Consider the following 72,089-nt stretch of genomic DNA (forward strand, 5'->3'; position numbering starts at 1 on the left):
ATGCCACACCTGTCAGGTGGATGGATTATCTTGGCAAAGGAGAAATGCTCGCTTGCAGGGACGTAAACAAATGTGTGCCCAAAATTTGAGAGAAATACGCTTATTATGCATATAGAACATTTCTGGGATCTTTCATTTCAGCTCATGAAACATGTGACCAACACTTTACATGTTGTGTTTATATTTTTGTTCAGTATATGTACACTTCCTGCAGCGGTATATCCATGCAATGCCTTCCGAGAACAGGGTTGGGGTCCATATTGACTGGAGCCCAACTGCTGTTTTTGATGCAACCTCATGAGGAAAGGTTTTCCCAAATGCACCGCACAGCCCCAGGGACCTACAACTTTTTCTCTTGCATTACCTATTTTGATGATAGCAAGGTAATTCATGGTTTTGCCTACATTGAAGGATTTACACTTACTCAGGCAATGTGAGTGCTGCTACCTACGGTACATAAGGTCCCAAGGTTAGTGAGCTAATGGTTTTCTTTCAGGTTTGACACATTATTAGAAGACTACAGTACATTAGAGTGAATTCTGAGTGGTGCTTTATATTGGTAATGTACCAGTCAGCAGGCAGGTGGAGCTGCTGAGTCTGATGAATATGATCACTTACAGTGTGTTTGTAGACTGACATTAATCACATTCTTTATCCCAGGACATTTCGGCAAGACTATCAATACCCTGGCATGTGTGATGATACATCTATTTTGAATGACTGGCTTCATCAGCTACGGTTTGTATAAAGCAGGGGTGTCAAACTCATTCCATGGAGGGCCTCATGTCTGCTGGTTTTAGTTTTTTCCTTTCAATTATGACCTAGACAACCAGGTAAGGGGAGTTCCTTACTAATCAATGACCTGAATTCTTCAACCGAGTACAAAAGAGGAACAACAACCTGCAGACACCCGGCCCTCCATGGAACGAGTAGCATTACAGTGACATTCTTTGAAAGGATCCAGTAACGACTGGCATACAAACACACTGACTTCTTAGTCTGGAAAAGGAAATAATGGTTGCAAAATAACAGCTCATAAAATATTAATGGTTAATCTGATACCGACATTTGCAAAAGCTGCTGGTGGTCGCCATTTTAACACCCTCTCTCGCTCACACACAGCATAACGTTCATAACTCATTGCGACCTTATTTTCTTGTATGTAGTAAAGATATCTGAATTCATTCAGAGGTTTAATCAGCCAGGGCCCAGCAATGGCTGCTGCCTAGCTTTATGAAAGCAGCAACCAATGAGCATCTACAGAAAACACAATACACTGTCCACACAAAGAAAAACACAATGGGCCTTATTGTCACAGTTAAGTTTTATTCATTCAACATTTCACATTACAAATATTTAAAAGTTATGCATACTGTTATAAATAGTTGGCTGCAAACAATTAAATAACATTAGATTTCTCTTTTTCATTTCACTAGCACTTCTACAGACCAACTCCTAGAAATATGGACATTTTGTATTACATAACTTAATTTGAAAGGAAAATACAAAAATAGTAACTTATAAAGTGAAATGACAATAAAAATTAAGGTGATATCTTAAGTTTAAAAAAAAATATTAATAAATACAACCTTCCCATACACAGTTAAAAACTATTGACATTTTGCCATTAAGTAACATCATTAACAGACCAATATTTAAATATTTATTTCCTTCAGAAAATGTGAACCATATATTGTGGAGCACAATATAGCAATTAGTAAAAACTAGACACTAACATATTAAAAGCTTCACCTCAAAAATATAACAAAAATCTGATCAAAATTATAAAAAATTATACATTCCAATTAAAAATATACCAATAAACAGCTAAATACATTATTGACCTAATAATTACAATGCAATCAATCACAGTAGCTTGAAATAAACAAATTAAGCAAATGAGCACAAAACCTTTAAATGTTTTAAAAAATAACTTCAATTATTTATATTAGTACAAATAGTTTGATTTCTTTTTCTTTTCTTTTTTACAAACACCAGCATGAAAAGGATTACAATAACAGTAGAAAATGACTGTGAAAAACATATTAACATCTTCTTTAAATGTCTGCAATTAAAAACGGCATTAAAGAATTACATTGCAAAGTCTTATTCTGGAAAAAAGTTCAAAAAAAGTATTGCACATAACAACTCGAAGTTAACTTGCAACATTTACCACATTCAAGTCTTAATGTTCCCCTTCCTCCAACTAGGTTGATTTGCCTCAACAGACAGTGGAGATGAGTTATCAAGTCTTTTCAACAGTGTCCTAAAAGATGCTCAAGTCTTGCACTGCTAAAATATATTTTAGAGTTTTTTTTTTTCTTATTTTCTTTTATATTTTTCTGTGCATCCTGCAGAGGTCTGAGTATGGGGAAGGCAAAGAGATGAACACATGGGAGGGGAGTGAGGTGTGGGGGTGTCCTTAACAAATTAAAAGTTGTGAAACATCTGGTGCACTACAACAATTAATTTCAATAGCTAATTCATGTACTTATCTTTTTTTTTTATCATGCATGCTAAGGATTATAATAGGAGCTAGTTGGCAAGTTCAAGAATATACATTTTCCAATGTTAAAATATCTAAACACCAAACATCCATTCTTGTGATACGAGATTCAGCCTAATTATGAACCATCATTTGCATTCTCCTTATAATTGTTACATTCCAGCTATGGAGAGAGGAAACCAAAATAATAGAAGTTACCGTTTTCCAACTAGGATAGCCATTTTTTTAAACATTCATTTTAAATGACAACTTTTTCTCACCATGCTGTTAAGATCAGATTTTTGTGAAACATTTAGTGTATGAGATCTAATACCTTAAGCAATACACTTTCATCATTCCTCTGCAGTTTTGAAGTCGCATCAACACAAGTGTGCACTTAGTTGTAAAGATTCCTCAGCACTGAAATGTATAAAAAGCATAATTGAAAATAATATATTGAAATCACTCAACTTTTTTCTTTAAATTAAAATTTCCATATATGCAGATCTCTCAGTAACAAAAGTACAAAAGCTACCTTTCACAATGTGAAAAATTGAGGTATTGCAAAAAGGAGTTTTCCCATTTGTGAAAAAATGTGCCTAAAATGACTGTTGAAAAAAATGTTTAGAAAAGTAGTGCATAATAAATGTTTATATGTGCATGACAAAATAATTTAGCTAGAAAACACTGTACCAAAAATCAGCAGGCCATGTATAAAATAATCTTTTTCTCATTAACAGCAAATTCTTCAAAAAGGGTTTTTAACTTCTAAAATGTTCACCCACCACACCCAAGCTAAATTCATGGTGCAGAACTGGTGCATTAGCACACCATCAAGCCAACACAAGGATACGTATTTCACTAGTGTATTAAGTTATATTTCAGCACTTACTCCCTGACATATTTAACGCTAGTAGATTCAGATACTGTATGACTATATTAACCAGACCAACTGTGAGTCTTTGTTTAGCTTTTTGTGTTACATTTCCAAACCTTTTGCAGATCTATCCAAGTTACACAACTGCCTAGCAAGAAGCTTCTCCATTTTGACCTTTGGAAATGAGCGGATTGACTGGTGAAAAGGCCTGGGTGCTTGTAAGCTCAATAAATCCAGTTGTTTTCACTAATGTTTTCCTGGATTTTGACTGCACTGTTATCTATTCAAGGCCAATCTTTGGTTTACTGGTGTCCATCTGGTATTCGTAAGGAAAGGGTAGAAATTATATAAAAACGAAAATGAAAACTCTTTAAAAAATGTTTAGAAGAAATGAGCTAGTATTACTCACTACTGCACAGCCGTCTTTGCTTCCCTAAAGCGTCTAGGTATAAACTCTTTATTGCAGTCTTGAGTGAATGAACTGCATGTGGGACGCACATAGTAGAGCACATTACATGGAGTATCTTCATTTATGCTTAAAACACTGGCTGAGTTAGCTCGGCTGGCACAGGAAAAGAGGTCGCTGTTCTAGCTATATCAACTCCTCTAGGTGTAAATGTGTGTTGATGACAACCCCCGACTTTTCTAATTAATTTCTCTTTTTTTAAGGGGGGTTAAAAACAAAATAGGATTGTGGATAAAGGCTTGGGAGATTTGCACACCTGCATTAATAATAATAAATGAAAAAAAAAAAAAAAAAAAAACAGGGCTTTCTGCTCACATGCAGCCCTGATGAGAACTAGACCCTAGCCCCTCCTCCTCTCCGAGCTAGCAAGACCACAGACACAGAGAGGGGGGTTCACTTATTATCATCCCGACACCGGCCAGCACTCAGGGCCTCTGGGACCTCCAACGCCATACATTCCTCAATAAGATGCTCTGTTCATTCTTACTACAACCCTGGTTGGATTACAAAAATAAGGAAGTGACAAAGCAGTGTCTAGAAAAGTGTGCCTTTTCGCTGATGCCGTTTCCCTTTGATTGTGGTCCTAAGGGAAAGGTGGAGACCAGCTTCTTTTCTTTAACTTATTCGGCACATTAGCAGCTAAGCTTGAGGTATTAGTTTTTGCATGTCAAAATGGAGATCAAACTCAAACGCCTGTTGTGAAATCGATCTTGTCAAGTAACATCAAATATTAGCATGGTCTTAAAACATTATTTCAAACATTTGATCTGTAGTCGTTTCTTTTTCAAACCAATTGAGATTAAGCTTTGGTTAAACTACTGGGATTTTATACTGAATCATCTGCACTCTAAAGTAAATAAATAAGTGCACTCTTCTTTAGCGACACCTTTTATATTCACATTTGCTCTGAATTACAACTGAACATACTGCTTTGAAATTCATGGTCAATGACACGCCAAATTGGATAGCAAAGTGAGAATTGAAAGCCCTTTTTTTTTTATGTCTATATGCACTAATAAAATATAAAATCAACTGGAGAAAGTAAAGAATGGGATTTAAACATTTTCTTTTCCTTCCTTGACATATCTGGATATAATTCCAGTTTCTCATCTTTAAAATAAATATGAATTTAAAATTAAACATTTTTTTCAAATTAGAGCTAAAAAGTAACCAGCAACTGAAAAGTGCATTTATTTGTACAATGATTTGCGACTCCTACTCCCCCCTCTGCCTCTTTCTCTGTGTGTCAGTCAGTTCCAGCGGAAGGAGATGTGCCTAGGCCGGTCCCCTCCTTCCTTTACCAGTGGCTTGTGGAACTCCCGGCCGGCGCGTGAGTGAATGGCCGCCCAGCAGTATTCACAGTAATACTGAAGGCAGGTGACGTTGGCGCAGAAGAAGGGGGCAAACTTGCCCCCACACCGGGTTCCCTGACACTCATCACACAGCTGGTCGTCCAGGACGTATGGCTTCACTTCCACCTGTAAAGAGAGATAGAGAGAGGAGAGAACCATCTGTCAGACACCCACTAAAGAATAAAGCTAGGATTCATTTACATTAATGTACACTACATCACCCATTAGTGAGGTCAGGCACTGATGTTGGGCGATTAGGCCTGGCTCTCAGTCGGCGTTCCAACTCATCCACAACGATCTCAACAACCCATTTCTGTATGGACCTCCCCAAACTGTTGCCACAAAGTTGGAAGCACAGAATCGACTAGAATGTAATTGTATGCTGTAGCATTAAGATTCCCTTCACTGGAACTAAGGGGCCTAGCCCGAAACATGACAACACCCCCAGACAATTATTCCTCCTCCACCAAACATTACAGTTGGCACAATGCATTCGAGCAGGTAGCGTTCTCCTGGCATCCGCCAAATCCAGATTCGTCCGTTGGACTGCCAGATGGTGAAGCGTGATTCATCACTCCAGAGAACCCATTTCCACTGCTCCAGAGTCCAAAGTTGAAAGTCACTGAGGTCTTCAGTAAGGCCATTCTACTGACAATGTTTGTCTACGGAGACTGCATGGCTGTGTGCTCGATTTAATACACCTGTCAGCAATGGCTATGGCTATGGCTGAAATAGCTGAATCCACTAATTTGAAGGGTGTCCACATATTTTTGTATATAGATATATAGTGTATCTTCAAAGATTTAACACACAACACATCATTGTACTGACATTACGCACGTCATCCTTTTTACAAAAACATTTTATCTACAAAAATTCTCAAGTCACTACAAAAATAGAGACATGTTGGCTTGGCACATACTAATTTGCAAACAATTATTCCAGTTTGACCGAGTGAAATAGCCAAATTTTTCTGCAGGAGGCAGCTGGTTAACGGTACAAGGCATTTGTTTTCTGTCTTCGTATGCCACAGTCAAAATGCCAACAAACATTTTGCTTTAATCTTTTAAAACCAGAACAATAAAGAACAATTTGTCCTTTTAAAAGACAGGAGACAAGAGCCTATTATCTGTTTTGTACAACATTTCTGTCCTTCCGCATATTTGTGTGTGTAATGCTGCAATTTCCTGAGAGAGAAAGAGAGAAAAAACAAAAAGTCTTCACTAACCCGTTTATCGATTTCTCCATGCTGCAGTTGGACAAAACGAGCGCTGATAGCAGCAATGTAGCTCTGCTGATTAGAGAAGGCGACCCGCCCTGCTCCCTTGGGGTACTTGAGCTCGGGGTCTGTGTCGATACCGGCGTAGCACACCCCTCCATACAGCCTGTCCATGATCATTGCTAGCTCCACTGTGAAAAGAGGGAAACACAGGTTACAGATGGGTTCAAATGCAGCACAGTTCCAGGATCTAGCCTCATAGATTTAATGTGACATTCCGAACTTGGCCATAATATTCCAAATAGCTGTACGAAAGTCCTCCCTTCTCCCCCCATTACACACATGCTGATGTGATGAAATGCGACGCTCATCTAACCGGTTTTAATATACCATAGAGGAGCTAGGGGCTGCATCCCAAATTCTCTATGGGCCCCTAGTCAAAAGTAGTGCACTATATGGTGCCATTTGGAACACAGCCCAGGACTAAAGTGCCAATGGGAGTGTGGACTAGGGTCAATAGGTTACCTGCACGGAGAGGGCGTGGCACCCCACCCACAAATATGGTCTTCCTGGGGTCCAGAGGCTGGGAGCCGTCCATCACAAAGTCACTGTCGTTCAGGTTCCAGGGGCGGATCTGGACCTGTTACACACACACACACACACAGGGAGACGTATGTATCACAACATGTTACGTCTTAACGTTTGTCATGTCTACCATGTTACGCTTGTAATGATGGAAAGCCAATTCCACAAAGAAGGGTGGCTGCTTGGTTATTCACTTGGTCAGCCACTGAATGGGCTGACCAAGTGTCAGCCCATTCATGGGCTCACTAGATAATGGGCTCACTAAATAATAAATGAAGCCGTAAAACGCTGCTGTGGCGCTGCGTCTTGATACCTTTCACAATAGTATGAGAGAAGGGGAGAGAAGATAATAGCAGATGGGTGATGGGGCAATCCGCTCACCGGCTTGTCTTTGATGGTGGGGCTGGACACACACAGGTAGAGCTTGCCGTCCTCTTCAATACAGGCCTCGATCAGGGCCTGCACAGAGCTCTCATCCTGGAACAGCAGGAAGGCATAACCTACAGAGCAAATGGAGGACAAGGTCACTCAAACCACCTACACGGAACAACGTCACAGAGATTACTAGAGGACTTACCTCTGCTGTTTCATTCTCTTGTCTGCTGCTGGAAATGACTGTCAACGGTAAGACCGCTCTGCTCGTGAGTTTGTTTTAATATTTTAGACTATTTAGGCCTCAATAGTAAATTCTGATAGTACATTTTGATGGCAATGCCGTATGTGGCTGACGATAAGGGCAGTAGCAGTAGGTTGACTTAAAACGCGACTCACCTTTCGGGGGAAAGTACGATTTGCTCTCTGCCTTGTGAGGCCAGTCCACAAAGAGGTGTCCAAAGCGACGGAAACTAGCCGTTATCTCATCTAAAAGGCGAAAAAGAAAAGAAAAAAAAAACATTCAATTATTGCTTCACAGTGGTTATACTGTGATATGGTGCATGTGTGTAACATCAGATGCCTGTTCTTAGTGGTGTAGACTACAGGGATATGTGAGTCCCTACTACGTTGGGTGTAGATTGTAACGGTAAACAAGGAGAATAAAGCAGAGCAGATGGTAGCATCAAGAAAACAAGCAGGGCCTCAGCTGTTCTCTAGTCCCCCGCCAGCAACACCAATCTGACACGAGATGTCCTCCACTCCTTATTCGAAAAAAATACACAGAGAATGTACTACAACTATGCCTACTTAAGAGCCAAAACCCTCAGGAAGCAATAAGAACCGGGCAGAAACTGAACAAAATAACACAAGATGTTGTGTTATGCAGTGAGAAAAATGACAAGAGACTTTCACTACGCATCGCTGCTCTTACGGCAGAAATGGGTCCCAAAAGGGAGACATCTTCAACATCCGTCGTGTAACCCTAGACTACAGCCCATGAAGACATGCACGTTCTAAACCTCCACCCCATCAACCAGGTGTCCAGTCCAGTATCATCCTTGTGTTCACAGTTCATTGCCTCCACCCACGTAACCGTCGTCAGCAGTGGTGTTCAGTGAAGATGTTTTTATATATATTTTTTAAATTATTATTTTTTTAAAAGGTTACCTTCATCAATATCAGGGGGGAGACCTCCAACGAAGACCTTGCGTGAGTAGCGCTCCACTCGCTCCCCGTTCTGGTGGGGGAAGCAGTGGGGCGAGCCTAGGCCAGGCAGGCTCTGCTCGCCGCGCTCGTCGTCAGGGAAACCATCCTCCATGGGGAACAGGGAAGAATGGACTGAGGAGAGGATCGCAGACAACGCAGTCAGCCAATAACAGAGGATAGCATGACTAAACACAACTGATACAACAACAAAAAGATCAATACTCATTCGGTTTATTTCCTAGGTTTATCATCAACCTGAGTTGAGTGGGGGGATATCATTGCATGGTTAGGTATGGTCTAGCAATTTTAGCTACAACAACGTGCCCATTTTCCAGTAGTTCATCTGACATGAATCATTGAGTGCCAGAAACAATGCTACAATAAGGCCCTGCTGAGCTGTGTTAAGAGGGACTGAGCCAGGGATACTAATCAATCTCCCGTTCTCCACATCCGTCCCCCAGCACAGAACTACACCAGCCACCCCCCAGTTTCAGCTCAAAACACACAGTCCACACACCCACCCACATGAGCGCCTGCAGCCAAGCCCATGGAAGCAGCAGAGGCCGTGCAGGCCTAAAATATTGTTCCCGGCCGCGTGTCCTGGAGCCACCCCAGCCTTATTCCTAACCAAGTGACGGAAACCAGAGCTGAGCAGCTTTACGTGAGAGAGTTACCCCTGAGTCTGTACACTGTGTGTATTGTGTCAAAATCTAATAAAATTTTATTGGTCACATACACATATTTAGCAGATGTTATTGCGGGTGTAGCGAAATGCTTGTGTTCCTAGCGCTGACAGTGAAGTAGTATCTAACAATTCACACAAAACTAAAAGTAAAATAATGTAATATAAAAATACACACAAAGTTTGGATACACCTACTCATTCAAGGGTTTCTTTATTTTAACTATTTCTACATTGTAGAATAGTGAAGACATCAAAACTATGAAATAACATATGGAATCATGCAGTAACCACAAATGCACATTCTTGGCATTCTCTCAACCGGCTTCGTGAGGTAGTCACCTGGAATGCATTTCAATTATCAGTTGTGCCTTGTTAAAAGTTAAATTCCTTAATGAGTTTGAGCCAATCAGTTGTGTTGTGACAAGGTAGGGGTGGTATACAGAAGATGGACTTTTACCAAATAGGGTAAAAGTACATATGGCAAGAACAGCTCAAATAAGCAAAGAGAAACAGTCCATCATTACTTTAAGACATGAAGGTCAGTCAATGCTAAACATTTCAAGAACTTTGAAAGTTTATTCAAGTGCAGTTGCAAAAAACCATCAAGTGCTATGATGAAACTGACTCTCATGAGGACCGCCACAGGAAGGGAAGATCCAGAGTTACGTCTTCTGCAGAGGACATGTTCATTAGAGTTACCAGCATCAGAAATGCAGCCTAAATAAGTGCTTCACAGATTTCAAGTAAGAGACACGTCTCAACTGTTCAGAGGAGAATGTGTAAAAAAGGCCTTCATGGCCGAATTTCTCCAAAGAAACTTTACTAAATGACACCAATAATAAGATGAGACTTGCTTGGGCCAAGAAACACAAGCAACGGACATTAGACCAGTGGTCTGATGAGTCCAAATTTGAGATTTTTGGTTCCAACCGTGTCTTTGTGAGACGCAGAGTAGGTGAATGGATGATCTCTACATGTGTGGTTCCCACCGTGAAGCATGGAGGAGGAGGTGTGATGGCGTGGGGGTGCTTTGCTGGTGACACTGTCAGTGTTTTATTTAGAATTCAAGGCACACTTAACCAGCATGGCTACCACAGCGATACTCCATCCCGTCTGGTTTGCGCTTAGTGGGACTATCATTTGTTATTCAACAGGACAATGACCCAACACACCTCCAGGCTGTGTAAGGGCTATTTGACCAAGGAGAGTGATGGAGTGCTGCATCAGATGACCTGGCCTCCACAGTCACCCGATCTCAACCCAATTGAAATGGTTTGGGATGAGTTAGACCACAGAGTGAAGGAAAAGCAGCCAACAAGTGCTCAACATATATGGGAAATCATTCAAGACTGTTGGAAAAACATTCCAGGTGAAGCTGGTTGAGAGAATGCCAAAAGTGTGCAAGCTGTCAAGGCAAAGGTTGGCTACTTTGAACACTTTTTTGGTTACTACGTTATTTCATAGTTTGGATGTCTTCACTATTATTCTATAATGTAAAAAAAAATATATATATATATATAAACCCTTGAATGAGTAGGTTTGTCCAAACTTGACTGGTACTGTATATGTGATGGGATGTATAGACAATATGGACACTATATGGATAGAATATGTAGTATACCTGAATAATAGTACACGTGCAGCAACAGTTAAATAGGATAGGCCTTGACTAGAATACAGTGTACACATATGAAGTGGGTAAAACAGTATGTACACATTATTTAAGTGACCAGTATTCCATAGGGCAGCAGCCTCTAAGGTGCATTGTAGACTAACTGGGTGGTAGCCGTCTAGTGACAGTGACTAAAGTACAGGGCACGCTACTGGGCGGGGGCCGGCTTGTGGTCACTGCTTGACGTGTGTGTCTGTGTGTCTCGCTCTGTACACAAACAAATGTAATGCTGACAACCACAACACCACAGACCAACAATGAAGCATGACAACTACATGCAAACACATACGGTCCCCCTTCATAAACACTGGACATGGCTGCAAAAGACAGGGTCTTTCTATGCCAGTTTTGAAGGTAAAACCAAACAAACATAATCCACTTGAATAACCCAAAATGATTAAATTTACCTCGTCTCCTCCCATAATTCCTTGCTGCGTGTAAAAACAAGACAGGTGAACAAACGAATGCATAGAACATCAACAGTGACAGTTTCATTGAAATGCTCATTCTTTCAGGCACAGCACATGCCCTTCTCCTTTGCAGTCAAATCCTACACGTGATTAGTGCTGTATTGCCTCCTCAGTGCCCAGCAGTACATGGCAGAGAGAGCCAGAGGATGCCCTTGTGTCATGAGGATCCCGCACCCACTCCCTTCCATGGGTCAGATGGCGAGCAGCTCTTCAGGAAGTCAGTGGAGGGTGGTTTTACACGCTCTCTGATACACGTGTGTGCATTCCACAGAGAAACTACCAGCTGGTGTGACTGCCTCTCTAAGACTAGTACTCTCTGAATGGTATCTATGCAGGACCACCATCTGTACGGTTTGATCACTGTCTGACCATATGACCGAGCAATATAGGCTAACACTATGAGACTCGGGGAGAGAGTCCATGGTGGATCACTGGGCTCTCAGTTGCACGTCGGCTTATGCATATCAAAATGCAGTTGAGGAAGCTGTATGTTATATTTTTTAAATGAACATGTCACTATCTTTAGGCAATAGGTTTCATTCTCACGTAAGGACACAAATGGGGAGCTTAGTTCTTTCATTGCATAGCTAGGCAAATTAGAGGTCTGGCTGAATGCAAATAGCATAGCCTCTGGCCCTCTGTGGCCTTATCACATGTAAAATAATAGCTTGCCTATGCAATGAAAGAACTAAGCTCCCCATTTGTGTTCTTACTTGAGAATGAAACCCATTGCCTAGAGATGGTGACATGTTCATTTCAAAAAATATAACATACAGCTTCCTCAACTGCATTTCGATATGCATAAGCCGACGTGCAACTGAGAGTCCAGTGATCCACCACGGAGTCTCTCCCAGAGTCTCTGTGTCAAAACATGATTTAAAAACAGAAATTAGAATGACAAAGCTGTAAAACATTATCCTAAATATAAACCATCAACTTAGTGAATTCCACTGCTATTTAATGAGGGACTCAGCATGAAATGTCTTTTATTACTAATGTTTAACACCCTTATTTTTATTTTACTACGTCAATATGTCTTTGTTGTAAATGTGTTGGCGCCAAACTTGTGGCAGTTGTGAAAAAAGTCAATAGCTGGAAGAGTTACAGAGTTAATAGAAAATAATGCCATTGTTGATTAGATGCTTTTTCATTGATTAGGCTATTCTCTCTTGAACCATATGGTCTATCTACTAGAAACTCATGGACAATATGGTATAATATTTAAAAAATGACTACTATGACATTGTTGTTGTACTACTTTACCCCTTTTTTGCCCCAATTTCGTGATATCCAATTGGTAGTTAGTCTTGTCCGATCGCTGCAAGTCCCGTACGGACTCGGGAAAGGCGAAGGTCGAGTGCCAAAGGTCGAGATCCTGCCAAACCGCACCGCTTCTTGACACACTGCTCACTTAACCCGGAAGCCAGTCGCACCAATGTGTCGGGGGAAACACCGTCCAACTGGCAACCGTGTCAGCATGCATGCGCCCGGCCCACCACAGTAGTCGCTAGAGCGGGATAGGACATCTCGGCCGGACAAAACCTCCCCTAACCCGGACCAAATTGTGCGCCGCCTTATGGTTCTCCAGGTCAGGCCGGGTGGCTGCGGCACAGCCCGGGATAGAACCCGGATCTGTTGTGACGCCTCAAGCACTGCGATGAAGTGCCTTGGACCGCTGCACCACTTGGGAGGCTTATGAATACATTTTTTTAAAGTTATTCTAGTAAAAATTACTTAAGTTACAATACATTATCTGTTAATTACCAAAAAGATCCAAGATTGCAGTAGATTTGGTAAATTAGTCTACCGTAGATTTCCAATCCTATCACTATTCAATTAATCTGACATCCAGAGCAAAAAAAAAATTACGATTCAGTTCTGGGGGAGACGTGTTAGAAAAGATACTAGAATGAGGAGCGGTAGGGGAACGAGGAGCTCCACCCCCTCTTTTTTTGGAGGTTACAGGCAAGTCTATGGGCCAAATGTCCCCGTCCCATCCGAAATTCAAATGATGCTTACACCTGCGAAATTGTGATTTGTTGTAATTACCCGTGCTGAAAAATCTACACACCTGGTTGCAATCCATAGTCTGTTGACAGATGCTACAACACCAGTAATTGTGTTGTGCATCTGTCCACAAGAGATTACTATTCAATAAATCCACATCAATCATTAAAGAACTAATGGCATAAGAATCGTCCACAGAGCAGCAAACCCACACTGGTGCCTCAAGAGCGCGCTAAGCACAAACATGGTGCTGCCAATCTTGCTGACTACATTAACATATGGCTTGTTTCACCCTCCCTCCCTCCCTCCATCCATCCATCCATCCATCCGCTAGCATGGGTAAAGCCATCAGATCACTAGTGCTATAAAACCATTTACATATCATTTATGGGCAAAGGACTATCTCCCCCTGGATGTGTGAATCCTAGGCGACCTAGTGAGAGGAAACAGAGTATAAATCATTAAGAGATTCAGTTACAAGCATATGCTGCAATACACAAACTGAGCCGTGGTTACATTAGCCCACGTAGTCCATCGCCCAGCCGCCTGCTCGCTGGCACCTCATACAATATACACTGAGCCATTTGCGCGCACCCTGTTCCTCCCATGACCTCCTGCCAAATGTACTTGAGTGTTGAACTGTGCCATGCTGGGATGCCTTGGTGAAGGGGATAATGAGAGGAAAAACTCGTAATAGTAAACCCATTGTGACTGGTGTGGACCAGAGCCACGTATTTAGAGTTGAGCAATTGAGGTTTCAGCGTTGATGCATTTACATGACACTTCAACATTCTATGGCAGCCATGTCAACGCCCCATAAGCATTACATGGGGAATATTTCATGTCTAGAATTGGAACAATAATTCGCTTTGTTTGTTTGACCAACTCTCTATATAGATGGCTCCTGTGTGGACTAGATGAGTGCCGTGATTGGTGAAATCCGTTCCGTCACACAAATTCTCTAAGCCCCTCCCCTCCCTCCACCTATTCAATCAAAGAGAGCGAACAGGCTGGTGGACAGGCTCAGCAGTCAATGGTGACACAGAGCCAACACACCATTTTGTAACTTCTCAGAGAACAGAGTGCTCTTTTTAGTCGCAGAGGACAATGCTGGAATCGATTCAAAGCCACTTCTACAGTCCATTTTTCCCCTCTTTCCTTTTAATCTGTTCTACAGAGGTCCACGTTTGACGGTCAGATCCTTCTTTTCAATTAGGGATAGGGGGGGCCGGGGTGCTGCTTTGGTACCATTGGAGCTCACCCAAAGCGACCCAGTAAGGTCAGGACACAGCCGGAGTAGGGCCTGCATCTGTGTGGATATTTCTAATGTAGAAACACATTGCCCTGGAGACAGTGGCGAGGAACTGCTGCTGCTCACAAGGCAAATAATGCATCAGAATTATGTTTTTCTCTGCCCTCTGTAGCTGGCACGCAGCACTGGGAGCGTCATTCCAATAATCAGCAAAGGCACAAACTAGATTGGAGATCATCTGAGAGGCAGAGAGCCTGAGGTGATGAGCTGTTGTGTGTGACAAAGTTGTTGACTTTCACTGTGTGGTTTAACAGCTCAATACGGAGGTGTAAAAATGAATACACACGCTACTGAAGAGATAAACATTAGAAACCCATGCCTAAGCTACTCCCTCTAACCAATCGTGACCCAGTCTGTCCTTACCCAAACAAACCAAAGAGTAGGCTGTCCTCACTGACTGACAAAAGGAACGTTCCGGTTTGCAATGTTTGCGTCACAAACCAGACGGACAACCTATAGAGACTGTCGCAAGCGTTGCATTTACATGCCCCATAAAATTTATTTTTTTAAACTCTGCGAAATCAACAAACCCCACTAGCTGCAGCTATGAAAATACCTCCCACACAACCAGCAGCTAACCCCCAAAGATGACCTCTAAAACGCCTCACTTTACATCATTAGAAACTGATTCAAAATCCAGACAGTTTTATTAGTGGTGGAGTCCCTTCCTCCACGTCACAACATCTCCACCCTCCACATCCTGGATCAGCCTGACTAATCCTGAGGATTATCCTTGCATCACTAGCACCACGGAGATGGCCTGTCAGCACACCCAGCACAAGTGCTCCATGGCTGGGCCAGGGAAAGAGGCACCTGTGGAGGTCTGCTCCTTCAGAGGTGCTGGCGTTTATAGGTCAGTGTAGCTGCTGCCAACACCAGTCTGCTGCGCCACGGCATTGTACGTGTGCAGCCGCACAGCTCTAATGGACTTAAGTTGGGCAGCTGCTCAAAATCCATCTGCAACGACCTCAAATGGGGAACTACAGGCAACTATGAACGAGAAGGAAGAGTTGGGAAGGAAAACTTAGTCCCATCAGTGATTATCTCTGCAAGTCTGTTCCATTTGACTTCACACCTGAAATGATGGGACTTTCGTATCTTATGCAATGCAAAGTTGGGGGCGGTGGCACTAGTGGGGGCCGTGGCATTGCAACATTACGGTTCAATTAGAGGAAGGAATCGATGCAAACACGTTCGTTTTCCATTGTAAATTAGCATCTGCTGCTGATGGAACTTATGAGCTGGATCTGTGTGTGGTGTGTGAATGTGTATGGGTATGTAGGCACCTGAGCTGAGCCGTGAGAGAAACTACCACCCCCACTATCAGCTCGGGGGGGGGGGTTTGCATTTTTATAAATTTTTTGGACCCTTTGGAAGTTGTCAGACGCGATGTGAGCTTCTCGGAGTGAGCTCCTCTTCCTATAGCAAAAGTGACTGCTGTCCCTGTTAAGAAAGTATCAACTTCACTCTGTATATCTAAAAATGACCATATTAATTGTTTCAAGTAAAACTACCAAAACTATTACTCATGGTGAACCTGGACAATCAAAATAAAATATAAGCCCCGATTAGGTCTATTTATTTAAAAAATGTAACTAGGCAAGTCGGTTAAGAACAAATTCTTATTTACAATGACGGCCTACCCCGGCCAAACCCTGCGAACACTGGGACAATTGTGTGCCGCCCTATGGGACTCCCAATCAGGGCCGGTTGTGATACAGGCTGGAATCGAACCAGGGTCTGTAGTGACGCCTCTAGCACTGAGATGCAGTGCCTTAGACAGCTGCGCCACACGGGAGGAAGGCTATAGCCAGATAGTAGCCTAAGCTACCACTGGATACTTTTATTCCAGTAAAACATTTAACAGCGCATTTGATAAAAATAACCTAGCAAATTGCAGTGGCTCTCACTCAACAAATAAAGCCTAATATTGCGAAAGCCATTTTACAAACAGTTGAATGCTGAAAGTGACACGCAGATGTGCCAGATCAGGAATAGACCTCAATTTGCACCCTCTGTAGAAAAGCCTAGCATTTTGAAGTGCGTATTGGCTCTAGTTGTATTAAAAAGGACGCAGAAATCGCTCTACCATTTCCTGGTTGCTAAAATTTTAAATAGGTTGCCTAATTTCAGTTTGTGACAAAACAAGCAGTCATTCTATAGAGAATCATTGTACCATCTAAACCACTGAAATATATTTTCCATAACCCAAAATAATGTATAGTCAGCTGTTGGAAATTGGTGTACAAAACCGAAAGTAAAAAACAAAAAAATATCAGAAAAGGAAGCACAGAAATAGCACACTTCTTAGAATTGCTTTCAACAGGAATGAAAGATCTATAACACAAATTTCTATGTGAATCTGGTCAGGTGTAGCTTTAATGGAATAGCCTCCAATGTTTGTTTTCAGCTCAGATTTACTCAAGTGGCAATGGCATACAACCCGGCATAGCTTATAGGCCTAGGGGTTTTATTTATTTATATCATTATTATGCATTTACCGGACCGAGGTCCCCGTACACAAATGCGTACCATTACACCACTACTGCACAATCATAAGTCCATTTGCAATCTCAGTAGAATAGCCTACATAAGCCTCCACACCTTACTTCCTAGTCTACTCTAGGGCCACTGAAATGAAAACTCAAAATAAGCAGTTGTCTGACAAGGCTGTCCTTGATGACCTTGCAGCAGATTTGGGAGGACAAAGGCTGTAAGATACGGCCGTTAACAGCAATTTTGTGACCGGACATGCGATCCTGGTGTTGTGTGATTGTCATCTTACCTTTCAGGGTATCTTGCTCAGCCCTCATGATGTCAATGAGAGAGTTCTCCAGGGAGTGCATGTTGAAGCCATCAAAGGATCTGGTGCGCTCCTGTGTAAAAGATAGATGAGAGTTCTGCTTTAGAGGGATGGAGCCGCCGCTGGTTAAATGTTACATTTGTTGGCCTATATTCGGAGTCCGACGCCATGAAATTTCCATTAGGCTTTCATCACACACACTTCATGCATGGAATACAGAATACTGTGAATAAAGTAAATGCAATCGTGACCGTTACTTTTTGCTGCAGTGTTATAATTATTTTATAGCTTTATCTCTTACAGAAGTCAATCTGTATCTACACATTTTCGTTGCAAGTATGATTCAGTACAGAACGCAGGTCGTCGGCTCAAAAACACGCTCACTGTGCACGCAGAGGAAGCTCAGGCAAGCAATGATTGAGATGAACTTTAAACACCAGACCATGAAAAAGGGCCGACACCACGACCAAACTGGAAATGTTCTATTCTTTCAGTCAGTCGGGCACGACGTGGCAGTGCGATAAGAGAGCGCTCATAACCTAAACCAAACACGTTCTCAAGCCAGCAGTTCAACTTGTATACAGAAACAATATTGAGGCCTACTACTAAAACAAGGCAGCCTCTCACTCGCTGTCCTTGACTTGAAGGTTTTCAAAGGACACTCAACACTTCCCATGACAATGGTAGTCGCGACTCATTTCTAAAAATTACTTGAGCAGCAAGCAGGTTAAACCCCTCTACTGAATGGCATACCAGAGGCCAGCCATGAATAACACAAGACAAGTCCTACCTGATGATAATGCGAGGCTTGTTGCGCAAGAGCTAGAAATTATTCACAGTATCCTTCAACCCAGGCCAGACAAGATCTGGCTGTCATATGACAGGGGAAGCACTAGTATGAAGGCTCATGTGGTGTTCGGGACATGGTCACGTCTCATATGTCATGGAATCAAATACCATGATTTCTACACAGGCCCCATTTCAGGAATTTCAATACCGTTTACTGAAAAATCCATACTTTGAATAAAATGTACGCAACATCCTATCACCTTCAGGTAAAATACACATTATGCTAGGCGGTGGGAATTGAAGCAGGCGTTTAATGCTCCATGGCCACCATTTAAAGTGATAACATTAACAACCATGGCCTTGACAGGGACAACCAAACTATTACCAGCAGGCTGGTGCTCCAGTAGACTGTGGTTTATTTTCTACAATGCTGAGACATGAACTACTTAGTCAAATAGGCTACCAGAGATTAATACAAAAATACTCATTACAAATTAAATTCTAGTACAGTACTAAGTAACAATATGCCATAAAGGTGTGACATTGTGCAAGATCCTGTAAAACCCTTCCGCCGCCACCACGACGACACACAAGCATGGCTGCTGTTGTTGCTAAGCATCTGAATGGATTGGCAACCGTAGCGATTAACTATCTGTTCTGCCCTCCTTTCTCACGCACCTCCACCCATCTGATGAACAGGCAGCAACACTCATCCCTGGAAGCTTAGAGGGCCCAGGCTACGTACTTAGGTGCACACCTATTAACAGCCCTTAATAGCACACATGGCATGGGCCAGCTGAACCTGCCTGGCCCTCAGTGTCTATCGCACAGCCTCAGAATTTTGGTTAATCTCCAAGGTACACAGATAGAAAGGTGCACGGGTCAGATAAGGCACTTCCTTACCAAGCTCAACAATAACCTTTGAAAAAAAAAAAAAAAAAAATAGATAAGATAAAAAGTCAGGCTTTAGGCATACGCATGCTTCCCAGTTGAAACAGTTTCAGAAGAGTTGTTTTGCATACATTATGGCGACTGACATTTTTGTTTGTTTTTTCGGCTGTTTGGGCAAACAAAATGTTTTCCTCGAAGCCAGCAGAAGTTCGGGACCCGAAGTCCACACCCCTTCGTCTGTGATTGGTGAACTGTAGGGATTGTTCAATAAAGTCTTTGTTGTCATTCAACGCGAGACGACTTGTATTCACGCACATTTTTTCATTGAGAAATACTGCAGCAAACATCTTAGAAAACGAGTCGTTTTACATCCTAAGATCCGCACTGCAAAAAACTTTAAATGAATGACAGATTAGATTAATTCGGACTATTTTGAGGTAGTGTGTACTGGCAAGGGCGTCTCAAAATAACCAAACAGTACTATTGCCATTTTTTTCAAAAGAAGGGCTTAAGGGAGTATGCCAGCACACTTTCAGTTCGCCTAACGAACTTCGGCTAGCCGCCAGCCAAACTGAAGCATGACGACGCCTTTAGTCCACATAATAGGCGAGTTGCACATATACAGGAATGTAATCAAAGAATTCCCCCGACCCCAACTATGAGGAAAAAAAGTTGCACCTTACAGAGACAAAAGAATCGAGGGAAACAGTGAGGGAGAGACCAAACCGGTGTAACAAAGGAAACTGAAGGAGAACAAACCAGTGTAACCCATTTGTATCATAATATCTCTCTCCAGGCAAAGAGCCTGTGTCTGGGAGCTTGAAGCTAGGGCCAAACTATCCAACGTGAAGAACACTGCTAAAATAGGCCTTGATGAAACACCCTGAGCAAAATGATTAAGTATGGCATGCTAAGGGTGTTTCTGCTACAACATTAATCTACAATGTCACAGCTATACTAATGAAAAAGGGAATGGAACGGGGGGAGGGAGGTAGGTATAAGAGGCCCAGCTTTGACACTGTTGAATTTTGTGTTGCTGGTCAGAGTATTTCAAAGCCTTGCACATTAAAACACCCTCAAGCCCATTAATCCAGCCTCAGAGCCTGGTTAGGGAGGCATGGGGTGCAGACTGGTCCCACGGGGGACCCAGATCTACTTTGGTGATAAAGTAATTAATGAACAGCAACAGAGCCTAATCAGAGAAGGGGTGTTAAATGCCTGTGACACTTCTGACATTTATTTTCTCTCTCGCTCTCATTTCTTTCATCTCTCTCATTACAACACACAAGATGCTTCCTGTTTCAAAAACGACATTCAAGGGTAGGAGAAGGGCGAATAGAACACAACACAGTTATGCGCTAGTCACTGATGGTTATTTCATTATTCCAGGGACATTTGCAGAATTTAACGCCATAGGATCATTCCATAATTGTCTGATGTCCTCAAAATGTTAATAGCTGGAAGAGTGTTCTGGCCATAAACGAGGTGTTGAATGACAATGAATGAGGCTCGTTACTACAGCAGTAGAACAAAAGATTCAATCTGGAACTGACCTCAGAACAGCAGTCAGTCACACAGTCCAGTCCACACGATCAAAAACATATTCCCATTAGTACACTTAACTGATACAACAGTGATGTGAACAACAAGACATCCTGCCACATTGTGACTAAAGGTCGACCGATTAATCGGAATGGCCGATTAATTAGGACCGATTTCTAGTTCTCATAACAATCGGAAATGTGTATTTTTTTTTTTACACCTTTATTTAACTAGGCAAGTCCATTAAGAACATTCTTATTTTCAATGACGGCCTACGAACGGTGGGTTAACTGCCTTGTTCAGGGGCAGAACAACATTTTTACCTTGTCAGCTCGGGGATTGAATCTTGCAATCTTACGGTTAACTAGTCCAACGCTCTAACCACCTGCCTCTCATTGCACTCCACGAGGAGCCTGCCTGTTACGTGAATCCAGTAAGAAGGTAAGTTGCTAGCTAGCATTAAACTTATCTTATAAAAAACAATCAATCATAATCACTAGTTAACTACACATGGTTGATGATATTACTAGTTTATCTAGCGTGTCCTGCGTTGCATATAATCGATGCGGTGCGCATTCGCGAAAAAGGTACCTAACCATAAACATCAATGCCTTTCTTAAAATCAATACACAAGTATATCTTTTTAAACCTGCATATTTAGTTAATATTGCCTGCTAACATGAATTTCTTTGTGTCACTTCTCTTGCAACAGAGTCAGGGTATATGCAGCAGTTTGGGCCGCCTGGCTCGTTGCAAACTGTGTGAAGACTATTTCATCCTAACAAAGACAGCCAACTTCGCCAAACGGGGGATGATTTAACAAAAGCGCATTTGCGAAAAAAGCACAATCGTTGCACAACTGTACCTAACCATAAACATCAATGCCTTTCTTAAAATCAATACACAGAAGTATATATTTTTAAACCTGCATATTTAGCTAAAAGAAATCCAGGTTAGCAGGCAATATTAACCAGGTGAAATTGTGTCGCTTCTTTTGCGTTCATTGCACACAGAGTCAGGGTATATGCAACAATTTGGGCCGCCTGGCTCGTTGCAAACTAATTTGCCAGAATTTTACGTAATTATGACATAACATTGAAGGTTGTGCAATGTAACAGGAATATTTAGACTTATGGATGCCACCCATTAGATAAAATACGGAAGGGTTCCGTATTTCACTGAAAAAATAAATGTTTTGTTTTCGAGATGATAGTTTCCGGATTCGACCATATTAATGACCTAAGGCTCGTATTTCTGTGTTATATATGTTATAATTAAGTCTATGATTTGATAGAGCAGTCTGACTGAGCGATGGTGGGCACCAGCAGGCTCGTAAGCATTCATTCAAACAGCACTTTCGTGCGTTTTGCCAGCAGCTCTGCTGTTTATGACTTCAAGCCTATCAACTCCCGAGATTAGGCTGGTGTAACCGATGTGAAACGGCTAGCTAGTTAGCGGGGTGAGCGCTAATAGCGTTTCAAACATCACTCGCTCTGAGACTTGGAGTAGTTGTTCCCCTTGATCTGCATGGGTAAAGCTGCTTCGAGGGTGGCTGTTGTCGATGTGTTCCTGGTTCGAGCCCAGGTAGGAGCGAGGAGAGGGACGGAAGCTATACTGTTACACTGGCAATACTAAAGTGCCTATAAGAACATCCAATATTCAAAAGTATATGAAATACAAATGGTATAGAGAGAAATAGTCCTATAATTCCTACAACCTAAAACTTCTTACCTGGGAATATTGAAGACTCATGTTCAAAGGAACCACCAGCTTTCATATGTTCTCATGTTCTGAGCAAGGAACTTAAACGTTAGCTTTCTTACATGGCACATTGTTTTTGCATTATTTAAACCAAATTGAACATGTTTCATTATTTATTTGAGGCTAAATTGATTTTATTGATTTATTTTAACTTAATATAATACGTGTTAATTCAGTATTGTTGTAATTGTCATTATTACAAAAAAATATATATATATATTTTTAAAAAAGGATTATTTTTTTTTATTATTATTTTTTATTTTTTTATTGGCCGATTAATCGGTATCGGCTTTTTTTGGTCCTCCAATAATCGGTATCGGTTTTGAAAAATCATAATTGGTCGACCTCTAAATGTGACCCAATGGATATCAGACTAATTGGAATGTTCGTAATGCTTTATAGATTGTAAAAACACAAAGCAGCAAGGTCTACTATAAACTAATGACTTACAGGTATTTCAGTCATACCTATTCAATCAGGATTTATGAATCTCTTTCAAATGAGAAAATATTAAATTAATTCCAGATTCAAAACGTTCAGCCTTGTATACAAGGACAATGCAATCACCATCCAATAAGGTCCTTGTGCACAGCCCAATGTCCCCATAATTCTATTAGGGCATCAATATATATTGTATGGTTCAATGAAAAAAATAAATGATTATGATAATCTCAATTCTGATTTGGAGCTGTTATACATTCAAGCAATTGTATGTCCTTCATTTAAACTAGCTAACCAGAATACCATAACCTACATCTACTAACAACTTCCCACGTAGATTGCTAATGTGGCCCTTTGGGTGCCTGCCCAGCCCCAAATCCAAAAGGCATGTTACCGGGCAGCAGGCCCTGTTCCTCCCAGTCACGGAAGGCTGTAGAGCAGCTTACACAGGGCTACGAGGAAGTTTGGGTTTTAAAAAGTGAAAGACCTGCTTTGCCTCAGTGCAGAGAGGCCTAATAACACAGCTCTAGTACCATACCCAAAGGCAGTATAGTAGGGACCAGGGCCCTTCACACAAACTGTCTCCTATGTACAATCGTTGAAAGAATATCATGAGAGATGATACTGGTGTGTGTGTGTTCGTCCACGTTGTATAATATCATCATGACATCCCTCTCTGGGAGGCACAGTCACTAATCCCTGAAAGATGACACTGGACCTAGGCAACAGACGACTATTTGTCATGGGCACCTGCACCCAATGACAAAAGCTACTCTAATACAGAAACAAACAGAGTACAGTGGCCTAGCCAGCAAAACAAACAGCCTTCCTACAGTAGTCTAGGTTGCCCAGTACAGAACTGATCTGTGATCAGCAGCACAGCCCAAGGCCATCACAGGATGCACATCACATCTAAATAAAAAGGAGGGGCCTTTTGTTTTTAGCACCATTGTCTCGACAAACCTTTTGTTGCCCGTTTTTGTTCTCCCCTGAGTGGGAGCAGCACCTCCCTTCTCTTATTTTCTCCCTAAGCTGCTAGTTAGCCTAATCGTGAACGCCTCACCTGTGTCAGCTTGCATGGAACCCGTGCTCTCCTACCCCACCGCCTCTGCCTTCATACCAAACATGAGATATTCTAGGCTGAGATACAGGAGGCCTATTGAAACTTACAGCGCCATTAAGCTTTGACTAAGAGATGGGTATCACATCAATGTTATCAATGTAACTAGTTAAGTCCCTAAGGCATACACCTAAACAATTACTGAAGCCTCCTTTAAAATAGGCTACAAACAGACATCCAGTGTTGATTAACATTAACAAAGGAAATTGATGAGCCTATAGGCTGCTGCAATCTATTATTTTAAAACAGGTGAGTGGTTAAGAATGAATAGGGAGTGAACAAACGGGGGACAACATCTACATGTTGCCTCTGTGATAAAATGGAAACTATGTGGAGCCATTTGGAAATGCCTGGCAGTCACACGAGAAAGGCATGTGATCCATGGAAATGGGCTTGTGTTCACAATCGCTGTCCACTTTAAGCTGAAAACATTGCTTGGTCAGGGACAGAGACAAACAGGAAACCTAGTAGTCCTAGTAATGTCCTTACTACAAAAATCTGTGTTTCCCCGAAATTAATTTAGTGGCGGTGACCGACCATTGTTACCAACGCCACAAAAATAGTATATATATATTTCTAAAAATTGCCGAGATGTGCTTTTAATTGGATAGTCGTTGGCTCAATAATTGGAAGTCGATGGGAACAGCTAGCATGTCATTGCGCTAACGTTAGTAGCAATGCACTCACCCCCACCAACCTTGCCACCACTGCTGAGGAAACTCAAAATAGAACACAACCATGAGAGTTAGCCTAGTGTGACTAAACATGATTGCACAGTAGAAATTGAATAAATCAACAGCACTTTCAAACAGCTAACCTTAGCCTACTATACTGCATTTTGATCCAAAACAGATCCCTCGGTCCAGTCACACAAAAGTAGCCTGTCCTTTCTCTACTCAACCGTTGAATATAGAGACCATTGCAGAGAATTCAACTTCATTTCCAATGGATTTTAAGACCACAACTTCATTCTGACAGTCTCTATTCAACGCTCTGCATCCTGAACTGCCGATCAGCCCAACCTAACGTGTGAGAATATTCAGCCTCTGGAAAAGACAAATTTAAATATTACAGCCTGCATAAGGGAAACTAAAACCCCCAATCTAGCCCTCTACCCCCAATGCATTTAGAAGGCAGAGTGTCATAATCGAGCTAGCCTGAGCTACACAGGGTGATTATAAACCAACAAGGGCACAGCACTGCTGTGTGATATAGTAACATAGTAGCTAGGCTATTAGCAATATGTATCATGGTCGGTATGGCATCATGGCTGATGCAGCACTTCTGGGGGGGAAGGAGATCCTCAAAGCCTTCAAATCAGGCCTTCCAGCACATGTTTATATCAGCCCAACCCCCGCACCCACCTTCACCCAACAGACACCCCGGTGCTTAATCAATAAAATAACCTCCATGCCCTTTCCATCAATCCTATCAGTGTTCTCTGCACATAACACTGTTATCTAAGTCATCTTAATTGTGTGCTATCAAATTGCATTAAAAATGAGACTGCATTATAAAGACGGCGTAGACCGGTAGTCTTGGGTTATTATTAGCCCTGTAATGTTAAAATCACTATTTCACGGGAAGATGGGTAATTGATGCTCCATCCATTTCTCTACCGCGTGTTCTCTGGATGAAGAAAAATATCTGATTTGTTCTAGGCTATCTCATATACGTGGCACCCATCACTGCAGTGGCAAAGCTATGTTAGTCATAAGGGGTATCTAGCAATTAAAGCATAGGACTAACATTAATATCGTGAAAATTCATCATATAACGGAGAGTAGGGCCTTTGGGTACATAAAACACAATTACATCTCGCTGAGTGGCTCTAAGTATGATTACAGAATTAAGAGGTATAAAAGCAGAGGGAATTATTCACTGACCTGGAAGGGGAAGATGTTCTCGCTCCTGCTCACACTCTCGTCCATCCAGGACTTGGGGTTGAAGCCGGGGCTGGTGCGGGAGTACTTCTGCGACGGCACGTGGTTGTTGGGGAAGGTCTTCTTCAATGGGGAGATTGAGTTCAGGGGAGTCATGCCTCCATTGAGGCCCCGACGGTACTCACGCCCCTGGGAGCCTCCCCAGCCACCATAGCCCCCACCGGGGCTCCAGGAGGTGGAGGAGGGGGAGGGAGAAGGGCTTTGGTAGCTACCCCAAGGTGACGGGGGCTTATTCAGGTTATTGGACAAATGCGGCAACTGGCTAAAGGCAGCATTCCTATGGGGGAAGGGAGGCGGGTGGGGGCTGGCTGGGGACCTTCGGTGCTGTTGGTGCTGGTTGTGGGGATGCTGAAAGTGGGGGTGTGGGGGATGGTGCTGGGAGATGGGTCCAATCTGGGGAGAGAAGTTTCCTCCGAAGCCTGGGCTGACATGGTGGGAGAAATTCTGGAACAGGAGGGGCCCGTTATTAGCAGAGGCAGCTGGGTTAAAGAAGCTGACATCCTCGTTGATGATGGTGGAGGGGGTCTGGGAAATAGCAGCTGACCAGTTGTTGAAGCCAGTCAGGGACGAGGAGGTACTGGACTGGCACGGAGTCCCAAGACCTGATGTCTCTTGGTAGTCGAAGCCTGTCAGTACTGGGGACTCGAGGCGCAGCTTCTCTTTTCCATTGCTACCCTCAGAGGGGCCGCCCTCCACCTTGTTCTCCTCTGACCTCGCCTTCTCTAACTCAGATACGATTCCAGACTCCGGGTGGCCAGGGGATAGTAGCTGTTTTTCTTGCGTTTCTTGCATTTCCTGTTGCTGGGCTTTGGGCTTTTCTGACCCAAGAATTTCATCTTGCATGCTGCTGTGGGCAGCTGTGGCTGAAAACAGCCAAGGTGACCCATTGTTACTGCCATTACCAGCTGTGGTACTGTTTATAAAAGCACCAGGGCTTTGAGACGCATTCTGATGATGGTGTGGAGGTTGCAGATGTGGATGAATTCTAACTGGGAAAGCAGACTTGTTGCCAGTGTTATTTTGCACTAAGACTCCAAACCCGTAATCCCCCATTTGTTTTCCCACACACAATATCTGCTATCCCTTGATCTTTAGGTCCTAAAGAGAGGGGGGAAAAACAAAATACACCCGTTATTATTTCAATGTTTGTAAATGAGAATCAGGCCGATAGAGAAATCAGACAGGACATTGATAGCACTCCAGCGTTCTAATTTTCTGTTGCTAACCATCTTGCTAGTCGAATAACAGTTAGCTAGCTATACTCAGCTAACGTCTGCCGAGAATAGCTGTCAATATAACAACCTTACTAACGAGACATGTTTCTCTGCCACATCAGTTCCCTGTAGTTAACTATTTTGTTTGCATGCTAGCTGTTTAGCTAGCAACATATTTAACTACAGGCTCGTGACGTTGCCACAGTCCGAATATGTTACGCGCTAGCAGCTAGCCAATTTGCTAGCAACTCGGAAAGCTAGCCTACCTAGCTAGTAAACGTTAGCCTGCTATTTCGGACAGTCGACAGTTGATCCAACATTTCTAAGTCCAACTAACTTAATAGCTAGCATTTTGTCGATAACAGGCGCAATTAGCTGTATAGTTGCAATAGTATTATTCAAGAGTATTTGGAAAATGTATCTAGCTAGGTAAATTTATAACGAAAATATGACAGACAAGCGACCTTGCGTGACAGCTGTCAAAGCCTATTCCCTGTGTGGGTGCTATTTGGACTCGACCCTTTAATTACATAAAACTTATGACGTAGCTAGCTAACGCGTTAGCCATCTCTTTATTTATATAGTTTCTGGTTGTTTTAGGCAAAATATGAAACGGATATTATCAAGTCGATAGTCGTAGATGCTAGCTAGCTAACTTCTGAATAATCTGGCTAAAGCGACGCTGCAAACATCGATCATAAAATCCCTTTTTCACCTTTTGGTCGCTACCCTTGATCCAAGCGATGACTCGATCCGTCCTGTAGTTAACCTGCAACCTCGATGTGTCAGATAAAATAATGAAAAGAAAGTTTATGACTCAAGCGATATGGTCTTTCTATGCCTTTCGCTCATACAGTAGCTATGGCTAAACAGCTTTTCTCTCTCTCCTGACGTGTCCTGCCTGATCAATGACACAACCCTCTCTGGAGAGCGCTAACCTTGACTGTATAAAAAAAAAAATACGTAATTGAATTAAATATATACAACTAATTCAATACTAGTTAAGTGTAGTGGCTTATTCGGTCGGTTTCATTGTTTAAATGATTTCAAATGTTTCTCTAGTCAACTGACTTGTTCCTGTGTTTCTTCGCCGTAGCTCTACCTCTCCTCAGAACCGACCGTAGCCAAATGACAAGGTTCTCATCCGCAAGACACTTCCGGTTAGAGCTCTGCCCCCTTCTTAAAGCCCTCCCACGGATGGCTGAGAGCCTCGCCTCAATTCGTGACACCACCCACACCTCGTGAGACAGCGTCGTGTAATTGGTCATACAAAAAGTAGCCTCACCCATTTTTTCCAAATAAGGCGCACATGCGAAAGATGTGTCCGCCTTTTAAGGTCTTTAACGTGATATGCATATTCTCTTCACGCCAAGTCTCCACCTAGTAGGGTTGAATCGTGAGAGATGAGATCCAGCTGAAATTGCATTCCATGCACGGTATCTTATGCAACCATGTCATGAGCCTCCTACAGAAAGATTGAAAAAGGTGAATGGTATGGATCCTGAGCAGAATTAAAGCATTGACCAGGCTGTAGTTATGATGATATAGTGACAGTCCTACCTTACTCTTAGATGCATATACACAGGGTACAAAACATTAGGAACACCTGCTCTTTCCATGACACTGACCAGGTGAATCCAGGTGAAAGTGATGATCCCTTACTGATGTCACTAGTTAAATCCACTTCAATCAGTGTAGATGATTGGGAGGAGACAGGTTAAAGAAGCCTTGAGACATGGATTGTGTATGTGTGCCATTCAGAGGGTGAACGGGCAAGACAAAAGATTGAAGTGCTTTTGAACAGGGTATGGTAGTAGGTGCCAGGCGCACCGGTTTGAGTGTCAAGAACTGCAGCGCTGCTGGGTTTTTCATGCTCAACAGTTTCCCGTGTGTATCAAGAATGGTCTACCAACCAAAGGACATCCAGACATCTTGACACAACTGTGGGAAGCATTGGAGTCAACATGGGCCAGCATCCCTGTGGAACGCTTCGACACCTTGTTGTCCAGTGGTCATCAGCCGGTCAATCTTCAAGGCATCCCTAATAGATCATCAAACTTTTCTGTAGAAAAGCCAACGATAAAGCCCTGTACACTGGGTAGGCAAAGTGTTCCTATTTTGGGACCATTTCATTTGTCTGAAAAGACAAACTCTGCCTACCTGGCGGACCGGGAGATCTGTGGCCAAATTGAGTTTGCCTACTGTGCTGGCCAATCAGACAACTTAAATCACCGTGCCTACAGCTTCTACGACCCCTGCCACAGCACAGTTTGATACTAGCCTACTTGAGATTTCATCATTTTTAAACCATGACCAGAGAGGGACTGTCAAAGAATACAGCAAAGAGCTGCTGTTATCAGTTAGTTTATGTTTAGGTTGTTTAGGTTTTTATCCAACACTGTCAACACTGTTTTATTCATCACTATTACAAAATATAAAAAGCGCGTCTCTCTATGTCCACACGCGTTGCAGTTGGAATGAATGAGTGAATGAATATCGAAGAATATTTCACTTTCTCTGGTCATAGGAACAAAATTAATTTGTGCATGATGCTGTGCGACTAGAGTTTCGCCATCAGGTCTCTGGTCAGTCTCAGCAGAAGAAAGGAAGGAGAGAGCAGGGACCATGAGAGCCTGACCCTCTGCTGCTCTCTCCCTCCCTCTGAGACGAATGTCGTGTTCAAAACAACTGGGAACTCTGAAAAAAACAAGATCTGACTGGGAAAAATCGTTTTGAACGGTCATCCAACTCTGAATTCCAAGTCGGAAACTCTGGCATCTTTCTAGGGGTGCGTTCGTAAATTCAATTCAGCTATCTACTCCGATTTTAGAGCACTGTCGTCTGTGTGCCAGAACGCAGAATAACTGAGGAATTTATGAACGCTCAACACCCGTTGAATATGGCCGGTGTCAGTAAACATCGGCATAAAAAGGGTCATTCAATTGTTGCCAGCAGTACAGTTAGTCACCAACGCTCTGGATAACATGAAATCAGCCTAACCAGCTCTGCTAGGGCGAGTAAAATGGTCAGAGTGAGGTGTTCTCTCATATGTGTCTGGAAGTAGCTAGCCAACGTTAGCCAATTAGCTTGGGCGCTTGACTGCCGTTGTGAGGTCAGAAAGCTCGGATCAACCCCACTCGTCGGCCAGAGCGTCCAGTGCGCTCTGAACGCTTCCAGAGCGAAATGCTCTGAATTTACGAGTGCACTCTGGCACTCCAGATTGAATTTATGAACACACCCTAGATCTCCAACCTGAAGATCATTGACGTCATGATTTGACCTCGTTTTTTCCCCGAGTTCCCAGTTGTCTTGAAAGCACCATGACCAACAAAAAAGCGAATTGTTATCAAATTATTTCAATGTATCCTGAGCTGTGCCTCGCAAGTGCTACACCAACTGATCTATTTTGTTATCAAAGCTCAAGTTTTGAAATATAAGATATGGTCTGAGAAGAACAATATTGGCAGGCCAGGCATATAGCCAATGTGCTGTGATAATGTATTAGGCCTACTGCACAAACCTCATTCCTACAGAACTGTTACATTTAAGATGTGTAAAAAAAATCTGAGCGGTAGATCTCGGCTTGAATTTTGACTGGGAAAGTGATCTTGACCCAGAATGCAATGCCCCGACGAATTGAGGCTGTTCTGAGGGCAATATTCAACATGAAAAAGAGAGCTTGCTCTTCTGATCTTAGATATATTCACCATCAAACACTCACAGACAACCAGGATCATGTGATGTGCCTTAAATGAGCATGCAGCCCTTTAACTGCAGGCCATAGGCATGGAAGCTTGGGATGCAAATATCTTCTTCAACTTCCTGAAATTCTTCCTATCTCTGTGGTTTTGAAAGGCAAGTTGGTGGTGATGGGGCAGATTGTGACAGCGAGGGAAAGGCCTGCTGTCTGTGGCAGTGGTGGTGGCACCTGCTTGCTCTCTTCTCTCCATTTTTGGGCAAGCAGGATCAATCTCATTACCAGTGGGCTGTGAAATGATGGGTCAGGGAGCACCGAGAGAGAGCCTCCACTCTGAACAGCTGTGTCACAGACAGAGATCTAATTAAACCAAGCTGCTACCTAGTCTTCTTTTCTCTCACCCACTAAGCAAGCTCTTCCTGCCTGATCATTTTCCTGGGCTGCTCGGGACACAACTAACTGAAATTCTCTAATTTGCCTTTTCATGAAACAAATAAAAAAATAAATGCCCCATTTTATTTTTTTGAAGTGTGATTGTGGTGTACTGGGGGTTCTACAGAGTGTGTAACCGCATGCTGGTGGTGGCCATGGCTACTAGAGCATGATAGCCCATTTTAGAATGTTCCGTCTCATTTCTATTTAACCTCATACTTCACTCAGTGAGACATGTCCTTTCACCTGCTGATAACAGCTTTGACTGAATTGAATTCAAATGTGTGTGTTATTATCTGCCTGTGCTGCCATTGTTGTGTTTGACAAGCCAACGGAATTCAAATACAATGAGGCGTTTGTTTGCAATGGATTCCATTACTCCGCATTATAATGCAGCATCAGGCGCCATTTAAAGATGTTTTATAAAGGTTTTGTATAATTGCAGCCAGTAGTTTTGAATGTAACGCTCACGAGCAACAACCGGTCCCTGAAAATTGTGTACAACGTCATTGTTCTTTATCCTCTATAGCATGTGCCCCCCAAAAAGACAACCTGTGTATGTTGGGCTCACCCCGCAACCTCATTGGACAATACTTTGCTGATCTGATCCCACTTTAATCTTGCAACCTCTTTGGACATCATTCCACCTGCCAATCAACATTGTACATCAAGTTCGGTTGACAGCCAAATCAATCAACAGCTGCGGTGGTGCCCACATTGGATTACCCCATAACGTGGAATTTGTGTGTGAAAGTTTCGAAAGATAAAAGGTGGATACATGGAATTATTTCATTTTGATGGATGGTTGACACAAAATAAAGGTAGGCTGATCGTGTCTGAAATCAAATCAAAGTTTATTTGTCACGTGCGCCGAATACAACAGGTGTAGAGAGATTTACCTTACAGTGAAATGCTTACTTACAAGCTCTAACCAACAGTGAAATGTCTAAAAGGAATTAGGTGAACAATAGGTAAGTAAAGAAATAAAAACAACAGTAAAAAGACAGTGAAAAATAACAGTAGCGAGGCTTTATACAGTAGCAAGGCTATATACAGGCACCGGTTAGTCAGGCTGATTGAGGTAGTATGTGCATGTAGATATGGTTAAAGTGACTATGCATATATGATAAACAGAGAGTAGCAGTAGTGTAAAAGAGGGGTTGGCGGGTGATGGGTGGCGGGACACAATGCAGATATCCCGGTTATCCAATGTGCCACTGGTTGGTCGGGCTAATTGAGGTAGTATGTACATGAATGTATAGTTAAAGTGACTATGCATGTATGATAAACAGAGAGTAGCAGCAGTGTAAAAGAGAGGTTGGGGGGGGGCACACAATGCAAATAGTCCAGGTAGCCATTTGATTACCTGTTCAGGAGTCTTATGGCTTGGGGGTAAAAACTGTCGAGAAGCCTTTTTGTCCTAGACTTGGCACTCCGGTATCGCTTGCCATGCAGTAGTAGAGAGAACAGTCTATGACTGGGGTGGCAGGGGTCTTTGACAATTTTTAGGGCCTTCCTCTGACACCGCCTGGTGTAGAGGTCCTGGATGGCAGGCAGCTTAGCCCCAGTGATGTACTGGGCCGTACGCACTACCCTCTGTAGTGCCTTGCGGTCGGAGACCGAGAAGTTGCCGTACCAGGCAGTGATGCCATACCAGGCATTTTCTGGTTCGCAGAGAAATGCATTGACAGGGAAATGAAACTACCACAAGGTCGTTCTTTCAATTATTTTATATTTTCAATAATACTGTCACCAACAACAACAACAACATACCACACGTACACAAAATCAATAGCACAATGTTGAGGTTTTCTAAAAGCACAAATGTTACAACAAGCAAATAAGCATAAAAATAATACTGAGGTCTAATAGATCAAACTTCTAATTTCTGATGTTTTTTGTAACTTATGATGCATGGATTTGATAAATTTATTCAATTTATTTCTGCTGTCATCAAAACAGCTAATGGTAAGCCATGCAGCCACTTGAAAACTTGCTTCAGAGTGCACGTTCACTACATGACAGGAACAAGCACGGCGTGTCTTGACGGCAGGTTAGAATGTAAGGTTGGTCTTTTTCCACTGGGAAAAAGACTGTAGATCGTTTATTTTTCATGTACGAGCCAGACATTTATACGTCGAGTCCAAAACGGGAGGTCGTTAAAAAATACTGAGGTTGTTTTCAATCTTCAGGAACATCTCTTTTAACAGTTCAAGATCCAATCATTCTGCCATGACATTACATGTGTCATGTCCCTTTTAAATGGGGTTCATTCACTTCAGCCAACATTTCAGGATTTCTGTAAAGGAGTAAAAGGGAACCAACTCTGTTTCCCTGGGTGCTGCTGTTCTCAGAACTGTGGCGGAGCCGCTTTTTTACACTGAGTAAATGCTTATTTAGACCCATAGTTTTTCCAGTTCCGAGACAGATAGCAGCCTAATGCTTCCACAGTAATAATTACATAGTGTCAGTTAATGTAGACCAGTGTTTCCCCAAACTTGGTCCTCGGGGCTCCAAGAGGTGCACGTTTTGGTCTATCAAAGCTTGATGATTAGTTGATTATTTGAATCAGCTGTGTAGTGCTCGGGCAAAAATCAAAACAGGCACCCCTTGGGGTCCTGAGGACCGAGTTTGGGAAACTCTGATGTAGACAGTAGACACCTCCATAGCTCTCTGTCCTATACCCGTTGTTTTCCCATTTTCTCTCCAATTCAGCAAACATGGTCCTAGGGATATTTTGTCATTCACCTCGACAATAGTGGGAAGAGCCAGAGGAAGGGAACATTTGATATACTATACATATTTTTCTCGCACAGTGGGGTGGAGATGTTGAAGTGTAGGCAAATAGAATACAGATGAATAGAAGAACTGGTCTTACTGGCAATGTTCAGAGAGAGACAACCCCCCCCCCCTTCCCCCAACTCATCTTCCTTCCCATGCAACCCAGGGAAATAACATCCATATTTATAAGAGAGAGCAGCTTGGCGGATGATAATAGCTTTTAAACTATGTATTTACTATGTATTACTATGTATTTCCTATCAGGATGTGCATTTGTTTGTCCACCGTAGCATGTAAACCAATCGCGGGTCCAGCCATGTTCTGTGTCTGTTCTTCCTGTGTATATATCGCAATAGTGCCGCGGAGGCTATGAATAAAACATTGAATCCATTAAAAAATTAATCACCCCTACCTAAGGCATAATTATGGTGCGATTTCTCCTAGAGGGCTGAGAATAGACTGTAACAAAGCCACATTATGTTGCGTAATACCATTGTATCGTGCCACATGAAATATTCAAGCCGTGTACATACACCAAACAAAACAATCTGGGAAAGCTACTGGGTGCCTGGCCTTGTGTTCACAGCAGTCATCTGTCCTCATGAGGGCAGGGCAGGAGGATCAACAAAGGCATCATTTATGTTTGACGTGTTGTGTATATACTATAAACATAGTGTTTTTTCAGCAACAACACCACAGCTATGTAACACCACTGGTATGTAAGTGCCAGACGCCCAACCTAAATTTACACTAGCATGTTCCACTATATTTCTAGACTGCCTCCTTATATTTGACACTTAATCCATTCCTTATCACCGTAGTTTGTTTGAAAGGAATGGAATATAGTCATGGACTATGTTCCAGTACAGCAGGCCAGGGCTTTTTCATATTGTTCTCCGTGTATTTGTCCTAGTGCATTTTCCCCCAGGGATGAAATACTAATTAAGCCAAAGAGGTCTGGCCAGTGGAATATATCAGTGTTTGAGGGAGGAATGTTGGATGGTGGATGTCAGAAAGGTCTTGCTGATTTCATTAGTCCTTTGGGTACTGTAAGGAATACATTACAATGGACCAGCTGTGTGTGTGTGTAACAATTGAGATCCTCCCTCTACCAGCACTGGGTCCACTTTCCTTTTGGGGCAGCTTTCCACTGTTGATGAGCTTGGCCTGTTGACAGGGAACATCTGACAGTGGCCAGAGCTAGTGGCATAGCTTACTGCGATGGTGAATGATCAAAATGGCTACCTTAGCATCATCTCACTCACACTACCAATCCACCTAGAACGACCTCTCTTTCCTCTCGCCCCTCTCTCTCACCTCACTCCCCTCTCTCCACCTACATGTATCTCTCTCTTCTCTCTCACGTAATGCTGACGCGGCCTAAATAATGGAGCTTTGGAAGCAGAAGTGCTGAGTAAGACCGACCTGAGCCATCCTTCACCCCGGCAGAGATGCATAGTGGGGCCTCATCAATAATGTAAAGTCCTCCGCCATGCTGTATTTGAGGGGACATAGCCTAAAGTTTATGGTTCCACCTCTACTCAGCTGATGGATGGAGTTTCAACATTCATCAGTTGATGCCCTGTCAGCCCATGGACAATGTCTATGTGTCAGCCACTTGTGATACAGTGGCTTCCCATGTGAAAGAACCGGACTCTTTTTCAACAGAATCTAAACAGTGTTTTAAATTTGAAGGAGAGTGAAAAAGAGTTGCGCCAGTCACTAAACTGTTATCTACTTGTCCCAGGAGTGCTTGAGACCATCATCATCATAAAACTTTAAAGCTTGAGGAGGGAAGATACTTGTGCTTTTGACTCCCTCTCTCGCTCTCTTTCCAAGCATATATTCTTCTGTCTTAATTACTGCTCCAGATGTTCGTTTCTTGGTGTCCCCATAAACTTCCTGTGTTTTAGCACCAGACAAAAGAGAACTGAGATGGATTCCCTGAGGCTTGGCATAGCCCCATTCTTTTCTTCACTGCTTTCAGTATACAGTAGCCTACTTGGGTCTGGGCAACTGGCTTGGCTATGCATGAGGTAAACTGTATCTGTATCATGTCCAGGTTGGGTTTCAGCCTTCCAGGTCATACATGATCATAAGTGTACCGTAGCTTTAATGTATGATTCAATCCAATATTCCAAAGTGGGTGCCGGCGCTTACAGAATAAATAATCGAAGACAGAGTTAATACAAATGGAAGGGCATTGATCCTAGAGTCATAGTTCAGTTTTATTTTCTGTTTCCTGGGAACATTATGATTAGCACCACTGTGTTTTTATGATGTGAAGAGGACTGTTGACCTTTTAATCAGGACCAGAGTGAGGCTGGGCTTTAGTAAAGAGATTGATTTCCCCTCAGGCCCCCCGAGGCACTGTTATGTTTATTGACCTCAGTTTGCAGAGTTCACAATCTGGAGGATTGATAGTTGGTCCCATTGATTGAAGTATAACATAGATTATTAATCAGTTTAAAACTCTCTCTCTGACTCTCCTCCCAGCCCTGCCTGGGATGCTCCCAGCCTCCCAGCACAACGGGACTGCTGCCTAGGTAACAACGATGGAACCAAAGGAGAGGCCCTGCAGTGTGCACTGTGCATGAAAAAGAGCTATCCCCGGCCCCACCTATACACTGCACCACCATGCAGGATCAATACCATACAAAATCCATGAGGAAACCATTTAACATATCCTTTGATCATTACTTATGACGCCCTCTAATAACCTCTTGATATTACGGTTTCATGGGCAGGGGAAGGGAGCGCCGATGACTACATCTTTCTGCTTCTTTTTCTCTTTTTCTCCATCTCTCCACTCAGAACGCAGGCCTAGGCAGGGGACAGATGGCATGATGCAACATATCAGACCAGCAATCTGCAATCCCACAAAACATTTACACCACCACTCCACCCCCCTCCAAGGCTAGCATGACAGACCCAGCCCTTTGGTGCCTGCCTGGGACAACACGCCCTGCTAGTCTCCCGTTACCAGTTACCTTCACAGAAACACTACGTAGAGGACATCCCTGCATGTGTCGACTCCCATACTGTCTGTCCTCTTAGAGATGCCACGGAGCAACATGATGGTGTTGGAGGAAAGGAATGGAGCGAATAGGTACTTGTGTGAGAGAAAAGGCTTCAATGCCTTGGTTTATATATCTGCTGATGAGTTTGATGCATATTTTTATGTGTGCCTCTAACCTTTGAAGCCATAGACATATACATGCACACGTTTACCGGTCATCAATACTCTGAGACCATTCTAAACTTTTATGAATTCAGTTGAAACCTGTGTAGCTAGCTCTGATCAATACTACCCATTGAACTTCTCTTTCATCTGCATTCATTGAGCTCCTCCTTTTCATGGGGATGGGAGAGCTGTTTGGGGGAGGGGGTTAAGGGATGTGGCACAGTTTTTTGGGAAACATGTTCTTTCAGTTTCCACTCGCCAGGTCTGGCTGGGTCACTGGCAGGCCATTCTGCTACAGGCCAACATGGGAGCTGATTAGATTGATTTCTGTCATTCGCTGTCTATAAATCTTTATTGACACATAAACAATTGCTATGCAATGTATAGCACTTTCAAGCTCTAACCTTCACAGTAACTCACAGGCATTATCGAACAACCGTCCCACAAACATTGCAACAACACAAACATTAGCATTTGTCCATTGAATTATGACAGGCTCTGGCATGGACCAATCTTTGTCGTGTATTATTAAGCTTTTTTTCCCGTAAATATCTATTATGGTACTGTATTTTACAGCTTAAACAATTAAGAGCAAATCTAAGAAAACATAATTTTATGGAAAAGATAAGAAATTTTCTAAGGAATCCTGGTTAAGCACAGTATTTATTTTTCCGTTACCTGATTTTGATTCAGCCAGGCATTGAGAAGGGGTCCTCTGTCCTTGTGCTCATGGCAACGGCTGAGCCCGAGTGTGTTGCATCTCGCAGTGTGTGAGCAGTGAAAGGTGTGGATGACAGCACACATCTCTGTCACACCAGGCTCTCCTCCGGGCCATCTTGTGCAAGGCCATGGCCCATTCCCCATAGCAAGGCCAGCGCAGCAGCACACACAGAGACAAAGCTGTATTGTATGTGCACGTGGCCAATCAACCTTGATTTGATTTGATAGGGGATATCAGCTAATATACTACACAGAGACAGACATAGACGCTGTATACCAGAGGCATGCTAGTCTAGATGGCACTAGTAAGTCATCTCTCAAGCGCAACTTTTATGTATGTCTTTTTATGTAAACGACAACTCTCTGTGCTGGCTGCCAAGTCAACCATTGCCCTATTATCGTTTAAGTTATCTTCTTCCTTCTCATCACATCCAATAGGAGCGCTGCAACATCTCTCAATACAAAGTCCACTTGAATCTCTGTCCGGTTCTATTTCAAGCCAAAACATTACCATTGATCATGTTTTAAGCCAGCTCACCCTTCCTTAGGAGAGGCCAGGTCAGAGCACCTTAAGACTGTTCACCTGCCTACCCAGTGGGGGAGAGAATTCAGATAACTGTTGGAGTATATGGAGTGTTTTTCTAGGCGACCGGCCCACTGCCATGCTAACCTTTGTGAGAGGTACCTATATTGCTGCTGTAAAATATTTCCACTCTATGTGGATTGCAAATTATGGATGGCATGGTATTGTACGAAAGTCCTGCTTGATACAGGGAATACATGTTTGGTCTTTGGGCACTATATTACAGAGCAATTACATAAGAATGAATTGTTAAAACGTATTTTACGTATGATAAAAAGACTGCATTCCAAGCAAAAATGTATAGTACTGGATCACTTGCAGTGGAGGATGATGCTATGCAAGCTGTCGTTGTCCAGTGTTTTTTTTTGTTAATCTCATGAAGCGGATGCCCGGCAAATGCACTGTAATCAAATTCCTGCTGGAAGGTCATTTGTTCAGCTGCCCACAGAAGTGAGGAGGCAGGAGGCACTCTGCCAATGGGGATAATGTAACAGCCAGGACATCACATTGGCGTGGCAGGTAGCCTAGTGGTTAGAGCTTTGGGTCAGTAACCGAAAGGTTGCTGGGTTGAATCCCCGAGCTGACAAGGTAAAAATCTGTTGTTCTGAACATGGCTGTAACGTTCGTCTGAAAAAGTGGACCAAGACGCAGCGTAATTTGTGGTCATCATATTTATTTAAAATAACAACGTGAAACCAAAATGAACTTACCGTTCCGTAGGCTACAAGAGCTGTACAAAAACAAGCTCCCATAACATAGGTGGGAAAACAGGCTACCTAAGTATGATTCCCAATCAGAGACAACGATAGACAGCTGCCTCTGATTCTGAACCACACTCGGCCAAACACAAAGAAATACAAAACATAGAATGCCCACCCCACATCACACCCTGATGGGCGTGACAATGGCAGTTAACTCATTGTTCCCCGGTAGGCTCTCATTGTAAATAAGAATTTGTTCTTAACTGACTTGCCTAGTTAAATAAAGGTGAAATAAAATACAAATTAAAGATGGGAGTGCATAGGGTATTGTGTTATCACCAGGGCTATGACACGTTCCTGTTGGGTGGCTATCTGGGGCTGCTTGCTGTGGAGGATTCAGGTAGAGGGGGTATCCCACCCCCACTGAGACGAGGGGTGCAGCGGCGACCGAAGTGGAGCGGAACGGCGGGGTCACCGCATCTTGGGGTGTCATGGCACCACCTACCCATAAAAGATAATTGCACGTCGGTGGCAGGCAGGCAAGGGAGACGGCTGTCTTTATAATGATGATTCCTGGCGCCAATTACAGCATCTGAATCAGACTCCTTATCTGTAGCAGCTATATGGGGCGGCAGGTAGCCTAGTGGCTAGAGCGTTGGGCCAGTAACCGAAAGGTTGCTAGATTGAATCCCCGAGCTGACAGGGTAAAAATCTATTGTTCTGCCCCTGAACAAGGCAGTTAACCCACTGTTCCTAGGCCGTCATTGTAAATAAGAATTTGTTCTTAACTGACTTGCCTAGTTAAATGTATAAATAAATATCTGGTCTGGTAAATCTTACAGAGTAAACTGCATCGCCAGATGAAAAAAAGAGCAAGCAGCTAAAAGAGGAGTTTTCTTGTCTCTCCACTCCTCCTCCTCCTCAATGCCAGTGCTGCTGAGCCAAAGAGCAGACTAGCTTTGTGATTTAATTGCACACTAGAGCAACCTCAGAGAATCCTGTAGGGTGCACATGCCAAAACAGTTTGTGTTCTTTCTTTTTCTGCCTTTGAAAAAAAACAAAAAGTAGCTGCTCTAGGAGCGGTAGTGGGGCTTGTTCAAGGCTGAGTAGGTCCGCTATGCACCAGCCCTTTTCACCCTGCTCTGGTCTGACCTTTGTGCTCTTAAACCCTTTGGCAGACCTACCCCGGGGGTGGGGGAGTATGAGGGGGGCAAGTTACTAATGTGGAAGAGTAACTCCTCTCACAAGGGGTGGGATGAACTAACTGGAAATCCTTTGGCAGAGAAACCATTGGGCCTTTAAACACCAACTTGAGCTGCAACTGTATCGTAAAATACTCTGATTGCTTATTCCGTGTCAGTCTGACTGATTTAGAAATACCGGACCATGCCATGCATTTCAATGTATTGTAGTGGTGCTGCTGGAAATGTGATTGGGACACTTGGAGGTGTTTAAAAAGTAGTCTTTATGTCTGTGCCGTCAGAGTGTACTGTACTGTAGGAGGATGGGGCTGGTGGACAGAGTGTACTGTAGGAGGAGGGGGCTGGTGGACAGAGTGTACTGTAGGAGGAGGGGGCTGGTGGACAGAGTGTACTGTAGGAGGATGGGGCAGGGCTTGGGAGTGTGTGTTTGTGCAGGGCCCGTACACTCAGCCAAGCAGGCAGCGATGTGATGTTATTTTTTTTCACCTTTATTTAACCAGGTAAGCTAGTTGAGAACAAGTTCTCATTTACAACTGCGACCTGGCCAAGATAAAGCAAAGCAGTGCGACACAAACAACAACACAGAGTTACACATGGAATAAACAAACGTACAGTCAATAACACAATAGAAAAAATAAAGTCTATATACAGTGTGTGCAAATGGAGGTAAGCAATAAATAGGCTATAATAGCGATGTAATTACAATTTAGCAAATTAACACTGGAGTGATAGATGTGCAGATGATGATGTGCGAGTAGAAATACTGGTTTTCCAAATAGCAGAAAAGTAAATAAAAACAATATGGGGATGAGGTAGGTAGATTGGATGGGCTATTTACAGATGGGCTATGTACAGCTGCAGCGATCAGTTAGCTGCTCAGATGCCAGCCGATGAGAGCATACAGGTCGGATGGTGGGTGGTGTATGGGGCTTTGGTGACAAAACAGATGGCACTGTGATAGACTGCATCCAGTTTGCAGAGTAGAGTGTTGGAGGCTATTTTGTAGATGACATCGCCGAAGTCGAGGATCGGTAGGATAGTCAGTTTTACAAGGGTATGTTTGGCGGCGTGAGTGACGGAGGCTTTATTGCGAAATAAAAAGCCGATTCTAGATTTAATTTTAGATTGGAGATGCTTAATATGCGTCTGGAAGGAGACTTTACAGTCTTTACAGTCATTTGTAGTTGTCCACTTATTCTAAGTTGGAACCGTCCAGAGTAGTGATGCTAGATGTGCGGGCGGGTGCGGGCAGCAAACGGTTGAAAAGCATGCATTTAGTTTTACTAGCGTTTGAGAGCAGTCGGAGGCCAAGGAGTGGAATGTTGTATGGCATTGAAGCTCGTTTGGAGGTTTGTTAACACAGTGTCCAAAGAAGGGCCAGATGTATACAGAATGGTATCGTCTGTGTAAAGGTGGATCAGGGAATCACCCGCAGCAAGAACAACATCGTTGATATATACAGAGAAAAGAGTCGGCCCAATAATTTAACCCTGTGGCACCCCCATAGAGACTGCCAGAGGTCCGGACAACAGGCCCTCCGACTTGACATACTGAACTCTGTCAGCGAAGTAGTTGGTGAACCAGGCGAGGCAGTCATTTGAGAAACCAAGGCTGTTGAGTTTGCCGATAAGAATACGGTGATTGACAGAGTCGAAAGCCTTGGCCAGGTCGATGAAAATGGCTGTACAGTACTGTCTTTTATTGATGGCGGTTATGATATCGTTTAGTACCTTGAGTGTGGCTGAGGTGCACCCGTGACCAGCTCGGAAACCGGATTGCACAGCGGAGAAGGTACGGTGGGATTCGAATTGGTCAGTGATCTGTTTATTGACTTGGCTTTCGAAGACTTTAGAGAGGCAGGGTAGGATGGATATAGGTCTGTAACAGTTTGGGTCTAGAGTGTCACCCCCTTTGAAGAGGGGGATGACCGCGGCAGCTTTCCAATCTTTAGGGATCTCGGACAATACGAAAGAGAGGTTGAACAGACTGGTAATAGGGGTTGCAAAAATGGCGGCGAATAATTTTAGAAAAAGAGGGTCCAGATTGTCTAGCCCAGCTGATTTGTACGGGTCCAGGTTTTGCAGCTCTTTCAGAACATCTGCTATCTGGATTTGGGTGAAGGAGAAGCTGGGGAGGCTTGGGCAAGTAGCTGCGGGGGGTGCGGAGCTGTTGGCCGGGGTTGGGGTAGCCAGGAGGAAAGCATGGCCAGCCGTAGAGAAATGCTTATTGAAATTCTCGATTATCATGGATTTATCGGTGGTGACAGTGTTACCTAGCCTCAGCCTCTTAACGATTAACTTTGTTACATTCAGGTCCAGGTTCCCATCTCACGCTCAGGTGTCATTTATCGTCCGCAAATGAGGAAATATATTTTGTGTGTCATAGAGTGCCGTGCTCCGGTTCTCTCTCTTTCCTTTAGTCTGTTACTCTACTCTTTCTAGAAGTAGAGAGGAGGATAAGGGCTACTTGAGCTGGGGATGTTTACCCTCCAGCTCTGCCCTGACAAGGGTCCAAGTCTGCTCCTCCAGCCCCCGACCGAGCAACCTGGACTCCGGGGTAGAGCATAACATAATAAAGGTAATTGATATATATTACATTTCATGTGGTATGTATTAATTTGTCCATCATCCATTTCGTGTGATGTGTTATGAATTACAATTCGTACAATATGTAATGAATTGCAATTTTGCAAAAAGTTTTATAGTGTATGTTACGAATTCCAATTTGTTGTGGCAAACGTTAGGTGGCTAATGTTAACGATAGCTAGGTGGATAACATAAGCTACGCTAGGGGTTAAGGTTAGGGTTAAGGTTAGGGTTAAGGTTAGGGTTAGGAGTTAGGTTAAAGGGTTAGCTAACATGCTAAGTAGTTGCAAAGTAGAAAATCATTTGTAAGTAGTTGCTAATTAGCTAAAATGCTAAAGTTGTCCGTGATGAGATTCAAACACACAACCTTTGGGTTTCTAGACGTTCACGTTATACGCCCGCCCACCCATTAACCTCGACCAAGCACCCTAATTTTGTTATTGCCTTAAGTAACCTTCTGTCTTATGTAACCATACCAAACATAACATATTATACTAATTTGAGTGTCCCGGATGTTACGTCTAGTGTATGAGACCAGGCTGGACAGAGTTGCTTAGCCCGGCACAGACCAGCCCTCTGTCCTGGCATGGAGTGGGGCTCCTGTCTCACACCCTGACCACTGTTAACCTCACGGGCCCGGTTTCAGGGCAACGCCTCATAGACCACACTGTTGGGAAGAAACTGCACAGTCACTCTCAACAACGGGGCCATTTTGTTTCAGGTGCCGTGGCCTGCCGGTGTAGTGTATCAACCCCAGAACTGAATTACCCATACAGGAAGAAGTCTGGCTTTTTCCCAGGGCTGGATTCAGCTGACAGTCTAAAAGCTTTTTTTCCCCTTCTTTTCTCTCTCAGTCAATACATAAGCACAAGGTCAGACTTAAAAGGAAGGTTGAATGCAGCAGGGTTCTGTGGTGTGGTGTGCTCCCTGACATGCAGCAGATTTAGCTGAGTGCATATAGGCTACAGTACAGTTCGCTCTGCAAAGCTGATTTACGGATAGAGAAATCCCTGATGCCACTGAAGCGCTCAAAACGGTCCGTCCCTATACCCAGAGTCCTCTCTTGCTGTCCCTCGCCGTGCCACATAAACAATGCATTATGGCTCTGTGGGTGACGAAGAAAACACTAATTACCATGACAACGTGATGGAGCAGCGTGGCAGTGCAGTGTTCTGTGCACGGCTTCTCATGGTGACTCATTGCAGAATCATACTCAGGCAGCGTGCTGCTCCTTCGCCAAGCTATTCCTCACGAGGTCATGCAAGCGTGTGTCCATGTATACCCAAAAGCCACCGCCACCGCCAATGGTGCATGTACTCCCTCTCCATGGCAACAGCGATGATTGCATTGCAGCCTACACGTGAAGGCTGCGGGGTAGAAGCAATGGAGAGCACATTCAAACCGAGGGAAGACAGGCATCTCCATGTGCTAGTGGGAGTGAGGGACACCATCTTGTGCTGTGGAAAGGATTGGGAACACAGCTGGCAAGGCGAGGTGAGTGGGTTATCTACATGAAGGAACCAAACATTAGTCTCTACAACATGCCAGAATATATGGGTGGTTTAATCAGATTAATGATTCCTTATTCTTTAGTATTACAATGAGTGATCGACATTTAGACTCAAAAACAGCTCCCCAAAATCGCCCAAGAGACTGCAACACAGGCACGATCGAGATGGAGAAAAGACATATGATATAAATCCTATGCATCTCATGCAGTGGATAGTCTAAAATGGTTGCCAAGCACTCTAGTTCCTTTAGAGACTACAGCATCCATTTGGCGTGACAGTGTGTTTAAGTGTGAGTGGGTCTGTTTGTGAGTGTGTGTGTGTGTGTGTGTGTCAGAGGTATCCTGGACCCTGTCATAGAAATGGCACTGCTGGTGCTCTGAGATGCGTTAGACAGATGGAGCTTGTGATAGGTCACATCTGGCGGTGGGGGAGGAGAGGAGAGAGTCTTTCTAGTCATTTACAAGGGAAGAGTACTCAAGTAGAGAATCTAGGTTAAAAACTGGGATATAAAAAAGATTAGATAGGAAAGTATGAATACTTTCTATTTTATTCACACGCATTGGTCAGTGTGTGTGATTACAGTATACACTGAGTATACAAAACATTAGGAACACCTAATGACAGACTGACCAGGTGAATCCAGGTGAAAAGAGATGAAAAACAGGTTAAATAAGGATTTTCAAGCCTTGAGACATGGAGGGTGAGTGGGGAGACAAAATATTTTAGTGCCTTTGAACAGGGTATGGTGGTACACTCTTAGAAAAAAAGGTGCTATCTAGAACCTAAAAAGGTTATTTGGCTGTCCCCATAGGATAACCCTTTGAAGAACCCTTTTTGGTTCTAGATAGAACCCTTTCAGCTCCAGGTAGAACCCTTTACACAGAGAGTTCTACATGGAACTCAAAATAGGTCTACCTGGAACCAAAAAGGGTTCAAGCTGGACCCAAAAAGGGTTTTCCTATGAGAACAGCCGAAGAACCCTTTTGGAACCCTTTTTTCTAAGAGTGCAGGTGCCAGGCACACTGATTTAAGTGTGTTAAGAAAAAACTGGCGCTGGAGGTGATGGCTGCCATTTTATTGGCTCTTAACCAACCTTGCTGTTTTGTTCGTTTTTTCGCAGTGTTGAACTTATTTTGTATACAATGTTGCTGCTATCGACTCTTATGACCGGAAAGAGCTTCTGGACATCGAATACTCACCTCGAATTGGACAAATAATTTTTCTTTAATGAGTCATATGGGAAGGATATACTCCAAACTCCCGAACAGGCCCTCATCCCCGTCATTCGCTCGAGAAAGAAACTGAGATTTCGCGGAAAGAGATCGGGGTGCCTTGTGAGGATCAGACGACAAGTGGCTAATCTGCCTTTGCCATCCGTACTGCTAGCTAATGTTCAATCGCTAGAAAATAAATGGGACGAACTGAAAGCACGTATATCCTACCAACGGGACATTAAAAACTGTAATGTCTTACGTTTCACCGAGTCGTGGCTGAACGACGACATTAAGAACATACAGCCGGCGAGTTATACACTATCGGCAGGACAGAACCGCAGCCTCTGGTAAGACACGGGGCGGGGGCCTATGCATACATGTAAACAGCAGCTGGTGCACGATATCTAAGGAAGTCTCTAGGTTTTGCTCGCCTGAGGTAGAGTATCTCATGGTAAGCTGTAGACCACACTAACTACCAAGATTGTTTTCATCTGTATTTTTTCGTAGCTGTCTACATACCACCACAGACCGATGCTGACACTAAAACCACACTCAACGAGCTGTATAAGGCCATAACCAAACAGGAAAACGCTCATACAGAGGTGGCACTCCTAGTGGCCGGGGACTTTAATGCAGGGAAACAAATCAGTTTTACCTAATTTCTATCAGCATGTTAAATGTGCAACCAGAGGGGAAAAAAACTCTAGACCACCTTTACTCCACATACAGAGACGTGTACAAAGCTCTCCCTTGTCCTCCATTTTGCAAATCTGACCATAATTCTATCCTTCTGATTCCTGCTTACAAGCAAAAATTTAAGCAGGAAGCACCAGTGACTCGATCAATAAAAAAGTGGTCAGATGAACCAGATGCTAAACTACAGGACTGTTTTACTAGCAAAAACTGGAATATGTTCCGGGATTCTTCCGATGGCATTGAAGAGTACATCACATCAGTCACGGGCTTCATCAATAAGTTAATCGATGACGTCGTTCCCACAGTGACTGTACGTACATACCCCAACCAGAAGCCATGGATTACAGGCAACATTCTCACTGAGCTAAAGGGTAGAACTGCCTCTTTCAAGGAGCGGGATGCTAACCCGGAAGCTTATAAGAAATACCGCTTTAGCCTCCGACCAACTATCAAACAGGCAAAGCGTCAATGCAGGACTATGATCAAATCGTACTACACCGGCTCTGACGCTCGTCGGATGTGGCAGGGCTTGCAAACTATTACAGACTACAAAGGGAAGCACAGCCAAGAGCTGCCTAGTGACAAGAGCCAACTATTACTTCTATGCTCGCTTCGAGGCAAGTAACACTGAAACTTGCATAAGAGCATCAGCTGTTCCGGACGACTGTGTGATCCCACTCTCCGCAGCCGATGTGAGTAAGACCTTTAAACAGGTCAACATTCACAAAGCCGCAGGGCCAGACGAATTACCAGGACGTCTACTCCGAGCATGCGCTGACCAACTGGCAAGTGTCTTCACTGACATTTTCAACCTCTCCCTGTCTGAGACTGTAATACCAACATGTTTCAAGCAGACCACCATAGTCCCTGTGCCCAAGAACACTAAGGTAACCTGCCTAACTAATGACTACCGACTCGTAGCACTCACAGCTGTAGCCATTAAATGCTTTGAAAGACTGGTCATAGCTCACATCAACACCATTATCCCAGAAACCCTAGACCCACTCCAATTTGCATACAGTCCCAACAGATCCACAGATGATGCTATCTCTATTGCACTCCACACTGCCCTTTCACACCTGGACAAAAGGAACACCTATGTAAGAATGCTATTCATTGACTACAGGTCAGCGTTCAACACCATGGTGCCCTCAAAGCTCATCACTAAGCTAAGGACCCTGGGACTTAACACCTCCCTCTGCAACTGGATTTTGGACTTCCTGACGGGCCGCCCCCAGGTGGTAAGGGTAGGTAACAACACATCTGCCAAGCTGATCCTCAACACTGGGGCCCCTCAGGGGTGTGTGCTCAGTCCCCTCCCGTTCACTCATGACTGCACGGGCCAGGCACGACTCCAACACCATCATTAAGTTTGCCGATGACACAACAGTGGTAGGCCTGATCATCGACAACGATGAGACAGCCTATAGGGAGGAGGTCAGAGACCTGATCGTGTGGTGCAAGGACAACAATCTCTCCCTCAACGTGATCAAGACAAAGGAGATGATTGTGGACCACAGGAAAAGGAGGACTGAGCACGCCCCCATTCTCATCGACGGGGCTGTAGCGGAACAGGTTGAGAGCTTCAAGTTCCTTGGCGTCCACATCACCAACAAACTAACATGGTCCAAGCACACCAAGACTGTCATGAAGAGGGCACGACATAACGTATTCCCCCTCAGGAGACTGAAAAGATTTGGCATGGGTCCTCAGATCCTCAAAAGGTTTTACAGTCGCACCATCAAGAGCATCATGACGAGTTGCATCACTGCCTGGTATGGCAACTGCTCGGCCTCCAACCGCAAGGCACTACAGAGGGTAGTGCGTACAGCCCAGTACATCACCAGGGCCAAGCTTCCTGCCATCCAGGACCTCTATACCAGGCGGTGTCAGAGGAAGGCCCTAAAAATTGTCAAAGACTCCAGCCACCCTAGTCATAGACTGTTCTCTTTGCTACCGCACGGGAAGCGGTACCAGAGCGCCAAGTCTAGGTCCAAGAGGCTTCTAAACAGCTTCTACCCCCAAGCCATAAGACTCCTGAACATCTAATCAAATGGCTACCCAGACTATTTGCATTAACCCCCACCCCCTCTTCTACGCTGCTGCCACTCTCTGTTATTATCTATGCATAGTCACTTTAATAACTCTACCTACATGTACCTATTACCTGAATTACCTTGCCACTGGTGCCCCACACATTGACTCTGTGTGTGTGTGTGTGTGTGTGTGTGTGTGTGTGTGTGTGTGTGTGTGTGTGTGTGTGTGTGTGTGTGTGTGTGTGTGTGTGTGTGTGTGTGTGTGTGTGTGTGTGTGTGTGTGTGTGTGACAACCAACAACCCTGTGGATCTGTGCGGCGGTGGATCTGTGTTGGTTGGTATCTGTGGGAGTGTGTAGCTGTTGCATGTGATCTGGCTTCTCTCATGACCGGATTAGGAACAATGAGCTCCATACAGAGGCTGGAGAGGCAGCACAGCCCCAGGAATGGGTGCTCCAGCACCTCCACCATACACTGCCCAGCCTGCCCTGCGTTATCGCCAGGGCCCTCGCACCTCTTGCAACACACCACATGACCTATCCCATCTCAATGCCAACCCCTCCATGTCCCCCCACACACTACACCATCCCCCTGTGCCCTCTTCCCACCCTCCATGTCCCCCTACACACTACACCATCCCTCTGTGCCCTCTTCCCACCTTCCATGTCCCCCCACACACTACACCATCCCCCTGTGCCCTCTTCCCACCTTCCATGTCCCCCTACCCACTACACCATCCCTCTGTGCCCCCTTCCCACCTTCCATGTCCCCCCACACACTAGACCATCCCTCTGTGCCCTCTTCCCACCCTCCATGTCCCCCTACACACTACACCATCACTCTGTGCCCTCTTCCCACCCTCCATGTCCCCCTACACACTACACCATCACTCTGTGCCCTCTTCCCACCCTCCATGTCCCCCTACACCATCCCTCTGTGGCCCCTTCCCACCCTCCATGTCCCCCTACACACTAGACCATCCCTCTGTGCCCTCTTCCCACCCTCCATGTCCCCCTACACACTACACCATCACTCTGTGCCCTCTTCCCACCCTCCATGTCCCCCCACACACTAGACCATCCCTCTGTGCCCCCTTCCCACCCTCCATGTCCCCCTACACACTACACCATCCCTCTGTGCCCCCTTCCCACCCTCCATGTCCCCTTACACACTACCACAATCCATCTGTGCCCCTTCTCCCCCTCCATGTCCCCCTACACACTACACCATCCCTCTGTGCCCCCTTCCCGGCCTCCATGTCCCCCTACACACTACCACATTCCATGGTGGACCCATCCCCCTCCTCCTCCATCTCACTCTCACTACTTTCACTACCCTACCCCAATCAAATGCCCACATCAACCCTTATATGCCCCATCTCTGAACTCATCCAACCCCTCCATGTCCCCCGCATCATCATAACCCACTTTTCCATACCCACATCATACCCTCCTTCCCTCCACCCCTCCACCCCAGGCTCCTGTTTGAAGCTGGCTTGATTTTGATGAGCCCCCTCTCCATATCCAGGCCAGTGTCTGTTTACGCCCCACAATAGTAGCTACAGATGTAGGATCTTAATTTGAGCAGGTTTGCTACAGCAGTTAAATAATCCTGCAGCAACAGGAAATGTGAATTATGTGGATTATAATTAATGGAATATTTTTGTAGGGGTTGATACATTTTTCGTTAGGGCAAATCAAGTCTGACATTTTCAAGTGGAAATTACAAACTTTAGAAGCCTTTTTAAACATCAAATACACTACAAGTTTGCATTTCTTGCTGTGCAGAAAAATTCCCAGCAACAAAAGAATGATCAAATTAAGATCCAAATGAAGATCCTACATCTCTGGCTGCCATGATCACAATGAATAATAGGATGTTTGGATTCTAAAGAACAATACCGACATAACCCTGTTGAAATCTAGGACAGCAATGTTTTGTCTTGAACACATTTCTCCCTTTACTTTACTCTGAACTGGCCATACAACGGCGCTGAGTGACCTCAGCCCTGTGTGGCTGGAGAGAGAGAGAGGAGACCTGGCTGGTCTCCAGTTACCGTTATCGCGGAGACAACAGGGATCTCAAGGTTAAGCCATGACCTGCTCCTTGTCATCGAATGCCATACCTAGCTAATCCTACTGCCGCCCAACTGACCCCTCATCCTCCTCCTCTAACACCCCCCCCCCCCCCCCCTCTCCTCCTCCACCTGTGTAGGGTAGTTGTCTGTTTAGGAGGTAGGTGTGTCATGTTTAGCTATGGGATATAGGGGTGGCTTTGCTGGGGTGGTCTACCTTCATGCCACTCTATCCGTGTGGCGTATCTTCACAGAACTATGGGGACAGCGGTGTGTCCGTTTGTGTGGCGTACCTCACAGAACTATGGGGACAGCAGTCTGTCTGTCTGTGTGGCATACCTCACAGAAGTTTGGGGACAGCAGTGTGTCTGTCTGTGTGTCATACCTCACAGAACTATGGGGACAGCAGTGTGTCACTCTGTGTGGCATACCTCACAGAACTATGGGGACAGCAGTGTGTCTGTCTGTGTAGCATAACTCACAGAAGTATGGGGACAGCAGTGTGTCTGTCTGTGTGGCGAAACCTCACAGAAGTATGGGGCCAGCAGTGTGTCTGTCTGTGTGGCGTACCTCGCAGAACTATGGGGACAGCAGTGTGTCGGTCTGTGTGGCATACCTTCACAGAGCTGTCCGTGTGGCCGTAGGGACAGCTGCTGTTTATGGTGCTCCAGTGGTTTGTTTTCAGACTCCATTAGGTACCCAGACACTCTAGAGCAGCGGGGAGAGCCAGCATGCAGTGCTCAGGAATTAGACGGTGACTGATGCTGAACCTTGTCTCCATCCCCATCCTACCGCCTCTCCCTTTCCCGCTGTCTCTATCTCCCTCTGTCTCTTTATTGCGCTCTCTGTCTCCCTCTCCCTACAGTCTCTCAGGCCCTGGTGGGTGCACAGGAACATAAACAGATGCACAGAGAGACACAGACAAACACAAGTACAGACACAAAGAACCTGAACCTTGTCTCCATCCCCATCCTACCGCCTCTCCCTTTCCCGCTGTCTCTATCTCCCTCTGTCTCTTTATTGCTCTCTCTGTCTCCCTCTCCCTACAGTCTCTCAGGCCCTGGTGGGTGCACAGGAACATAAACAGATGCACAGAGAGACACAGACAAACACAAGTACAGACACAACGACACACTCACACATACACACACAGACATGCACACATTCAGCGACACAAGCACAAAGGCTCTCACTCAGACACACAGAGAGAGAGAGAGAGAGAGAGAGAGAAGGAGAGAGAGAGACACACAAACAGGGGATTGTTGTGTGGAGCCGAGAGGCTGAGCTCCAGTGCAGCCGACCCAGTCCACCCGACACAGAGCAGCTGCACATGGTGAGCCCATGTGACTTACTTTCGGCCATGTGAGTCTCTCTCTCTCTCTCCCTCTCTCCCTCTCTCCCTCTCTCTCAGAAGCCTGCAGTGTGACAAGCCGGTGCTCACGGAAAACCACAGTGTTGAGTCTTGTGGGATTCCTTCCTGCTGGATTATGTCACTTCATCTACAGTATGTCTCTCTATGTTTCACCAGCTCTACAATACAGATTTTTCTATGACATTAATTATGTTTTCATCCACAGTTTTAAAGCGAGTGAAGTCATGCCATATAAAACAAATCACGACAAGTGTGATGGAAACACAAAGTGTCAGTACGAATTCATAAATGTAGATTTTTTTGTGTCGGTAAAATTAATTATGCCACAATTGAGGTGGAAACTCAATGACATGCTAAATTGTACTACCACTACGACCTTGGAACGCATCAAGAGTTTATAGGCAGATTAAATCATAATTTATGATGGCCTTCATGGTGGTTAAGTGATAGACGGTGATGAGTTTGACGCAAATTTCCAATACATATTGAGGGCACCATATCTCATCGTATAACCTACCCTGTCCACTTGATCAGCGAACTGTTGTTTAGACAGCATGCACTTAAACCAGATTGAGAAAGTTTGCTATTTATCCCAACCCATTGAACTTCTGCTTTTTATTCGGTACATGGAAACGTCAGTGCAAAAGTGTTATTTATGTACACTAAGTCATCACGCACAGCATGTTATCCTCAACAAGTCAGTTTGAAGGACTAAGACCTCTGGGGTACAGATTTTGGAATATTCGCGTGAAAATCTGTCGCCAACTGGGTGGAAACCTAGCTATTTATTTGGCCCTGTCTGTTTCTCCTATAACCTTGGTGCATTGTCAACCATTATCTTGTTACATGGCGAATTGACCACATAGTTATCCTCATTTCATTGGTGAATACACCGCAGTTCTATGATTATGTAGGCATGTGCATAAAGGGTTACGTTACTGCAGATGGAGAAACACGGTGCTCTGGGGGCTGGTGACCTCCAGGAGGAACTCTATGTGCTGATTACGGCACTCTTCGCTCAATGGAAATTCGGGGATTGTGTAAGAGAAACACGTACTACCCATCTGCGCCAGTCTATCATCCCTCCATGGCTTATAAAATACATGTTTATCGGTTTACTTCTCATGTAATTCTATGTTATCCACCCCCTACTGTGTGGACTGTATCTATCTACACATGCAAATGCATACTAGCTAGCACTGTTCTGAATTTTCACTCACTTAGCTAGCTACCCTTCCCCCAACACTCAGAGCGCTCACTGACACCCACACACACACAAACACACACACACACACACACATACTGTAAACACATGCGCAATAACACACACACACAAATACACATGCGCAATAAAATATATACACACACACAGCTGATTACAGGCACATAGTCACAAGCTGATTATACCATACTTTACACTCACCCACACAAACATACTAGCTTTTTGCTAACACAAACACACGTGGTAGCCAGTTAAGAGAAATGTGGACATCTCTGCACAAATCTTGTTCTGTAATTCATTCAGCAAAACAGAAGACTTTGGGTCAGGTGACAATGTGACACACAGCCATGCCTAACCTCTCACCAGACACATGACCTCGGAGGGATCTGGAGCGCCTGAATAACTACACTGCATCATTGTCACACTTCGTCTCGTCTATGAGTCCTCATAAATCTATATGTGTACAGTATGTATGTATGAGTGTTCGATATGTAAACATGGGTGTACAGTATGTCTATATGAGTGTACAGTATGTCTACATGAATGTACAGTATGCCTATATGAGTGTACAGTATGTCCATATTCGTCTTCATGAGTGTATGTCTATGAGAGTAAGTCAAACTCATTATGAAAATCATTAGTTCAGCCAGTTAAACAACAATACTGTACACCATATGACTAAGGCAACCTTAGTCAGAAAACCGTCCATTCTAACAGTATATAAGCAAAGAAATTCCATAATGATTTACATACACAATTTAGTCATGCTCATACACAATTAGAGGACGTGCCATCCTGTTTTATCTAAAGAGCCTGAAAAAGGAACGTCACAGCCTCTGTCACATCCGCATGTCAAACACAGCTAGGCACTGTATGGTAGCTTTGTTCACAAGCTGGCTCAGAATCCCTCACTTCTTAGTTTTGGTGGACTAAATAGATCATTAGTGGCCTATTTAGCCACCCAGAGACACCCAGCCCTGCACATATAGTACTTCACCATGCTGACTGCCCAAACAGAGCGCAGAGCAGAGATACAACACAAGGACAGAGGGCCAGTGCAGTGTGCAGAGGAGAGCTAGTCATGTGAGGACTAACACAAGGCGAGGGGGGGTGAGGGGGGGGGGTGGAATGGGTGAGGGGTGAGCCTATAGCTCTGCTGTGTGAGTGTCAGTCATAGTCCACTGTTAATCTAATCTGCAGGGCTGTTTTCCTTCATTCTCACCAGTTAACAAATGCAGCTCTTACTCTGTTCTGTTCCAGCATAACCAACCCATGCTAAGCCCTTGGCCAAACAGAACAACAACACATGTGACCTGGTCATGTACAGTACAGTGTGGTTGGAACCACTAGAAATGTGACCAATCGTTGGTCTTGATAGTAATATATGCATTTTGCTAGTCAAACTTCCGTGAAATTGCTGAACATTCTTCAGATTTCCCCAGTTAGATCCATTAATCACGCACCTTGATCGGAGAGGTAGGTAACTAGCAACAGCGGACCTTTCCCTCTGGCAGGAGGGACGAGCCAGCATGTTTCAAAGGTTGAAGGGGCTAGACATTCACCTCGGCGGAGTGTCTTTCCTGCATGACAGCAGCGGGGCTGATAGGGCAGACTGATAAAGGCCTCACACACTTCTGTGGAATGAGAAGGGAGGGCACACCCTTATCTATAACCCCCCCCCCCCCCCTCCCTCCCCCCTGCCATAACCAGAGACCTTCTCCACATGAGCTCTGTCAATGTGTTTTTAACCAACTTCTCTGATCTTGTGGTGAAAGTCCGTTGCTATCATTTTATAGCACTGTCTGCAATACTGTTAGGGAGAATCTGAATGTACTGAAAATTTACAGTCCCCGTGCATTTATAATATGCATTTTCAGAGGATATTCTTGAGTTCCGCACTGTTTTTTGCACGTCGTTCTTGGGCACGTGTCTTGCTTTCAGTCTGTTTGTGTGTGTAGGTCATAGGAGCCTGTGTGTTTGTACATCCCCCCCCGTCAATCAGTCTGTGTGTGCAGCCAGTTACAGTGTGTACACAGCACTGTTTGTGTTAGTAGGAGTAGGAGTGAGTGGATTGTATCTCTTTGACAGAGTCTGAGGGCATAGCCTATGTGTTTGCCTGACTGCCTCTACCCTGTAAGGCAGGGAAGCAGGTTCTGTGCTGTGTGACTGATAGGAATCCCCTCCCTCCCTATAGCTGTTGGGATTGGTCAGAGCTGCAGTGGGAGGAGGTCACACGGCTCTCCCTGTAAGACCTAATTGATTGAGACCGATAACTTCCAGTAATTCAGCTGATTAAACCTTTCACTCTCAAGGCTGGCAAGAGATGAACAACCTAGTGGGGCGGGAGGTCGTTGGTCAGCCAGGAACAGCCTGAGGGGTAGAGATGCCTACTGTTTTGTTTGGGCTTTTTTTTTCTAGAGCCGATAGTGCTGATACTTGCTTTTCACATTCCATCGCAGAGCACATGGTTCAGTGGAGCCATGAAACTATGTGGCAGTTCAGTACCACCCAACCCTCCAGCTGCTAGCTGCCATGTTGAAGGGTTTCCATTTAATCTACCCATGTTACCTTTGATGAAAGTTGTTTTCCCATAAGTAGTTAAAAGAGTCCATTAATAACCCATTTCGTCCCAGCGGTCACAACAGTGAAGAAGGGAAATGTTTGTACGTTAGAGCCTCTAGGGAAGTTAAAGTTGTACTTCATTAACAAATAAGTCCCATATTTTGCATTGTTAAGGTGTCTAGTGTGATTCAGGGAAGTTTCATATGATTTCTCAAAATGGTGAAGACCACAAGCATAAATCTCCAAGGTGTACTTTTACAGACGATTTGACACCAGAAGTCTTTATTCAACAACTTAAAAAAATGAATTGTTGAAATGTTGAAATATTTTCTTTGTAAATATAATGTTTAAAGGGTCTAGTTGTCATAGGTGCCTTCAGTTTGAATCCATTGAACCCATGATGCCTGTTGTGTATGAAATTATCTTAGCCGTCACATTTGTGACCGATGGGAAAATGCAGTGAGTCTAATTTATTATCTACAGTATATTTAATCATAGCAGATTATTTATTGTTTCAGTAGATTGAAGTTTAGTCGGGATATGGATATACTTAATTCAAGACGATCTTTCAGATGATTTTACCATTATCCATTAGCCTTTAAATATGTTTAAAAACAGAGGTATTGTAAAATGTCATTTTGTTATTTCAAGGGGAGAATTGGCCATGAATTAGTGTAATAACTTAACAAATATTGAATGTCAATACATTTGTTTAGTGTCTCTTACACAATGGTAGAACTGGTTTATGTGAGTTGCTGAATAGTCACTCGGGTAGACCTGGTTTTTCAGAGAATTTGGACATAACTACAGGTGTAAACCTGGTTCGTTTTAGTTTTTGGGCCAAGATATGCAGATGTAGATCTGGTTTATATTAGTATTGGGACTGAGTCAAAGGTGTAGACCTGGTTTGTAGGAGTACTGGAGCTGAGGTGTAGGGATAGACCTGGTATACAGTTTATGAGTATTCAGGCTTTGACACATTAAGACCTGGCTTAGTTGACTAATTGGGTTCAGGCACCGGCGCAGACTTCATAGGTACGTCATTTGGAGCTGAAGTACAGGTGTAGACCTGATTTGTATGAATATTGGGGCTGAAATGCAGGAGTACTCCTATTGTTATGATAATTGGTGCTGACAGACCTGTAGCAGTAGACCTGTTTTGTTTGAATCAATATTGAGTTTGACGTGCAGGTGTACACCTGGTCTGTACGAATATTGGGGCTAAAGTACAAGTGTAGACCTGGTTTGTATGAATGTTGAAGCTAGACCTGGAAGCTACGGCACTGGGGTAAACCTCTTCTATATGAGTGTGCCCATGGATTTACCTGGTTTATACAGTATGAGTAATGGGGTTTAGGGATATACAAGGCTCATACAGGTAATGAGTCTGGATGAATGCCTATTACCCATTCAAATCAATTCTGACAACCCTGACCTGTTCACCGGACGTGCTACCTTGTCACAGACCTGCTGTTTTCAACCCCCTCTCTCTCTCTCTCTCTCTCTCTCACTCTCTCCCTCCCTCCCGCTCTCTGCCGCACCTGCTGTCTCGACCTCTGAATACTCGGCTATGAAAAGCCAACTGACATTTACTCCTGAGGTGCTGACTTGTTGCACCCTCTACAACCACTGTGATTAGTATTTGACCCTGCTGGTCATATATGAACGTTTGAACATCTTGAAGAACAATCTAGCCTTAATGGCCATGTACTCTTATAATCTCTACCAGCACAGCCAGAAGAGGACTGGACACCCCTCAGATCCTGGTTCCTCTCTAGGTTTCTTCATAGCTTCCTGCCTTTCTAGGGAGTTTTTCCTAGCCACTGCTTCTACATCTGCATTGCTTGCTCTTTGGGGTTTTAGGCAGGGTTTCTGTATAAGCACTTTGTGACATCTACTGATGTATAAAGGGCTTTATAAATACATCTGATTTGATGACTAAGATATGGAAATAACAGGGTTTGGATGTGCAGCAAATAGCTGGATATAGGTTACTGTTGGTTATTTGGAATACAGGCCTAAGGAAAGTGGGTAACAGGGCTGAGATAGGCAATTAACATGAAAATTAACATGTATTGGCAAAATAACTGGGGTCTATGAGTAACAAATAGGGCATTTAGGGCTAGGATATGGGTGTATCGGTATTGTATCAGTTTTAGGGTATTGACATGTGGGTGTAGGGTTAGGGCATGGGAGTAACAGGGCTGGGGTGAGTGGGTAATTGGGTTTAGGTGTGTGGGTAAGTGGGTAAGTGGGCTGAGGTAAATAGATATTGGGGTTGAGGAATAGAGGTGAGTGTCTGTTAATTGTATTATAGGTAGAGCACTGTATGTTTTTTAAAGCAACATGTATTGCATGTTAGGATTACTAATGGCATAAGATTTGCATAGTGGCATGTCTGGTAAAAATGTTGGAACAAATGGTGCTACCTCACCGGGATTCACTTTGGTCTTAAACATAATGATCAAACATCCATAAATTGCTATTTGAACAAACAAAAGCAGAATGCACAGGAGCTAGTTCAGAAGGCAAAAACTTCTACAGGAAAGTGCCAGCCAGGAAGACCCTGTCATAGTGTATTTACACATACAGTAGCACAGGGACAGGGAAGGTCTGCTATAGGCTAAATGGATTGCGCTGTGGAGACTTTGATGTGCATAGGGTGTGGTGCAGGGGGCTAGTGCCCACCCCAACCAACCCCACCCCATCCCACCCTTTCAAAGTCCAAGACCAGTCCAGGACCAGTCCAGGTCAACCCCGCCCCGCCCCGCCCCATCTCATCTAACCCACCCCATCCTATCCCAGCCCGGTTTGGCACAGTTATCAGACAGGATGCATGTGAGAGCCATAAATAGAGGCACAGAGCTGCAGATCTCAGATCCCAGCCAAGCGGCCCAAGATTACACCTGCTGAGAGAGAGAGAGAGAGAGAGAGAGAGAGAGAGAGAGAGAGAGAGAGAGAGAGAGAGAGAGAGAGAGAGAGAGAGAGCTACCCTCTTCATAATATTCTCTTCCTGTTTCTGTCTTGTTCATAGATCATTAGATCTGCCATATTGAGGATATCCTGTACTGGAACATTGTTAGTTCCCATGTAGAAGCTGATATACAAACCACATCCTGATCCTCTATTGTTTTTATGTAATTTAGACCATCATCTTGGGTTTCTCCAGCTCCTCTCTGTGTGATACAGTGTTACCTCAGCATTGCTGGCTAGATTAGCTTTTCACATAAATCCTCTCTATAATTGACCATGGAAAACTTCTGTAGAGGAACTGTATTAATGAGTCAGTCATGTGAAAGATGAATGTGATATAGCATGAGAGTTTTAGCCTGAGAGAGACAGAGATTTTACAGGGACAAAGGAAAAGAGAAGAAGGGATAAGTCCACTCTCTTTAACCTTATTCTTTAACCATTTGTTATTTCCACGAATGAACGAACGCACACACCCTCACACACACACACCTTTGTTTTACTGTCCTTGTGGGGACCAAACAATAAAAAACATATTTTCCCTAACCCCAAACCCATAACCTTAACCCAAAACCCTAACTCTAACCCTAATTGTAGCCCTAAACCTAATCCCTAAGCCTAAAATAGCATTTTCAGGCAAAATGTCCCCACTTTATGAATTGTTCTTGTTTTATTATCCTTGTGTGGACTTCTGGTCCCCGACATAGCTGGGGAGGGGGCAAAGGGGAGACTGGGTCAGACGTATCCTTCTGCCTGCCTTTATCACAATCAAAGGCCAGAGAGGAACAGGGGGAGCTACAGGAAGTGTGTTTCTTTGGAGATTAGTTGCCATGGTCTGTGGTGGTACGAATAGGGAATTTAAAGCCCTGCTCTCTCTCTCTCTCTCTCTCTCTCTCTCTCTCTCTCTCTCTCTCTCCCTCTCTCTCTCTCTCTCTCCTGCTCTCTAGAACAACAAGCTCTAACTACAGTCGAACTGTAGCCTGCCAATATGATGGGAGCCTGAGAGTGGCACAGTGCCGTTCTACAATTCTACCAGCCATGACCGTCGTGTGCCCGAGGAGGGCTACACTCATGTGGTAATCAGACCTTGCATGTGAACCGGATCCCTACTAGTATTCATAGCCTATATTTAGAATCCCAATGGATGGGAAAATGGGGGCATGAAAGGATTACGCTTCTAATCAACTGAGATTTGAACATTTCTCAGAATGAGTTGCTCCTGAGCTCCTGCTGGATAATGCTGAATGGATAATGCATGGAATACCTGAATGGAAGCAATTTTATAGCTATAGCTGACCCGGCAGGAAACGCTCTGAATACAATATGACTTGATGCGAGATATAACGAATTCACCATGGTTTATTGGTGACTAGCACCTGTTCCCAATGCCTATATCAGACAATATGGCCTTAGGCTGGCCATCATCTGATTCAGCCAACTATGCATGCTCCGTATTTTAACTGGGTCTGGAGGGCACAATGGATTGTCACAGTATCACAGGACAGGAGTCTGGCAGGGGTACCACTCAGTCTGCAGGCTGAGTGCCTGGGATCCCATAAGCCAGAGGCAGGCAGCATATTGAGCTCTTCTCATTAAAGTGTCACCATGAGCTTACAATCTGGGCATTTTGGGCTTGCATCCATCACACCCACCCCCCACCCCCACACACACCCACTGCTACATGAATCTCTCCCCGTCCCAACCAGGGCACAATACTGTCTCATGTGGAGGCAACAGAGACTAACACGCACGCATGCACAAACGCAAGTACACACACACACACAGAGAGAGAGCACAACACACAGTTGGTGTCTTAATTAGCTTTGGATTAGAGTACAGCATGTGCAGGAACAGAAGAATAGAGGGGAGAGGAGACTGGGGAATGTGGGAAGTGTGGCGTGGTTTTGGTGGGGAATCGGCTGTTTGTTTCCATTTGGTCAGGCAACGTCGGGGAAGCTTCTCTGAAAATGTAGCTTACCAAGCTACCAAGTACTTCACACTGGAAGAAGCTAAGCTACACTAAAGCTACTCTTAAGAAGAATATATTTTTAATAACTTAATAACATGTTCCCGGAGTCATTTTTAAATCTCCCGCTTTCGGGCTGGATGTGTAGTTCATTCATGCATAATCTATGAGCAGAATTACTGTCTTACCTCAGTTAGCCACAAAATCCCTAGTTTGAAAGTGATTGTTTTTTCTGGAAGCCATGCTGCGCCATTTTCCCCCACGTGGGTAGACCCCTAGCAGTTCAAGTTCTAGCCAATGAACTTCAGCCTCTCGCATTTTGAGTGACGGCTAGCAAGATACACACAGCATAGCACGAGAGAGAGCAATGACCAAATAAGGCCATCTTCTGTCTACCAGCCCTACCTTGTCACAACACAACTGATTGGCTCAAACGCATTAAGAAGGAAAGAAATTCCACAAATGAACTTTTAACAAGGCACACCTGTTAATTGAAATGCATTCCAGGTGACTACCTCATGAAGCTGGTTGAGAGAATGCCATGAGTGTGCAAAGCTGTCATCAAGGTAAAGGGTGGCTTCTTTGAAGAATTTCAAATATAAAATGTATTTTGATTTGTTTAACACTTTTTTTGGTTACTACATGATTCCATACGTGTTATTTCATTGTTGTGATGTCTTCACTGTTATTCTACAATGTAGAAAACAGTAAAAATAAAGAAAAACCCTTGAATGAGTAGGTGTGTTCAAATTTTTGACTGGTACCGTATGTAACGTAGTATGCAATTATCGGGGACTACTTTTTGCTTGTGCGTGCTACTTTCAGAACTACTGGCTAAAAAGTATACACAACTACTGGAGAATCTCTTTAACTGAAGTTACTTAGAAAAAGTAGTTCATTACATCCAAACTACTTTGTGAAAAATCCACATATCTAAATCTGAAATGTCATAGACTACAAATTGCAAGAACAGTTCAATCTGGAGTCAGATGTTAACAGAATGTGTCATTTAGCCTATTAAACGCAGTTGAATTAGGCACACAAACTATTTTTAAAGTGAGAATTAGGTTGGTCTGATGCTGAAAAAGAAAGGACATTCTTGCCCTACTTCACCCATATTGAATTTTTTACAAAAGAAAGTCATGTGTAGTTCCAGTAGTTAGCAACACTACTACGTGGCAAAAAAGTTATTAACTACTGAAAACACTACCAAGGTTTGAATTTAGTTCAACTACCACCAATCTACTGCAAAATGTAATTATTTTACTAGTAGATTACTAGAACTAAATGTTGTTCACTACTCCCCAACACTGTGGGCAGGTCCCAACAAGGTATGGTTGTTCAAACTGGACTGGGCAGGAGGAGGAGCAGGAGAACAGGACATGCCTCAGCAGACATGTCAGTGTTGGAGAAATATGGCCCTGGCATTGGTTAGATTGGTGACCCTTGACCTCCCAAGCTGTATGGACATGTCATCTCTTCCTGCCTCCACAGGCTTTTCAATAATTAATCCACTCCCACTTATCATTTTTTTATTGGACACAGAGGGAAAGAGGCAGGCTTCTCAAGTTGCCCCCTACTGAAATAAAACACACAATCACAGATCACGGCTTGCCTGTAATGTCAACTCCCACACTAGCATAGAAACACACACACACACACACACACACACACACACACACACACACACACACACACACACAGTAACTCAAACAAAGGCACGCACACACACCGGCAAACACATACACACTCATGCGCACAGATATACACAAACAAAGACGCACACAGACGCAGACACAAACACACACACCTGCCCGCACTTTGTAAACCCCATCGGCCTCTGCTCGCCAACTCAATTGAATTACTGTTATCATACACCCCCGGCTGGGAGTGAGGTCCAGTCTGCCCGCCATGAACCATGCCCCATATGTCTGGCCTTCACTGGAGTACATACACAAGACCAAACACACACACAGACAAATGCAGGGCCAAACACACACACACACACACACACACACACACACACACACACACACACACACACACACACACACAACCAAAAAGAGACAAACACAAGCACCACCACTGCCTCCCATTATGGCAATCACTTACAGGCCGTATTGATTCCCCTCGAGCTCTGAGTCATAGTTTGGGCAGGAGAGATGTTACCCAGCTAACAATTCTAGGGAGAGTGTACATTTTTGTAATGTTACCCATAATGTTCCCCTAATGTTTGAGTGTCCAGTTTTCCGTTAATTAACGGAACATTCTATCTATGTTAGCAAAAACCTTCTGAGAACCTTTTTAGCATGTTTTGGCGTTAGAGGTCAGAGAACATTCCCTTAATGTCAAAGAGAACATACCCAGAACATGGATACCATGTTCTCCGAATACACAATATTAATGTTCTAGACACATTTCATGGGACGTTGCAAAAACATTTGTGTCCAATTTTCTGAGGGTTAGGAGAATATTCCATCAACGTCCCACAGCATGTGGTCGCCATGTTCGCAGAATATAATATATACATTTCCAAGACACGTTTCATGAGAACATTGCAAGAACATTCATGTTTCCAGTTTTCTGAGGGTTAGGAGAATATTTCATCAATGTTCCACCAAACAAACACAGAACATTGTTGCCATATTCTCAGAACATAAGATATTCATGTTCTAGACACTTTTTATGGGTACGTTGCAAGAACACTTCTGTGTGTCAGTTGTCAGGTCATCGCCTGATGGAACCAGTGAAACGTTCTCTCCGCCAAAAATGGTTTCATTACACACCACGCCTGTTACCGTGCCAATCAAGACCCTGATTGGGGAACTACTGATCCATTCACAGCTCTTTGTCTGTTGGCAAGGTTATGGATACTCACAAACGCAGTGCTTTTAGCATACAGCACGCTGTTTCACCATCATTTCAACAACATAAAAGTCTATGTGATGACGTTGAAAAGTCACCGACGTAAGGGAATTTCATATTTTTTTCACCCAACTTTCAATCTAGATTCAAAGACATGGTGACATTTTTTTGTTGATTTCACGTTGAATTCACATTAGTTGACAACTCAACCAAATGTAAATCAAAACTAGGTGTTGAAATTACATCTGTGCCCAGTGGGAGTGTTTCCAACTTGCATATTTGACACACTTGAGATACCTGATTACATTGTGCATTTTCATTTACACAGTAATTATTATTCTCAATTCCTCACCTGGGATTTGAACTCAAAACCTCTTGGTTCACGGTACACCAATTATCCTGCTACGACACTATGTATGTGTCTTGTATCGGTTAATCTAACTATTCTAATCATTTATTTGATTGACTTATGTCAGCAATTTAAGGGCTTTCAGTATAGTTTTCTAATGTTGGTGGGGCATGATAACCTGATACTTCTGAATCCCTATCATCAATACAAGTGTATAGTGAATGTACTTTTAACAAAACTGAGATTTACTTCCAAGTGCATTCACCCTATTGCTTATAGCCTTACACCTATCAAGTTGTTTCAGATCTACACAAGGACCTAGGGAGGATGGGGGTAGGGTTTCATCTGGACAGGACAGGGCCTAACTATACTGAACAAAAATATAAATGTGACTTGTAAAGTGTTGGTCCCATGTTTCATAAGCTGAAATAAAAGATCCCCGAAATGTTCCATACGCACAAAAAGCTTATTTCTCTCAAATTTTGTGCACAGATTTGTTTACATCCCAGCTATTGTGAGTATTTCTCCTTTGCCAAGACAATTCATACGTCTGACAGGTGGGGCATATCAAGAAGCTGATTAAACAGGATGATCATTACACAGGAGCTCAAGGTTGCTGGGGACAATAAAATGAGCAGTTTTGTCACACAACACAATACCACAGATGTCTTAAGTCTTGAGGGAGCATGCAATTGGTATGCTGACTGCAGGAATGGCCACCTGAGCTGTTGACAGATAATTTAATGTTCATTTCTCTACCATAAGCCACCTCCAACGTTGTTTTAGAGAATTTGGCAGTTCATCCAACCAGCCTCACAACTGCAGACTATGTGTAACCATGTCAGCCCAGGACCTCCACATCCGGCTTCTTCACCTGAGACCATCGTCTGAGACCAGCTACACTGACAGCTGATGAAACTGTGGGTTTGCACAACCAAAGAATGTCTGCACAAACTGTCAGAAACCTCAGGGAAGCTCATCTGCGAGCTTGACGTCCTCACCAGGGTCTTGACCTGAATGCAGTTTGGCGTTGTAACCGACTTCAGTGGGAAAATGCTTACTTTCGATGGCCACTGGCAGGCTGGTGAAGTGTGCTCTTCACAGATTAATTCTGGTTTCAACTGTACCGGGCAGATAGTAGACCGCGTGTATGTGCATCGTGTGGGCGAGCGGTTTGCTGATGTCAATGTTGTGAACAGAGTGCCCCATGTTGGCATTGGGGTTACGGTATGGGCAGGCATAAGTTACGGACAACGAACACAATTGCATTTTATCGATGGCAATTTGAATGCACAGAGATACTGTGACATGATCCTGAGGCCCGGTGTAGTGCCATTCATCCGCCAGCCTCACCTCATGTTTCAGCATGATAACGCACGGCCCCATGTTGCAAGGATCTGTACACAATTCCTGGAAGCTGAAAATGTCCCAGTTCTTCCATGGCCTGCATACTCACAAGACATATCAACCATTGAGCATGTTTGGGATGCTCTGGATCGACGTGTACGACAGCATGTTTCAGTTCCCGCCAATATCCAGCAACTTCGCACAGCCATTGAAGTGGAGTGGGACAACATTCCACAGGCCACAATTAACAGCTTGATCAACACTATGCGAAGGTGTGTCGCACTACATGAGGCAAATGGTGGTCACACCAGATACTGACTTGTTTTCTGATCCACTCGCCTACCTTTTTTTAAGGTATCTGTGACAAACAGATGCATATCCGGGGAAGGCCCTTTCTTGTTTCAGCGTGACAATAGCCCCATGCACAAAGCGAGGTCCATACAGAAATGGTTTGTCGAGATCGGTGTGGAAGAACTTGACTGGCCTGCACAGTGCCCTGACCTCAACCCCATACTTTTGGTAATGTATTGTGTGTGTATATATATATATATATATATATATATATATATATATATATATATATATATATATATATATATATCTTTGTCAGGTGAATGCTGTATAGAAAAGTACCATTTATGTAGTATATAAAATGTAATATGTAAATTATATGTATAAGTAACAACAACAAAAAAGCTCAACAAAAAAAAGTGAGAGTAGGGTGATTCTCCTAGTTGGTCTCGAATGCCCTAACCACTGTTCCAATAAGGGATATCTCTAGGTCATGTGCTTGTTGGGCCAGTATAGTTAGGCCCTGTCCAAAATAATCCATAACCCCTCCTCCCTAGCCACTTATGTAGATGAAACAACGTGATAGGTGTAAGCAATAGGGTGAATGCCCTTTTCTGTAAATCTCAGCTCTGTTTAAAAGTACACTCAAGAGAAAATATGTTATTCAGGAGTATCATTAAAACAGGTTAACATGCCCCACCAACATTAGACAACTATACAGAAAGACCTTAAATTGCTAAAATAAGTCAATCAAATCAATGATGAGAATAGTCAAATTAACCGATACCTGACACATGGTGGCGTAGCGGGAAGATCAGTGTACCGTTAACCAAGTGGTTGTGAGATCCCAGGCGAGGACATGTTGAATAATAATTACTGTATAAATGGATCAGTGGTTAACCAATCAGGGCCTTGATGGGCTTGGCAACAGTAACAAGGTGTGACGTGTAATTAAAATGTGTAATTAAACTTTTTTTGGGGGGGGGGGGACGTTTCTTTGGAAATGTCCTGACAACTGATACACAGAAACGTTCTTGCAGCGTTCCCATTAAACGTGTATAGAACTTTAACATATTTTGTTCTGAGAACATGGCAACAATGCTCCGTGTACATGTTTGGTGGGACATGGATAAAATATTCTACTAACCATCAGAAAACTGGACCCATGAATGTTCTTGCAACGTTCCCATGAAACGTGTCTAGAACATGAATATCTTAAATTGGTAACATGGCAACCACGTTCTGGGTAAGTTATATTTTACATGAAGGGAATAGTCTCTTGGGAATATTCTTTGCACATCACGGGAACGTTCCTATTAAATCATTAGTTAAATAACCTAATGAGACCTTCAAGGGAATGTCCTCTAAAATTGTGGGGAGGTTTGTTGTTAGCTGGGTAGATCCCAGGCTATTGATTTGTTCACTGTGGAAATTGCTGCCCCGTGTTACGCTGTTCCTTTCCTTCTGTTCTGTTTCATTCTGGCAGGTTTTTGTTGCTAGGCAAATGGAAGAGGAGATTAATGAAACCAGCCAGGCTCATGTATTGAAAACAAAAACACCAGTCCACTGCATTACAGAGGCAGGCAGAGAGGGCTGGAAGCAGAGAGGAAAAACCCAACTGAATAATGAATCAACACACTCGGACCTAAGAGGCTGAAAAAGATGAGAGTGTACTGAAATACAGTGGCTGGTTTAACACACCTTATTCTTCCAGCCTCGTAGACCATTTTACGTCACAAGAACATGCTTTTAATTGGAACCACTGACACGTTTCTGAGCCCACAATTATGTACACTGAACAAAAATAATAACACAACATGTAAAGTGTTGGTCCCATGTTTCATGAGCTGAAATTAAAATATATATCACTGTTAGTGAGCATTTCTCCTTTGCTAAGATAATCCATCCACCTGACAGGTGTGGCATGTCAAGAAACTGATTAAACAGCATCATCATTAAACAGGTGCACCTTGTGCTGGGGACAATAAAAGGCCACAACAACAAAAATAATTGCGCACAACACAATGCCACAGATGTCTCAGGTTTTGAGGGAGCACGCAATTGGCATGCTGACTGCAGGAATGTCCACCAGAGCTGTTGCCAGATAATTGAATGTTCATTTTTTTACCATAAGCTGACTGCCACGTCGTTTTAGAGAATTTTGCAGTACGTCCAACCGGCCTCACATCCGCATACCATGTGTATCCACGCCAGCCCAGGATGTGTGTGTGTGTGGGAGGGGGGTGCTGAGGAGTATTTCTGTCTATAATAAAGCCCTTTTGTGGAGAAAAACTCATTCTGGTTGGCTGGGCGTGGCTCCCTAGTGGGTGGGCCTGTCTGCCAAGTGGATGGAACTATGCCTTCCCAGGCCTACCCATGGCTGCAACCCTGCCCAGTCATGTGAAATCCATAGAATAGGGTCTAATGAATTTATTTAAATTGACTGATTTCCTTATATGAAATGCAACTCAGTCAAATCTTTGAAAATGTTGCATGTTGCGTTTATACTTCTGTTCAGTATAAATGTGGAGCCTGAATCATTTTAGCGGATCTACTGAGGCAGATCTGCACAGTGTTAGCAGCAGTGCTAAGAGGACAGGAGAGGGAAGGAGAGGAGAAGAGAGAGAGAGAAGACACACTGGGGCTTTCCCCAGAGCCACTCTGTTCTGAGCCAAGGAGAAGGGGTTTCCATGGCAGCCACATCCACTCCCTCTCACGCTACATCCCACACCGCCCTCACCACGCTTCGCATGGGGGCACAGCCTTCACTACACCAGAAAAAAAGGTGCAATCTAGAACCTTAAAGAATTCTTTGGCTGTCCCCATAGGAGAACCCGTTTTGGTTCCATGTATAACCCTTTTGGTTTCAGGTAGAACTCATTTGGGTTCTACCTTCCCTCTGTGGAAAGGGTTCTACATGGAACCCAAAAGGGTTTCTACCTGGAACCCAAAAGGGTTCTCCTATGGGGACAGCCGAAGAACCTTTTCGGAACCCTTTTTTCTAAGAATGCACGCCCCCCATGAACATGGCAGCCACAGAGAGATTACCCATGCCCCCTAAAATCACTCATGTCTTAACGATGCTGCCGTATGCTAAGGAAGTCGTATACACAGACTATGCCAGGGCAGTCTGAAATCTGAATCATGCCCTGCTAGCTGGCAATGGTTCATTTGTTTCACCATGCAAGGGAGAGATATAGTCTATGACTCTTATCTATTAATGGGTGTGCCTTGTGCCCCTCAAATTCCCAGGGTCCTATCCACAAACTGTGCCATAAGCTTCTTTATGCTCTCCTGTTTTTATTGGACTCTGTGAATCGTGGAGAGATGGGAGTAATTGGAGAGCCCATCCCCCCTCTCACTGGTTCTAATGTACATATATCATGAATATTTTGTAATTTGATATCCCCACCCATTTTATTTGCTGCTAATTAGACAGTTGATGAGCTTTGCTGATGTCTGCCAGACAGCGATTGACTTCTGGCTGATAATGTTTCACGATGCCAGGGATTTTTTTGCATAACGATGCATAATGCATGTATTCTATTGTTCTACATTAAACAACTACTAAATCAGTCATTTGACAAATAGTCACTTATGTCAGAGCTAAGTCAAAGATGGTCTACATAATGAACAGGATTGATAGAAATCTATCAATCCATGCTGACACATAATTCATATCAGTACTCGCAAGCAGTTTAATACTGTAGTGTACAGATGGTGATATGGAGTCACTTCATGTATCTACAAGTCGATGGCGTTTAAGTAACAGAGAATGACTCAGCTGTTACCTACAACTAGAGCCACACATCCAGTACATAAAACTTCCCACAGTGCAGTAGATCCACCCATCACTCGTATCCACCCTCCTGACTGTCTCCACCATCCTGACTCCTGAGTGGCTGAAACAGAAGCAAGGGGGAAGGGCCACGAGACAACCTTGAAAAGGGATCATGGTTAGGGACCAATCCTATTGGTGTGGCAGACCAGCGGCACGCACAAGCATGCTTTTAGCCCTCACCCCAGGGAGCTTTGACGCCAGCTGCAGGACCAGACCTGCAGTGCTGATCCAATGCACACCCATCCCATCCCAAGCATCAGTGGATCGGGAGTAGCTGGCCCTAGTGTGAAAGACCTAGACAAGCAACACGCTGATAGCTTCCTATATCAAAGTTACCCATTTGTACAGGAACGCCTCTTCGATTGATACAATGCTGAAGCGTCAATCATTTCCTCTCCCAGTGCTCTCTGCCCCCCTCCCCTCTCTCTTTATATCATCCATCTACATTTTTATCTACCTTTCTTTCTCATTCTAAAAAAAAGACAAGGCATGCATGGTTAATTGACCAAGCCTCTGTTTTAGCTAATCAATCTGAGAGGTAGGAAGGTATAACAGGCTTGCTAGAAAAGGCAGGAGATGGAGGGGGGAGTGGAGGTCAACAGAAGAAGGGGCAGATGCTTGGGCCTCAGATGCCTGTGAGCAAATAATTATTCTGATGATATTTGTAGATTGCGGCACGACGCAGAGGAGAGGGCATCAGGATTTGGGGAATACCACACAACACAGAGAGAGGGAGGGAGAGAGAGGAGGAGAGAGAGTGGCTTTTAATTGCAGAGGGATATGCTGCCTGCCTCCCACTCACTCTCTCTGTTCCTCTTACTCTCTCACTCCTGCTCTCTCTATCCCCCTTTCTCCCGCTTCGTCATACATAGCGTGAGAAAGTGGAGCCTCGCTCCCGTGTTTGCAGTGGAGTCATGTCCTCCATTAAAAACTCCTCCATTGATCCACACTAACACATTCGTTTTCTGTGTAAAAATACAGACCTTTGGGGAAGCTAGCTTGCATTAGCATGGAATGTGCATTAAATACTGACAAGGAAACTGCTTTGAATTCACACCGGCACCCATCTGCAGGCTTCACACACAGACTGGAGAGTACACAGATGCAACACAGAGAAAGCATGCAAAGCTCATCAACTGTCTATTTAGCGGCAAATGAAATGGGTGGGGAGATCAATAGACAGAGAGAGAGATATATACTGAGTGTAGAAAACATTAAGAACACCTTCCCCCCTACAAGCCGCCGAAAGTGTTCCACAGGGATGCTGGCCCATGTTGACCCCAGTGCTTCCCACAGTTGTGTCAAGTTGGCTGGATGTCCTTTGGGTGGTGGACCATTCTTGATACACACGGAAAAACTGTTGAGTGTGAAAAATACAGCAGCGTTGCAGTTCTTGACACTAACCGGTGGGCCGGCCGGGCACCTACTGCCATACCCCGTTCAAAGGCACTTAAATCTTTTGTCTTGTCCATTCACCCTCTCAATGGAATATGTACACACTCCATGCCTCAATTGTCTCAAGGCTTAAAAATTCTTCTTTAACCTGTCTCCTCCCCTTCATCTACACTGATTGAAGTGAATGTAACAATTGACATCAATAATGGATCATAGCTTTCACCTGGATTCACCTGGTCAGTCTATGTCATTGAAAGAGCAGATGTCCTTAATGTTTTGTACACTCAGTGTATATATATATACAGTATATACATACACACTACAGTTCAAAAGTTTGGGGTCACTTAGAAATGTCCTTGTTTTTGAAAGACAAATTTTTTGTCCATTAAAATAACATCAAATTGATCAGAAATACAGTGTAGACATTATTAATGTTGTAAATGACTATTGTAGCTGGAAACGGCAGATTTTTTATGGAATATCTACATAAGTAGAGAGGCCCAATATCAGCTACCATCCCTCCTGTGTCACGCTGTGTTAGCTAATCCAAGTTTATCATTTTAAAAGGCTAATTGATCATTAGAAAACCCTTTTGCAATTATGTTAGCACAGCTGAAAACTGTCGTTCTGATTAAAGAAGCAATAAAACTGGCCTTCTTTAGACTAGTTGAATATCTGGAGCCATTTTGAGCCTGTAATCGAACCCACAAATGCTGATGCTCCAGATACTCAACTAGAGTAAAGAAGGCCAGTTTTATTGCTTCTTTAATCAGAACAGCTACAATAGTCATTAACAATGTATACACTGTATTTCTGATCAATTTGATGTTATTTTAATGGACAAAACAATTTGCTTTTCTTTCAAAAACAAGGACTTTTCTAAGTATTTACAGTCGTGGCCAAAAGTTTTGAGAATGACACAAATATTAATTTTCACAAAGTTTGCTGCTTCAGTGTCTTTAGATATTTTTGTCAGATGTTACTATGGAATACTGAAGTGTAATTACAAGCATTTCATAAGTGTCAAAGGCTTTTATTGACAATTACATGAAGTTGATGCAGAGTCAATATTTGCAGTGTTGACCCTTCTTTTTCAAGACCTCTACAATCTTCCCTGGCATGCTGTCAATTAACTTCTGGGCCACATCCTGACTGATGGCAGCCCATTCTTGCATAATCAATGCTTGGAGTTTGTCAGAATTTGTGGGTTTTTGTTTGTCCACCTGCCTCTTGAGGATTGACCACAAGTTCTCAATGGGATTAAGGTCATGGGGAGTTTC

General features: G+C 43.7%; 1 protein-coding gene across 1 annotated transcript; it reads right to left on the bottom strand.

The window, feature by feature from the left end:
* Nucleotides 1-1,305: 1,305 nt before the first annotated feature.
* On the bottom strand, nt 1,306-28,327 carry LOC120032317 (cytoplasmic polyadenylation element-binding protein 4-like). Its single transcript, XM_038978366.1, has 9 exons — nt 27,930-28,327; nt 25,944-27,098; nt 17,496-17,586; nt 8,527-8,697; nt 7,756-7,845; nt 7,366-7,484; nt 6,925-7,039; nt 6,409-6,590; nt 1,306-5,306 (listed from the first exon to the last, which is right to left on the bottom strand). The coding sequence occupies exons 2-9, from the start codon at nt 27,051-27,053 to the stop codon at nt 5,079-5,081; spliced, it is 2,106 nt and encodes a 701-aa protein (XP_038834294.1). The 5' UTR covers nt 27,054-27,098; nt 27,930-28,327; the 3' UTR covers nt 1,306-5,078.
* Between the last annotated feature and the right edge of the window lie 43,762 nt (nt 28,328-72,089).

Source organism: Salvelinus namaycush, chromosome 3, assembly GCF_016432855.1.
Source record: "Salvelinus namaycush isolate Seneca chromosome 3, SaNama_1.0, whole genome shotgun sequence".
Lineage (NCBI taxonomy): Eukaryota > Metazoa > Chordata > Actinopteri > Salmoniformes > Salmonidae > Salvelinus > Salvelinus namaycush.

Coding starts and splice junctions, on each gene's coding strand:
- LOC120032317 (XM_038978366.1), bottom strand. CDS start 27,053: ATGGGGGATTACGGGTTTGGAGTCTTAGTGCAAAATAACACTGGCAAC. Junction 7,846..8,526: donor CCCCCCTGATATTGATGAAG/GTAACCTTTTAA, acceptor TTCGCCTTTTAG/ATGAGATAACGGCTAGTTTC. Junction 5,307..6,408: donor ATGGAGAAATCGATAAACGG/GTTAGTGAAGAC, acceptor CTCTCTTTACAG/GTGGAAGTGAAGCCATACGT.